Here is a 68,364-nt window from a genome sequence, read left to right as displayed (position 1 = left end):
AAAGGAGCCTTGCCTTTTACATGTTTTTTCCCAAGATCCATTTTCCAGGGAGGCACACAGATCACACAAGTCTAGGAAATAAAAGGGGAACAACACACAGAGAAGTAGGTATGCATGGCTAATCCCATAATCTAGTTTCTCTGGTTCCATGGCTTGGAGGGTCACGCCTCCAACCATGGGCAGCACATTTAACAAGGTACCGGGATCCAGGAACCAAGGAGGGAAAACAGTCAGGGGGACGCTCCCACTGTCTTCTTCTCCATGCTGGGTCACACACTGAAAGGAAGGAGACTAAAAGGATGATTTTTTTCTCACTTCTCTTTCTAGATGGGAAAAAGACCATCTATAACGTGCACTCCTCTCGAGTGCATTCTAAAGAGCTGGGACTCCTTCAACCCTGAGACTTTGAAGAAAAAGCGACTCATATTCTATTGCACAAAGGCATGGTCTTCTTACCATCCTGGGGACTGACAAACCCACTGGAGGGGGCTTTGCTTTTAATATTATCCAACAATTAGATCTTTTCTGCAGACAGAAGGGCAAATGGTCTGAGGTCCCCTATGTATAGGCTTTCTTTGCCCTTCAAGACAACCCAGATCTTTACAAGCTTTGTACAATGGACCCAGTTCTTTTAGCAGCCATGGCAGGCAAACCCATAGGGAATAATTCCCCAGAGCTAAAGCAGATTCTAGAGGAGCAATCTGAGACAGCTATTGAATGTCCTAACCCTTCTAATCCCCTTCATCCAGAACTCCCTCCAATCATGCCCTCCGCTCCTCCAGCTCCACCATCTTCAATATCACCCACTTTACCCACTTCACTCTTAGTTCTGTAGGAAATGCCTGATGGAAATGGTGCTGTGAAGGTTCATGTTCCCTTCTCATTACAGGATCTTAAGCAAATAAAGGGAGACAGGCTGATTTTCTGATGACCCCGATAGGTATATAGAAACTTTCCAAAATTTAACTCAGGTGTTTGATCTCACGTGTTGCTCCTAAGTCAGATTCTCACTACAGCTGAAAAGCAGTCAGTTCTTCAGGCAGCAGAAAAATATGGAGATGTGTGGGTGAAGGATTACCTAGGTGCCAAGGCAAGAGACTGAAGGCACAAACTGTTTCAGTATAATAAAGAAAATAGTTAGAATAAGAATACTTATAGGCCGGGCGCGGTGGCTCAAGCCTGTAATCCCAGCACTTTGGGAGGCCGAGACGGGCGGATCATGAGGTCAGGAGATCGAGACCATCCTGGCTAACACAGGGAAACCCCGTCTCTACTAAAAAAATATATAAAAAACTAGCCGGGCAAGGTGGCGGGCGCCTGTAATCCAAGCTACTCGGGAGGCTGAGGCTGGAGAATGGTGTAAACCCAGGAGGCAGAGCTTGCAGTGAGCTGAGATCTGGCCACTGCACTCCAGCCTGAGCGACAGAGCAAGACTCCGTCTCAAAAAAAAAAAAAAAAAAGAGAATACTTATAATACAAATTAGATATAGAGATGCTCATGGACATTATCAATCATTAGCATAAACATTAATCATTAGCTTTTAATATTACTCTTTGTTGTATTACTAATATAAACAAGGAATAACCGGTGGGTATAGGGTCACGTGCTAAAAGGACATTGTGAGAAGTGACCTAGAAGGCAAGAGGTGAGCCCTCTGTCACATCCGTATAAGGGCCATTTGAGGGCTCCTTGGTCAAGTGGTAATGCCAGTGCCTGGGAAGACACCCGTTACTTAGCAGACTGTGAAAGGGAGTCTCCCTTTCCTTGGAGAAGTCAGGGAACACTGCTCCACCAGCTTCTTGTGGGAGGCTGGATATTATCCAGGCCTACCCGCAGTCATCTGGAGGCCTAAACCCCTCCCTGTGATGCTGTGCTTCAGTGGTCACACTCCTTGTCCACTTTCATGTTCCTCCCGTACTCCTGGTTCCTCTTTGAAGTTAGTAGTAGATAGCGGTAGAAGAAATAGTGAAAGTTGTAAAACCTTTGATCTTTCTTATAAGTGCATAGAAGAAAATGCTGACATATGCTGCCTTCTCTCTCTGCTTCAGCTACCTAAAAGGGAAGGGCCCCCTGTCCCATGATCACATGACTTGCTTGACCTTATCAATCACTTGGACGACTCACCCTCCTTACCCTGTCCCCTTGTCTTGTATATAGTAAATATCAGCGTGCCCAGCCATTTGGGGCCATGACTGGTCTCCGCGTCTTGGTGGTAGTGGTCCCCCCAGCCCAGCTGTTTTCTCTTTATCTCTGTCTTGTGTCTTTATTTCTTACAGTCTCTCATCTCCGCTCACAGGGAGAACACTCACTAAGCTCCGTAGGGTTGGACCCTACAGAGATGAGCAACATGTCTCTTACAGCAGACCAAAGAGATAAAAAGGAAATAGGGAAGGTGAAGAAAAAAATGGAAACTCCATTCCCACTGGGAAGAGAAGCAGTTCTGGTAGACAACCCTCATGGGAACCACAATAGCTCAGTAGATGAATGGAAAAGGAAGCACTTTGATGGTGCGTATTAGAGGCCTACAAAACACCAGAGCCAAACCTCTTAATTATTCTAAACTATCCATGATAGACCAAAAACCAGATGAGAATCCCACAGCCTTTATGGAAAGGCTGAGAGAGACACTAACAAAACATACCTCTTTATCCCCTGATTTAGCTCAGGGACAGCTCATCCCAAAGGACAAGTTTTTTGTTTTTTGTTTTTTTTTTGAGACGGAGTCTCACTCTGTCGCCCAGGCTGGAGTGCAGTGGCCGGATCTCGGCTCACTGCAAGGTCCGCCTCCCGGGTTTACGCCATTCTCCTGCCTCAGCCTCCCGAGTAGCTGGGACTACAGGCGCCCGCCACCTCGCCCGGCTAGTTTTTTGTATTTTTTTAGTAGAGACGGGGATTCACTGTGTTAGCCAGGATGGTCTCGATCTCCTGACCTCGTGATCCACCCGTCTTGGCCTCCCAAAGTGCTGGGATTACAGGCTTGAGCCACCGTGCCCGGCCCCCGAAGGACACGTTTATCACACAGGCATCTACAGATAATTTGAAGGAAACTACGGAAGCAATCTATAGGACCAAATAGCACCCGAGAAAACCTCCTGAGAATAGCCACTTTGGTCTTTGATAATAGGGATCAGGAGGAGGCCCAAGAAAAACAGAGGAAGCACAGGACAGCAACAGAGGCCCTAGTGGCAGCACCACAAGCTTGCAAAGTCCAGGATCCCTAAGCTGCATCCACTAGCTGTTACTGATGTGGCAAGTCCGGGCATTTTAAGAATGAATGCCCAAAGAGCAAGAAGCCAGCTCGACCCTGTCGTCTGTGATGGAGACCACTGGAGATCGAACTGCTCCCAGAGATGGAGGTCACTGCGTTCAGAGCCAGTCTCACTGATGGTCCAGCAGGACCGATGAGTCCCAGGGCTCAACACCCGGCTCCAATAGCTCAAACTGCCATTACAGCACAGGAGCTCCAGGTGATTCTGGAAATTGAAGGAAGGAAGGTAGATCTCCTTCTGGATAGTGGAGCCAGACTCTCTCTTCTCCTCTCTAATCTAGGCCTCCCCTCTTCCCATAGCATGACTGTAAGGAGTGTCTCAGGAAAGACTCTAATCCGATTTTTTTTTTTTTTTGAGACAGAGTCTCGCTTTGTCGTCCAGGCTGGAGTGCAGTGGTGTGATCTCGGCTCACTGCAAGCTCCGCCTCCCAGGTTCACGCCATTCTCCCGCCTCAGCCTCCCAAGTAGCTGGGACTACAGGCGCCGCCACCACGCCCGGCTAATTTTTTGTATATTTAGTAGAGATGGGGTTTCACCGTGTTAGCCAGGACCTGTTGGGTATCTTTAGAAATAAAATTGCTGAGCCATAGGATGTGCTTATAGTCAGGTTTATGCATATTGCCAATTAGTTTTGCAAGATGATTGTACTGTTTTCATTTCCATGTGCAGCGTATGAGAGTTGCAGTTGCTCCACAGTTTCAGCAACACTGGTATTGTCAGTGTTTAAAATAGCCATCCTGGTGACTGTGTTTTAATTTTCACTCTCTGGTTTCCAATGAAGTCGATCACATTTTCATATGTTTATTGTTCTTTTGGATATCTCCTGGCCTGTTCCTATCTTCTGCTTATTTTTCTATTGGACTGCCTATTTTACTAATTTATTGATCAGTTGATTGAGTTATTGTTCCGAATTAGAGTCCTTTGTCAATTACACTTACTGCACATATTTTCGTCCACTCTGTGGCTTTCTTTTCTTTTCTTTTCTTTTTTTTTTTTTTTTTTGAGATGGAGTTTCACTCTGCCCCAGGCTGGAGCGCAGTGGCGCAATCTTGGTTCACTGCAACCTCCGCCTCCCAGGTTCAAGTGATTCTCCTACCTCAGCCTCCTGAGTAGCTGGGACTACAGGCACACACCACCAAGCCCAGCTAATTTTTGTATTTCTAGTAGAGATGGGGTTTCACCATGTTGGCCAGGATGGTCTCGATCTCTTGACCTCGTGATTCGCCCACCTCGGCCTCCCAAAGTGCTGGGAGTACACGCTTTAGCCACTGCGCCCGGCCCACTCTGTGGTTTTCTTTTCATCATCTTGATGGTGTGTTTTCATGAACTAATGTTCTTAATTTTAATGTAGTCCAATTTATCATGTTTTCATTTTGGTGTCCTATATATGAAATTTTTCCTACCCCAACTTCATGAAAATATTTTTTTCCTTTTATTTATTTTATTTTATTTTATTTTATTTTGAGACGGAGTCTCGCTCTGTTGCCCAGGCTGGAGTGCAGTGGCCGGATCTCGGCTCACTGCAAGCTCTGCCTCCCGGGTTTACGCCATTCTCCTGCCTCAGCCTCCCAAGTAGCTGGGACTACAGGCACTCGCCACCTCGCCCGGCTAGTTTTTTGTATTTTTTTACTAGAGACGGGGTTTCACCGTGTTAGCCAGGATGGTCTCGATCTCCTGACCTCATGATCCGCCCGTCTCGGCCTCCCAAAGTGCTGGGATTACAGGCTTGAGCCACCGCGCCTGGCCATTTTTTTCCTTTTAGAAGCTTCACTACTTTACCTATTATATTTATATCTGTAATATGCCTAAAATTTAGATTTTTGGATTAATGTGAAGAAAGGAGTCAAGATTCTTTTCTTCTCCATATGGATATACAACTGACTCAATCCCATTTATTATAAAGACCTTCCTCACTGCTCTGCAGTGGACTTTTGTCATTAATCAAGTTTCCATACGTGTAAGCATCTATTTCTATCCTCTGTTCTGTTCCATTGGTCTGCTTATTTATTCTTGTGCCCAAACCACACTCAATCTTAATTATTTTGGCTTCATTAAAAAGTCTTAATATATACAGTGTGAGTCCTCCAGCTAAGCTCTTCAAGATTATCTGGGTATTCTGGGCCATTTGCATTTTCCTATAAAATTTTCAATAAGCTTGCTAATTTTTAGAACACTACAAGCTGGATGTTGAGTAGAATTACATTGACATCTTCATAATATTTAGCCTTCTAATTCATGAATATGATATATATCTCTATTTAGGGTCTCTTTAGTTTTTCTTGGTCATGTTTTGTGATTTCCTCTGTGGAGTTTTTGCATGTTTTCCATTAGATTCATTACCAGGTATTTGGTGTTTCTCGATGCTGTTGTAAGTAGTATTTAATTTTTTCTTATTGCTACCACCATTGTTTCTATATTTACCTTTTTATTCAGCAACCTTACTAAATCCATTTTTCACTTTAGTAATTCATCTATAGATGCTTTTCTTTTCTTTCTTTTTCTTTTTCTTTTTTTTTTTTTTTGAGATGGAGTCTCGCTCTGTCACCCAGGCTGGAGTGCAGTGGCATGATCTCAGCTCACTGCAACTTCCACCTCCTGGATTCAAGCAATTCTCCTGTCTCAGCCTCCTGAGTAGCTGGTACTACAGGCGCATGCTACCACGCACAACTAATTTTTGTATTTTTAGTAGAGATGGGGTTTCACCATGTTGGCCAGGTTTGTCTCGAACTCCTGACCTCAGGTGACCCACCCACCTTTTCCTCCCAAAGTGCGGGAATTACAGGCGTGAGTCACCGCATCCGCCCTGTAGATGCTTTTCATGTTTTGCAAACACGATCATGTTGTCTGTGAATGACAGTTTTAGTTCTTCCTTTCTAATTCTTATGTCTTTCATTTCTTTTTCTTGTCTTGTAATGTCTACACCTTCAACAGAATGTTGAATAGAATTAATAATGGGAATTTCATCCTATTCTTGAACTCCTGACCTCAGGTGATCTGCCTGCCTTGGCCTCCCAAAGTGCTGGGATTACAGGCTTCATTCTATTCTCTTGTTACCAACATCATGAAAAAAGTTTGTTTTGCCATGTTTCTAAATTATTCATGTCTCAAAAAAGAAAATACAATGAAAATTTTAAATGTTTCATTGAAAAACAATGAAAATGTGACATATAAAACAATAAGGAGATAGCTAAAAGTGTACTTAGAAGAAATTTTAGTCTCAAATGCATACATGCAAAACAAAAGCTGAACATATCAGTGAGATAAGTGTTCATCTCACGGTGTTAGAAAAGGAGCAGATTAAACCTAAAAATATTAGAATGAAGGAAATAATAAAGATGAGAGCAGGAATTAATGAAATAGAAAGAAATAATAGAAAGAATTATCGGGCCGGGCACGGTGGCTCAAGCCTGTAATCCCAGCACTTTGGGAGGCTGAGACGGGCGGATCACGAGGTCAGGAGATCGAGACCATCCTGGCTAATACAGTGAAACCCTGTCTCTACTTAAAAATACAAAAAACTAGCCGGGCGAGGTGGCGGGTGCCTGTAGTCCCAGCTACTCGGGAGGCTGAGGCAGGAGAATGGCGTGAACCCGGGAGGCAGAGCTTGCAGTGAGCTGAGATCCGGCCACTGCACTCCAGCCTGGGTGGCAGAGCGAGACTCCGTCTCAAAAAAACAAAAAGAATTATCAAAGGCAAATATTGGTTCTTTGACCCCTGTGCACTATTGATGGGCATGTAAATTAGTATGGCCATTATGAAAAACAGTAGGGAGGTTTCTGAAAAAATTTAAAAGAGGACTACCATGTGATCCAGCAATGATATACTAGGTGTATATCCGGAGGAAATGAACTCAGTGTGTCAAAGGGGCACCTGCACTCCCACACTCATGGCAGCATTATTCATAATAGCCAAGATAAGGAATCAACTTAAGGAGTCATAAGCAAATGAAGTTTTAAAATGTGGTATGCTAGGCATGGTGGCTCATGCCTATAATGCCAGCATTTGGAAGGCTGAGGCAGGAGGATCACTTGTGCCCAGGAGTTTGAAACCAGGCTAGGCAACATAGTGAGACCTCATCTCTACAAAATAAAAAAAAAAAATTTTGAAAAACAATATGCTGAAAAAATGTGCTACATGCTCATCATGGATGACATTAAAAAATAAGTACATAAGCAATGTGGTATATCTACACAATGGAATACTATTCAGCCTTTAAAAAGAAGGAAATTCTGTCATTTGCAACAAGATGGAAGATCCTGGAGGACGTTATGTTATGAGAAATAAGTCAGGCATAGAAAGACAAGTACTGCATGACCTCACTTCTATGAGGAACTGAAAAAAGTGAAACTTACAGAAGCAGAGACAGAGTAGAATGTTGGTTGCCAGGGTTGGTTAGGGGGCCAGGGAGATGGGAGATGTTGGCCAAAGGGTACAAACTTTCAATATAACATGAATAAGTTCTGGAGATCTAATACACAGCACAGTGATTATAGTTAATAATACTGTATTGTATACTTGAAATTTGCTAAGAGAATAGTTCTTAAGTGTGTTCATTATTGGGGGAACCAGCTCCCAATATTTCAACATAGGTTCTTTTCTATTTTCCCTGAGTGTCGGCTGGTCTGAGAAATAAAGAGAAAGAGTACAAGAGAGAGAAATTTTACAGCTGGGCCTCCAGGGGTGACATCACATGTCGGCAGTTTCCACGATGCCCACCTGAGCCGCAAAACCAGCAAGTTTTTATTAGGGATTTCAAAAGGGGAGGGGAGTACGAATAGGGAGTGGGTCACAGAGATCACATGCTTCAAATGGCAATAAAATATCACAAGGGCAGAAGGGCAGAGCAAGGTCACAAGGCAGGGTGAAACTAGAATTACTGATGAGGTTTCATGTCCCGCTGGGCAGGCATTGTCATTGATAAACATCTTTTTTTTTTTTTTTTTTTTTTTTTTTTTTTTTGAGACGGAGTCTCACTCTGTCGCCCGGGCTGGAGTGCAGTGGCCGGATCTCAGCTCACTGCAAGCTCCGCCTCCCGGGTTTACGCCATTCTCCTGCCTCAGCCTCCCGAGTAGCTGGGACTACAGGCGCCCGCCACCTCGCCCGGCTAGTTTTTTGTATTTTTTAGTAGAGACGGGGTTTCACAGTGTTAGCCAGGATGGTCTCGATCTTCTGACCTCGTGATCCGCCCGTCTCGGCCTCCCAAAGTGCTGGGATTACAGGCTTGAGCCACTGCGCCCGGCCGATAAACATCTTAACAGGAAACACGGTTCAAGAGCAGAGAATCAGTCTGACTAGAATTCGCCAGGCTGGAATTTCCTAATCCTAGCAAGCCTGGGGACACCACAGGAGACCAGGGCATTATTTCATCCCTTATCTTCAACCACATAAGGCAGACACCCCCAGAGCGGCCGTCCATGGCTCACCCTGGGAATGCATTCCCTTCCCAGTGTTATTCCTTACGGGGAAATGAATTCACTGATATTTCTCCTACTTGTTTTCTGCAGTAAGAAAAATATGACTCTGTTCTGCCCGGCCCCGCAGGCAGTCAGACCTTATGGTTATCTCCCTTGTTCCCTGAAAATCGCTGTTATGCTGTTTTTTTTCAGGGTGCCCAGATTTCATATTGTTCAAACATACATGTTTTACAAACAATTTGTGCAGTTAACGCAATCATCACAGGGTCCTGAGGCAACATACATCCTCAGCTTATGAAGATGACGTGATTAAGATATTAAAGTAAAAACAGGCATAGGAAATTGTAAGAGTGTTGATTGGGGAAGTGATAAATGTCCATGAAATCTTCACAATTTATGTTCAGAGACTGCAGTAAAAACAGGTGTAAGAAATTATAAAAGTATTCATTTGGGGAACTAATAAATGTCTATGAAATCTTCACAATTTATGTTCTTCTGCCGTGGTTTCAGTCGGTCCCTCCATTCAGGGTCCCTGACTTCCCGCAACAGTTCATCAAAAAAAAAAAAAAATGGTAAGAAGCTGGGCCATGGTAGCATGTGCCTGTGGTATCAACTACTTGGGAGGCTGAGGCAGGAGGATCACTTGAGCTTGGCATGGGCAACATGCCAAGACCACATATCTAAAGAAATAAAATGTCTTTTCTGGTTCCACTTGAGGGTTGAATTTTTTGCAAAAGCAGACTTTTTTTGTGAGATAATGTATATGTTAGCAAGTTTGATTTGGCCACTCCGCAAATGTAAACATATTTCAAAACATCATGTTATGTGCCATAAATATATATTTTTTGTCATTAAAAAATAAATTTAGGTGGGGCTTAGTGGGTCAAGCCTGTAATCCCAGAGCTTTGGGAGGCTAAGGTTGGAGGATCACCTGAGGCCAAGAGTTTGAGACCAGTCTGGGCAACATAGGGAAATCTCATCTACAAAAAATTAAAAATTAGCCAGGTGAGGCAGTGTGTACCTGTAGTCCCAGCTACCCAAGAGGCTGAAGTAGGAGGATCACCTGAGCCCAGGAGTTTGAGGCTGCAGCGAGCTATGATTGTGCCACTGCACTTCAGCCTTGGCAACTGGGTGAGACCATCTCTCTAAATAAACAAATAAATAATTTTTAGATGGTTCTTTGAAGAGGTTATTGATACTGAAAAACTCCTGACAAGATTAATAATTAAGAGAAGTCACAGATAACCAATAACAGGATTGAAGAAGGGGACATCATTATACATGTAAACAGATGACAAAAAGCTAAGAGGATATTATAGGCTGGGTGCAGTGGCTCATGCCTATAATCCCAGCACTTTGGGAGGATGAGGTGGGCAGATCACGAGGTCAGGAGATCGATACCATCCTGGCTAATACGGTGAAACCCAGTCTCTACTAAAAATACAAAGAATTAGCAGGGTGTGGTGGCGGGCACCTGTAATCCCAGCTACTCAGGAGGCTAAGGCAGGAGAATCACTTGAACCCAGGAGGCAGAAGTTGCAGTGAGCCAAGATCATGCCACTGCACTCCGGCCTGGGCAACACAGTGAGACTCCATCTCAAAAAAAAAGCTAAGCTGACATTACAAACAAATTCAAGGCAATGAATTCAAAAATCTATCTAAACGTTCAGGTTGTTGCATGCATCAATAGTTTGATTCTTTTAATTCTCAGTAGTGTTCCATAGTATGGATGTACTATAATTTGTTTAACCATTTACCTGTGGAAAGAATCTGGGCTGATTCCAGTTTTGAGCTATCACAAATAAAGCTGCTATAAATATCTGAGTCCAATATTTTTCTGGAATAAGTGCCCAGGAGTGCAATTGCTGGATAATATGGGTAATACGGTAGTAGCATGGTTAGTTTTGTAAGAAACTGCCAAACTGTTTTCCAGAGTAGCTGTACCACTGTGCATTCTCACCACCAATGTAGGAGTGACTCAGTTTCTCCACATACTCACCAGCATTTAGTATTGCGACTATTTTTTATATTAACCATTCTGGTAAGTGCACAGATTTCATTTTAAAAAATATTTCATACAGATTTTGTTAGTATTCTGGAAGGATAAGGTGATTTGCAACATGCTAAACGATACCGTAAACTCATTCTGTAATTGGTATTTAATCAGTTTTTGGCAGATAGGATCCAGACATCTAGATAGTTTTAATTTTATTTTTATTTCTTTTTTTTTTTTTTTTGAGACGGAGTCTTGCTCTGTCGCCCAGGCTGGAGTGCAGTGGCGCGATCTCAGCTCACTGCAAGCTCCACCTCCCGGGTTCATGCCATTCTCCTGCCTCAGCCTCCCGAGTAGCTGGGACTACAGGCGTTCGCCACCAGGCCTGGCTAATTTTTGTATTTTTAGTAGAGATGGGGTTTCACCGTGCTGGCCAGGATGATCTTGATCTCCTAACTTTGTGATCCGCCCACCTCGGCCTCCCAAAGTGTTGGGATTACAGGCGTGAGCCACCGCGCCTGGCCAATTTTATTTTTATTTTTAAATTAATATTTTTTTGAGACAGGGTCTTGCTCTGTCACCCAGGCTGGAGCACAGTGGATGATCTTGGCTCACTGCAACCTCCACTTCCTGGTTCAAGTGTTTCTCCTCCCTGAGCCTCCTGAGTAGCTGGGATTACAGGTGCCAGCCACCATGCCTGGCTAATTTTTTTACTTTTAGTAGAGACAATGGGGTTTCACCATGCTGGCCAGGCTGGTCTCGAACTCCTGACCTCAAGTGATCCACCAGCCGCAGCCTCTCAAAGTGTTGGGATTACAGGCAGTAAGCCACTGTGTCCGGCCTAGATGGTTTTTAAATCAACAAAGGTGAATCTGATTTGCAACCAGGGTTATGAACCACTGGTCTCAGAAGACATAAGCTTTGAGGGAAGTGGCCACAGTCAATGATGGGAAGAGACAATGGAAATACACAGTGGGATAGCAGAGATGAAGGATGTTTCATAAACATAAACAAGGATGCCATGACCCTGGGAAATAACATTTTTTAGAAAATAATTTTTTTTTTTTTTTTTTTTTTGAGAGTCTCGCTCTGTCGCCCAGGCTGGAGTGCAGTGGCCGGATCTCAGCTCACTGCAAGCTCCACCTCCCGGGTTCATGCCATTCTCCTGCCTCAGCCTCCTGAGTAGCTGGGACTACAGGCGCCCACCACCTCGCCCGGCTAGTTTTTTTTTTTTTTTTTGTATTTTTTTTAGTAGAGACGGGGTTTCACCGTGTTAGCCAGAATGATCTTGATCTCCTGACCTCGTGATCCGCCCGTCTCGGCCTCCCAAAGTGCCGGGATTACAGGCTTGAGCCACCGCGCCTGGCCCAGAACATAATTTTTAAACTTTTGAAAAAAAAATTTTTTTTTTGAGACAGAGTCTTGCCTATAGCCCAGGCTGGCATGCAGTGGCATGATCTTGGCTCGTTGCGAACTCTGCCTCCTGGGTTCAAGCGATTGTCCTGCCTCAGCCTCCTGAGTAGCTGGAACTACAGGCGTGAGCCATCATGACGGGCTAATTTTTGTATTTTTAGAAGAGACAGGGTTTCACCATGTTGGCCAGGCCAGTCTTGAACTCCTGGTCTCAAGTGATCTGCCCGCCTCGTCCTCCCAAAGTGCTGGGATTACAGGCATGAGCCACCGTGCTCAGCCCTGGAAACTTAAAATAGATTAATTGTAAAGACATCTACTTGGGCAAAAAAATTTTAAATTTGAATACTGAAATAATAATGGTTCCTTAGAGCCATAAAGGGTTTATTAACAAGAAATATAGTTGATAAAAGATATGTATGATTGCCCAACTTAATAGAAAAGAAAAAAATTGAAAAAGTTCAGATAGTGACTAGTCAAGTTAATTGATTATTGAGGATATCAAAATCTCTGGGCGGGGTGCAGTGGCCCACGCCTGTAATCCCAGCACTTTGGGAGGCCAAGGTGGTTGGATCACTTGAGGTCAGGAGTTCGAGACCAGACTGATCAACATGGTAAAACCCCGTCTCTACTAAAAATACAACAATCAGCTGGGCATGGTGGCAGGCGCCTGTAATCCCAGCTACTGGGGAGGCTGAGGCGGGGGAATTGCTTGAACCCAGGAGGCCGAGGTTGCAGTGAGCCAAGATCACACCACTGCACTCCAGCCTGGGTGACAGGGCAAGACTCCCTCTCAAAAAAAAATCTATCTATGTATCTATGTATCTATGTATCTATCTATCTATCTATCTATCTATCTATGTATCTATCTATCTATGTATCTATCTATCTATCTATGTATCTATTACCTATCTATGTATCTATTATCTATCTATCTATGTATGTATCTATGTATCTATCTATTATCTATCTATGTATCTATGTATCTATTATCTATCTATCTATCTATGTATGTATCTATCTATCTATGTATCTATCTATTATCTATCTATGTATCTATGTATCTATTATCTATCTATTTATCTATGTATCTATTATCTATCTATCCATCTCTATCTCCCCACCTAGGAAAATTGTGGATTGTGTCGCTAGGGGGCGCTGAACCTCCACAGAGCCATGCAGGAAAGGAAAATTTAAAATTCTCAGAACCCTACACCTAACACCTCTCTGTAGAAGATAAGCAACACCAGTGAGAAAATTAGCGTATGTTATTTAAAAAAGAGCAAGTCTAAGAGGAAGACATTGAAGAGAAGGAGAAAGAGAGGTTCTGCCCGGTGCTGCCTCTGCCTTACTCTGGTAAGAGGAAGGCACACGGCCTTTTCCCAGCAGCCGCCGCCTCTCCGTGGGGCCCTGCCGCGCGCCGGCAAGAACCTTGACCAATACCGAAGCCGCGCGCTACCTGGGAACTGGCGGCAGTGACACCCGATGGCCAGTCAGAGCCAGGCCGGGCGGATGAGGTCTGAGTAGTCAAACGTGCTCGCCCTCTTGTGCTCCCCACCTGGATTTAGGGCATCGGGATCCACCCAGCCACTGAGGCCAGAAACCTGGGCTCCGTTTTCCACCCCAATATCTCCTCCTGATAATTTCACTAGCTTTGCTACCCGGCTACCTTAGAATTTATACTGAAACATCCTTGTGCTCCATCAGAATAACTGCTTCCCCAGCAAACCGTGTTCTAACCTTTCTACTTACTCTACATGTCCCAGTATCACCATTGACCAAGTCCTGGTCTCGAAATGCTGCAGCCCCTCAGGAGAATTTTTAGGACACTATCTACAAGTCTATGAACTCAAGCTTGAGTATTGTGTCTCCTCCTCCTCCTTCCTCCTCCTCGTCTTTCCCCTTCCTTCTCCTCCTTCTTCCTCCTCTTCCTCCTCCTCCTTCTCCCACAGGGTCTCCTTGTTTTGTCCAGGTTGGAATACAGTGGCACAGTCATAGCTCACTGCAGCCTCGAACTCCTGGGCTCAAGCGATCCTCTGGTCTCAGCCTCTCAGAGTGCTAGGATTACAGGTGTGAGACAGCATACTGGGCTGATTATTGTATATTTCTTTCTTTCTTTTTTTTTTTTTTTTTGAGACACGGTCTCATTCTGTCACCCAGGCTGGAACACAGTGGTGTGATCTCAGCTCGCAGCAATCTCGACCTCCTGGACTCCAGTGATCCTCCCACCTCAGCCTCTTGAGTAGCTGGAATTACATGACTGGCTAATTTTTGTATTTTTGTAGAGATAGGGTTTTGCCATGATGTCCAGGTTGGTCTCGAACTCCTGGACTCAAGTGATCTGCCTGTCTTGGTCTCCCAAAGTGCTAGGATTACAGGAGTGAGCCACCATGTCCAGGCTATGAGTACTGTATACTTCTAAAAGAAAAAATTACTACGCTTTCAAGATTGATTACAAATTATTATACTAAAATTGTTTTTAGCATAATGCTGCTTAAATATGTCCAAACCCAATATCAGGTGTAAATTTTTTTTTTTTTTTGAGATGGAGTCTTGCCTTGTTGCCCAGGCTGGAGTGCAGTGGCATGATCTTGGCTCACTGCAACCTCTGCCTCTGGGGTTCAAAGGATTCTCCTGCCTCAGTCTCCTGAGTAGGTGGGATTATAGGCGCTCACCACCATGCCCAGCTAACTTTTGTATTTTTAGTAGAGATGGGGTTTCACCATATTGACCAGGCTGGTCTCAAACTCCTGACCCCGTGATCCATCCACCTCAGCCTCCCAAAGTGCTGGGATTACAGGCATGAGCCACCTCACCTGGCCAGGTGTAAAATTCTTATGCTTACAGCGCTTATGCAACTATAAGAGCAAAACAAACCTACATATTAAATACAAAACAAATTACAAGTAATTAAATTGACAGCATTAACATACTATGATGGCTGATGCTGATTTGTTGAAACTAAGTCATCTCTCACATCCTAGATTTCACAAAGCTTCTTTACAGCAGGTTCTTTTGCATTTGGCAAGTTGATAATACCTTGGGCAGAGAAATGACTCAATCATAAATTTTTTATCTAATTGAATTACACCCATCACTTGGTTTATGCATTCTCAGTTTATAAATTTTAGATAAAAAAATCTGAATATATGTTACTGTCATTTATTTAAAAAATTTTAGATATTGTTTGTTTTCAAACCCCAGATACTCCATGATATGATACGGAAGATACATTCTTCCTGTCACTTCTCCTACCACGGTGACGAATAGAGGACTGATGGTGGAACACTGGGGAAAGAGGTTACTGGCCCTTGTTTTGAGTGACTGTTAGCTCTGGGGGCACTGTGTCTGCTGAAAAACCAGTCAAGGTGTTTCTGTTTAACACATGCCCAGTTAAAACTCTGGCTGGTCTCAAACTCCTGGGCTCAAGTCATCCTCCAGCCTTAGCCTCCCGAGTAGCTGGGCCTACAGGCGTGCGCCACCATGCCCGGCTTGTATTATTATTTCTTTTTTTTTTTTTTGGAGACGGAGTTTCACTCTTGTCGCCTAGGCTGGAGTACAATGGCGTGGTCTCAGCTCATTGCAACCTTCGCCTCCCAGGTTCCAGCGATTCTCCTGCCTCAGCCTCCTGAGTAGCTGGGATTATTATTATTATTTTTTTTTGAGACGGAGTCTTGCTGTGTCGCCCAGGCTGGAGTACAGTGGCCGGACCTCGGCTCACTGCAAGCTCCGCCTCCTGGGTTCACGCCATTCTCCCGCCTCAGCCTCCAAGTAGCTGGGACTACAGGCGCCCGCCACCACGCCCGGCTAGTTTTTTGTATTTTTAGTAGAGACGGTGTTTCACTGTGTTAGCCAGGATGGTCTTGATCTCCTGACCTCGTGATCCACCCGCCTCGGCCTCCCAAAGTGCTGGGATTACAGGCTTGAGCCACCGCGCCCGGCCCAATTTTTGTAATTTTAGTAGAGACAGGGTTTCATCATGTTGGCCAGGCTGGTCTCAAACTCCTGACCTCAGGTGATCTACTTGCCTAGGCCTCCAAAAGTGCTGGGATTACAGGCGTGAGTCACCACACCCAGCCTGTTTTATTATTTCTAACATCATAACTTCAAATGAGACAAAGAAAAGATGGAAAAAGTATTAATTTAAGTTGTGAAGCCTAATTTTAAAAATCCTTATTTTAGGCGGGCATGGCGGCTCACATCTATAATCCCAGCACTTTTGGAGACTGAGGTGAGTGGATCACCTGAGGTCAGGAGTTCAAGACCAGCCTGGCCAACACGGTGAAACCCTGTCTCTACTGCAAATACAAAAAATTAGCTAGGTGTGGTGGTGTGCACCTGTAATCCCAGCTACTCGGGAGGCTGAAGCAGGAGAGTCCAAGGTTACAGTAAGCTGAAATCACACCATTTCACTCTAGCCTGGGCAACAAGAGTAAAACTCCATCTCAAAAAAAAAACAGACAAAAAAACACAATGAAAATTAGCCAGGCTGGTGGTGCACGCCTATAATCCCAGCTACTTGGGAAGCTGAGGCAGAAGAATTGCTTGCCCGGGAGATGGAGGTTGCAGTGAGCTGAGATCGCATCACTGCACTTCAGCCTGGGCGACAGAGCCAGATTCTGTTTAAAAAAAAAAAAAAAAAAAAATTTAAGTGAAAAATTAGTATAATTAAAGTAAATCAAGACAATATAAACAATAATGGTGTGAAAGCTTGAAGCTCTAGTACAACCGATGTGGGGTAGTAATAGGTCCAGAAAAGGCACCAAGATACTTGTCTTGAAACTGCACTTTATAGCAAGCAACCTTTTAAAAAATTAGTTTTCAGCCCCAATTCTGTGGCTCACATTTATAATCCTAGCGCTTTGGGAGGCTGAGGCCAGAGGATTGCTTGAGACCAGGAGTTCAAGACCAGCCTGGGCAACATAGCAAGACCCCCATCTCTAATTTTAAAATATGAAAATAAACTAGTTTTGAGATGTAACTTATGTACAATAAATTTCAATAATTTAAAAAGTACAGCTTGCTGAGCTCTGACAAATGTTTACAGTCACCTGCCTAGGCCTCCAAAAGTGCTGGGATTACAGGCGTGAGCCACCAGACCCTGCCTCTGACCCCTGGAAACCTCTGAGCTGCTTTCTGTTTTGCCTTTTCTAGAATATCATATAAATGGAATCATATAGTATTTGGATATAAATGGAATCATTAGTATTTACTCTGCTAGGCATATACTTGCTTCTTTCACGTACCATAATGCTTTTGAGATTTGTCCATGTTCTTGCCTGTGTCCACAATCTGTTCCTTTTATTGCTCAGTAGTATTCCACTGCATGGACGCGCTGTGAGGTGTTAAACAGTTGAGGGACATTTGGATTATTTCCAATTTGGCTATTATGAATAAAGTAGCTATAAACATTGGGGTCAAGATTTTTGTGTGAATATATTTTTCATTTCTTTTTAAAATTTTTTTATTGTTTCTTTTTCTTTTCTTAAAAATCCCAAATGTGATAGTATTTTATTTTTCCTAAGTAAATACCTAAAAGTAGAATTGCTAGGTCATATTATAAGCATAGGTTTAGCTTTAAAAGTGGCCAAACCGCTTTCCAAAGCGGCTGTACCATTTTGCGTTCCTACTAACAATGTATGAGAGCTCCAGTTGCTCTGCATTGTTGTCCACATTGTCAGTCTTCAGATTTTAGCCGTTCTAGTGGGTGTATACAGGTATTACATTGTAGTTTTAATTTGCATTTACCTAATAACTATTCATGTCATGCACCTTTTCATGTACTTGTTGGCCATTTATATATCCATATTGGTGAGGTGTCCAAATCTTTTGCCCATTTTTAAATTAGGTTTTTTGGCTTCTTTTTAAGTTGCAAGAGTTCCATATGTATAGATTCTGGATATAAGCTCTGCAGTAGGTATATGTTCTACAAATATTTTCTCCCAGTCTGTGGTTTGCCTTTTTTCTTTTCTTTTCTTTTTTTTCCTTTTTTAAATTTATTTATTTATTATTATTATTATTTATTTTTTTTAGACAGGGTCTCACTCTGTCACCCAGGATGGAGTGCAGTGGCGCGATCTCGGCTCACTGCACTCTGTGTCTCCTGGGCTTAAGCAATTCTCCCACCTCAGCCTCTTGGGCACCTGGGACTACAGGCATGAGCCACCACACTCAGCTAATTTTTGTATTTGTTGTAGAGACAGGGTTTTGCCATGTTGTTTAGGTTGGTCTCAAGTTCCTGAGGTCAAGCTATCCACTGGTCTGGGCCTCCCAAAGTGCTGGGATTACAGGTGTGAGCCACCATGCCCAGCCAGCTTTTCATTTTCTTAATAGTTTTTTTTTGGAAGAACAAAAGCTTTCCACTTTGATAAGGTCCAATTTGTCCATTTTTTTCTTTTATGGTTCATGTTTTTTGTGTCTTAAGAAATCTTTGCTGAATGCAAGGTCACAAAGATCTTCTTTTATGTTTCCTACATTTTAGAGCATTAGCTCTTATTTTTAGTTTTATGATCCATTATTTATGATGTAACAGATGAGGTTCATTTTTTGGCCTATGGCTTCCAATTGTTCCAGCAATACTTGTTAGAAAGACTAAGATTTCCCCCATTGAATAACCTTAGTACCTTTGCTAAATATTTGTTTGCCATAAACGTGTAAGCCTGCAAGCATACGAAGGGATGCAGAACATCATTAGTAATTAGGGAAATGCAAATTGAAACTACAATAAGATTCTACTTCATACCCACTCAGAAAACTATAATTAAAAAAAGACAGGCTGCTGGGAATGTAAAATGGTGCAGTCACTTTGGAAAGCCATCTGGCAGTTCCTCAAAATATGGACACATATTTACCATGTGACCATCAGTTTCACTCCTAGGTATCGTCTTGTTCATAGCAGCATTATTCAGAATAGCTCGAAAACAGAAACAGCCCAAATACTCATCAGCTAATGAGAAGATAAACAAATTGTGGTATAGTATATGAGTACAATGGAATATTATTCAGCCATAAAAAGGAATGAGGTACTGACACGTGCTAAAACATTATCTTGAAAACATAACACTAAGTGAAAGAAGCCAGTCTGAAGAAACCTCATGTTACATGAGTCCAAGTATATGAAATGTCTGGAGTTGGCAAACTACAGAGACAGAAAGCAGAGTAACAGCTGCCTAGGGTAGGGGTGAAGTGGTGGTATAAGGTGAAATGGGAAGTAATTGCTAATGGGTTCCAATTGTTTCCAGTGAGGTTTCTTTTTGGGAGAAGAGAATTTTTTTTTGTTTTTTTGGAGACAGTCTGTCTCTGTTGCCCAGGCTGGCAGTGCAGTGGCACGATCTTGATTTACTGCATCCTCTGCCTCCTGGGCTCAAGCAATCCTCCTGCCTCATCCTCCCAAGTAGCTGGGACCACAGGCACGCACAACCACGCTCAGCTAATTTTTGTGTGTGTGTGTGTGTTTGTTTGTTTGTTTGTTGTTTGTTTTGGTAGGAATGCATTTTCCTAGGCTGGGGGGAGAAATTTTCTAAAACTAGGTTGTGGTGATGCTGCAGGAGCCTCTCAATTTATTAAAAACCATTGACTTGTATACTTTATTTTTTCTATGAACTTTGTAGAGAAGTAGATTTGTGTACTTTAAGTGGGTAAATAGTATGGCATGTGAATTATACCTCAATACGGCAGTTTTTAAAATCCCCACCCCCCAAATTGTTGAATTTAAAAGATTGTTCTGGCTGGCATGGTGGCTCATGCCTATAACAGCACTTGGGGAGGCTGAGGTGGGAGGATCACTTGAGCCTATGAGGTCAAGGCTGCAGTGAGCCATGATCATGCCATGCACTCCAGCTTGGGCAACAGAGCAAGACCCTGTCTCAAAATAAAATAAAGTTTTGTTCCTTAAAGTGATATTCTTGTTTCCACCAGTACTATAAAACAATTATGTCCAGTGTGTGAAACAGCAGCTGTCTGTCTTCTCTCTGACATTGTTAAAATTTTTTCTAAAGTCACAACACACACACGCAGGCATACTAAGAAAAAAAAGTTTAGTAAGTAAGTTTAGTAATTTTCGTTGATGGGTCCATTACATAAAGCAACAGCAAGTTAAGTAAAAATAAAGTATACTGGAGAACCTGTAGAGCACTGGGAATCCCTACTGACCTGAGTTTCAATCTGGTTGTTCCCCTGACACGTGGGAATCACCTGACCAGTGAGAATATGGAACTGCTGCCTCCCCAAGCCCCTCCTGGCCCAGGAAGCCTTCAATCCTGTGGCCTTCCAAGTTCTCCTGCATATCATCCTGTATTTTTTTATTAGAAACAACATTTCCCCAGAGGTTTAATTTCTGCTTTGAAAGATCTATTTGAAAGAGTCAAGATATAGTTAAGAAGGAAGGAATGTGCCATCATCTGTGTGTTTAAAATTCTGTTTCGAAGCCAGGTGTGGTGGCTCACGCCTGTAATCCCAGCACTTTGGGAGACAGAGGCGGGCGGATCCCCTGAGGTCAGGAGTTCAAGAACAGCCTGACCAATGTGGTGAAACCCTGTCTCTACTAAAAGTACAAAAATTGGCCAGTTGTGGTGGTGGGCACTTGGGAGGCTGAGGCAGGAGAATTACTTGAGCCCAGGAGGCAGAGGTTGCAGTGAGCCAAGATCGCACCACTGTACTTCAGCCTGAGTGACAGAGCAAAACTCCATCTCAAAAAAATAAAAATAAAAAAGTCTGTGAACTCAGAAGGCATACAATTCTTATAAACACTTTTCAGTGTATTAAATTTATGATGTTACACATTTGACAGTGCACTTTGTAGAAATTCTAAGTATTTAGTAGCTAAACCTTAAAAAAGTGCACTCAATTTTTAGCTCACTACATACCTGTGACCGGTTGTGTCAATACTTGTAAATCAATAGGACTTGTATTTACTTGATCACTCCACGCTCTGGATGCTTCTTTATTCACTGACTGGAATTACAGGAAAATCATGCCCAAGTAAACTTTGGATTCAAGCATTTCTTATGGCTATGGAGAGGCTCTATTCAACCACAGCCCAGCCCCTTTTCTCACCAAGAGTAAGGGAATGGCAGAGGCTCTCCTCAAGTACTGAGGAGGTTGTCTGTATTTTTCCTACGTGCTCTCCTGGGCCTAGATTCAATCTTGCTCCTCTGGCTGGATCTGACCCAGGTGATAGTGGTGATGGCAGCGTACCTTGTTCACTCTAGCCGAGACTCTACGTTATTCCATAATGTCCCTCTGGCCTAGCAACTTAGTATCTAAGTGAACTCTAGCTCAGTGAAAGGGACAGTATTCCCCAACTGGGGATATCCCACAGGAAGAGGGTTGACTAGAAAGAAGGCCTGCCTCTGCTCAAACTCCAGACTGAGCTACAGCTTTCTCTTGTCCCCAGCCTCTCACCTCCATAAGCCCTGCTCATGGCTGCTGAGGGGCTTGTCTTCTGACCAGTTCTGGCTGCTACCCTCTCCTGTCACCAGGGCTTTTGTGCAGTAAGGATGGTATGAGGCATAATGGCTAGTCAAGACTAAGAATGTGAGTTATTGCTAAGTTTCTCATACATGATATCAGTATTATGGTTATACTGGAAAATGTCCATTTTTAGGATACGCATGCTGAAGTTTTGAGATTGTGATATGGTTTGAGTGTCCCCACCCAAATCTCATTTTGAATTCCATGTTGTGGGAGGGACCCGGTGGGAGGTAACTGAATCGGGGGGCAGGTTTTTCCCGTGCTGTTCTCGTGACAGTGAATGAGTCTCAGGAGATCTGATGGTTCTATAAGGGGATCCTAAAATTAGCTTGTGGTGATGCCAGCAGGACCCTCTCAATTTATTAAAAACCATTGAATTGTCCAGTGTCTCTACTAAAAATACAAAAATTAGCTGGGCATTGTGGCAGGCGCATGTAATCCCAGCTAGTCGGGAGGCTGAGGCAGGAGAATCACTTGAACCTGGGAGGCGGAGGTTGCAGCAAGCCGAGATCGCACCACAGCACTCCAGCCTGGTGACAGACTGAAACTAGGTCTAAAAAAACCAAAAAAACAAAAACCACTGACTTTTATACTTTATTTTTTCTGTGAACTTTGTAGAGAAGTAGATTTGTATACATCAAGTGGATAAATTGTATGGCATGTGAACTATAACTCAATAAGGCAGTTTTAAAATCCAAAAATACTTAATTGTTGAATTTAAGTTTGTTCCGGCTGGGCATGGTAGCTCATGCCTGTAACAGCACATGGGGAGGCTGTTATATTCTTGTTTCCACTAGTACTATAAGGGGGAGTTTCCCTGCACAAGCTCTCTCTTTGCCTGCTGTCATCCATTTAAGATGTGACTTGCTCCTCCTTGCCTTCCACCATGATTGTGAAGCCTCCTAGCCATGTGGAACTGTACATCCATTAAATCCTTTTTCCTGTATAAATTACCAAGTCTTGTGTATGTCTTTATCAGCAGCCTGAAAATGAACTAATACAGTAAGTTGGTACCAGTAGAGTGGTATTGAAAAGATAACCTAAAAATGTGAAAGTGACTTTGGAACTGGGTAACAGGCAGAGGTTGGAACAGTTTTGGGGGCTCAGAAGACAGGAAAATGTGGAAAAGTTTGGAACTCCCTAGAGACCTGTTGAATGGCTTTTACTAAAATGCTTATAATGATATGGACAATGAAATCGAGGCTGAAGTGGTCTCAGATGAAGATGAGGAACTTGTTGGGAACTGGAGTAAAGGTGACTCTTGCCATGTTTTAGCAAAGAGACTGGTGGCATTTTGCCCCGGTCTTAGAGCTTTGTGGAACTTTGAACTTGAGAGAGATGATTTAGGGTATCTGGCAGAAGAAATTTCTAAGCAGCAAAGCATTAAACAGGTAACTCTGGTGCTGTTAAAGGCATTCGGGTTTTTTGTTTGTTTTTTTGATACGGATTCTTGCTCTGTTGCCCAGGCTGGAGTGCCATGGCCGGATCTCAGCTCACTGCAAGCTCCACCTCCAGGGTTCATGCCATTCTCCTGCCTCAGCCTCCCGAGTAGCTGGGACTATAGGCGCCCACCACCATGCCCGGCTAATTTTGTTTTTGTATTTGTAGTAGAGATGGGGTTTCACCATGTTAGCCAGGATGGTCTCCATCTCCTGATCTCGTGATCTGCCTGCCTCAGTCTCCCAAAGTGCTGGGATTATAGGCGTGAGCCACCACACCTGGCCAGCATTCAGTTTTAAAAGGGAAACAGAATAAAAGTTTGGAAAATTTGCAGCCTGACAATGCAATAGAAAAGAAAATCCCATTTTCTGAGGAGAAATTCAAGCCAGCTGCAGAAACTTGCATAAGTAAGAAGGAGCCAAATGTTAATCCACAAGACAATGGGGAAAATGTCTCCAGGGCATGTCAGAAGTCTTCAAGGCAGCCCCTCCCATCACAGGTCCTAAGGCCTAGGAGGAAAAAATGGTTTAGTGGATCAGGGCCAGGGTCCCCATGCTGTGTGCAGTCTAGGGACTTGGTGCCCTGTGTCCCAGCCAATCCAGCCATGGCTAAAAGGGGTCAACAAAGAGCTTGGGCTGTGGCTTCAGAGAGTCCAAGCCCCAAGCCTTGGCAGCTTCCACATAGCGTTGAGCCTGTGAGTGCACAGAAGTCAAGAACTGGGGTTTGGGAACCTCTGCCTAGATTTCAGAAGATGTATGGACACACCTAGATGTCCAGTGAAAAGTTTGCTGCAGGGGCGGGGCCCTCATGGAGAACCTCTGCTAGGGCCGTGTGGAAGGGAAATGTGGGGTCAGAGTCTCCACACAGAGTCTCTACTGGGGCACCCTCTAGTGGAGCTGTGAGAAGAGGGCCACCATCCTCCAGACCCCAGAATGGTAGCTCCAACAGCTTGAATCATTCACCTGGAAAAGCCACAGATACTCAACACCAGCCTGTGAAAGCAGCTGGGAGGCTGCACCCTGCAAAGCACACAGGGGCAGAGCTGCCCAAGACCATGGGAACCCACCTCTTGCATCAGTGTGACCTGGATGTGAGACAGAGAGTCAAAAGAGATCACTTTGGAGCTTTAAGACTTGACTGCCCTGCTGGATTTTGGACTTGCTTGGGGCCTGTAGTCCCTTTGTTTTGGCCAGTTTCTCCCATATGGAAGTTTTATTTACCCAATGCCTATACCCCCATTGTATCTAGGAAGTAACTAACTTGCTTTTGATTTTACAGGCTCATAGAGGAAGGGACTTGCCTTGTCTCAGGTGAGACTTTGGACTGTGGATTTTTTAGTTAATGCTGAAATGAGTTAAGACTTTGGGGGACTGTTGGGAAAGCATGATTGGGTTTGAAATGTGAGGACATAAGATTTGGGAGGGGCTAGGGATGGAATGATATGGTTTGGCTGTGTCTTTACCCAAATTTCATCTTGAATTCTCACATGTTGTGGGAGGGACCCAGTGGGAGGTAATTAAATCATGGGGACAGGTCTTTCCTGTGCTGTTTGCATGATAGTGAATAAGTCTCACAAGATCTGATGGTTCTATAAGGGGAAGTTTCCCTGCACAAGCTCTCTCTCGTTGCCTGCTGCCATCCATATAAAACATGACTTGCTCCTCTTTGCTTTGCACCATGACTGTGAGGCCTCCCCAACCACATGGATCTGTAAGTCCATTAAACCTTTTTCCTGGTAAATTATCCAGACTCAGGTATGTCTTTATCAGCAGCATGAAAACAGACTGGTACAAAGTGTCAAGGTACCTCACTTTCAAATAGTTCAGCAAACAAGACACACACACATACACACATACAAAACATATGTGCTGTGCATTACCATTTTTCACTAATTCTTTGCTTGTAAATAGCAAAATTGTGGTCAAGGGAGAGCCGGTCATAGGCTGATGTCACCAGAACTACACGATTCTGCCAGAATGTAACTGATTAATCCTGAAAGTACTTCTGCCCTTGGCAAGGAGTGGTTAGGTGGCACAGTATCGGCCTCAGGTTTGTGTATCCAGGACCACAAACTGTTTGTAATTTATAGAGGGTACATGAAATGTGAAATAATTTGGTAGGCCAAGGTGGGCGGATCACCTGAGGTCAGGAGTTCAAGACCAGCCTGGCCAACATGGTGAAACCCCACCTCTACTAAAAATACAAAAATTGGCCAGGCACAGTGGCTCATACCTGTAATCCCAACACTTTGGGAGTCCGAGGTGGGTGGATTACTTGAGGTCAGGAGTTCAAGACAAGCCTGGCCAACATGGTGAAACCCCATCTCTACTAAAAATACAAATAAATTAGCTGGGCTTGGTGGTGAACACCTGTAATCCCAGCTACTGAGGCACGAGAACTGCTTGAACCTGGGAGGCAGAGGTTGCAGTGAGCCAAGATCATGCCACTGCACTCCAGCCTGGGTGACAGTGAGACTGTCTCAAAAAAAAAAAGAAAAAATAGAAATGTGAAATGAGCATGTTTAGGTGTCTGTGAGTTGAGCATTGGTTAGGAGAATGTGTAGTCCCGATAGCTGGTGTTAAAAATAATTTGAAGAGGCTGGGTGTGGAGGCTCACGCCTGTAATCCCATCCCTTTGAGAGGCTGAGGTGGGAATCACCTGAGGTCAGGAGTTTGAGACCAGCCTGGGCAACACAGCAAAACTGAGTCTCTACTAAAAATACAAAAATTAGCTGGGTGTGGTGGCGGGTGTCTGTAATCCTAGCTACTCAAAAGGCTGAGGCAGGAGAACTGCTTGAACCTGGGAGGTGGAGGTTGCAGTGAGCTGAGATCACGCCATTGCACTCCAGCCTGGGTGACACAGCAAGACTTCATCTCAAATAAATAAATAAATAATAAATAAACTAAAAATAACCTGAAGAACAAGCAAAGGGTTGGGTTTAGTTGCCAGGCAATTCTGCCACCAGTTCCCTTCAGGCTTTTTTTTCTATGCACATTTTTTTCACATTTGAACTTCCTGGGTCTCCTTTGGTTCATTATGAGTACTGTTTGTGTTGGCTGGGGAGCCTAGGACAGGCCACACAATATACTCTGAAGTGAAAGAGGGGAGGTGGTCTTTGCCTTCAAGTATCTTACACTCGAATAAAAACAGAAAAGCACGTAGTCACCCCTCGGTACTCATGGGCTCCACACTCCGTGGAGTCAACTAACCCGTGGCTCAAATGTATTCAGGGAAGGAAAAACAACGGAACACATCTATACAATGATAAAAAATAATACAAATAAAAAACAATACTATTTATATAGCATTTCCATTGTATTAGGGATTATAAGTAATCGAGATGATTTAATGCATATGGGAGAATGTGCATAGGTTATTTGCAAAATATCATTATTTTCTTTAACACAATCTTTTAAGATTCATAAATTAATCAGATCTGCGAAGATCTTTCTGCCAAATGTTTATAGATTTACTTATCATTAAATATAAATATCATTATCAATATTGTTTAATAATTACATAGCAATCTCATATTCACAATATTTTAAATAATTAAAATTTATATTTAATAGTAATAAGTAACACAGGTTCCAGTGATTACAACCTGTTATCTTTGGAAGATGTTTTTCAGCCTTCCACAGGTGGGGGACATTGAAAGCTCGCTTCCGAGGGGCGACCACTGAAGTTCCTATTTGTCACCTTGAGTGGCCAGTTGAGTATTAGAACTAAGCTATATTCAAAATGATATCCTGGTTCTCTGTAAATTTAGGCTGGGGTGCTTTCTTTTGCGTACCCTGCCAGCGTAGCCACCCCAGCAGTATGCACCTGACTATTCTTGGACTTCTCAGTTATGGGAGCCAATACATTCCTTTTTATTCTGTTAAGCCAATTTGAATTTGGTTTCTGTCACCTGCAACAGGAGTCCTGACTAAAACTGAACTTATGAAAAAGAGATCTCTACAAACAAGAATAATGGTAACCAATCAGATGATCTCTTCAAAGCTTTGAATGTAGGTACGGTGGCTCACACCTGTAATCCCAGCACTTTGGGAGGCTAAGACAGGAGGATCGCTTGAGGCCAGGAGTTTGAGACCAGTCTGGCCAACATAGTAAGGCTCCTCTCTATAAAAAAAAAAATTAAATTAAAATTAAAAAAATTTTAAATATAAGAGTAGGCAGTATGAGTGAACGCTGAAAGAACATGCAGAGAAGACAGCAATCCACGCCTCAATGAAAAGGAACCTAACTCTTGACACCCTATCTAGGCCTCTATTCTCTTTTCTATCTTCTGCTTAGTCAGAATTTCTGCTCATTAATAACTGCAATTTATTCTCACTCCACCAGCATCATGGCCTGGATTGCTGCATAACACCCTAAACTGATTTGACCCTGGAACCCTTTTTTTTAGAAGCACAGCAAAAGGTAATTGTCAGCAAAGCAATTTGGGCTTTACACAGAACAAGCAAGAACAGGTTTCCTCTTCCAATGTGGTAATGCTCCTCATGACATCCTGGGATCAGAAATAACTAATGCTATTTATTTATTTATTTACAGAGTCGTTCTGTCGCCTAGGCTAGAGTGCTGTGGTGTGATCTTGGCTCACTGCAACCTCCACCTTCTGGGTTCAAGCGACTCTCCCATCTCAGTCTCCTGAGTAGCTTGGATTACAGGCACGTGCCACCAGGCCCAGCTAGTTTTTGTATTTTTAGTAGAGATTGATTTTTGCCATGTTGGCCAGGCTGGTTTCTAACTCCTGACCTCAGATGATCCGCCCGCATTGGCCTCCCAAGGTGCTGGGATTACAGGCGTGAGCCACTGCACACGGCCAGAAGTAACTAATGTGACCGATTTGGACCAGGACGTGGGCTTCCCTAGGGTAGGCAGCGTAACAAGGTCCTTTCCAGACAAGTCATTGTGCCTGCAATCTTCCTGGATCTTTAAGTTACATAACATCTCTAAGTCTTAATTCCTGTGGCACTAAAATGGGGAAAAAAACTTCATTGATTCAGAACAAGAAATCAAATATATGTAAAATGGCTGGTACATGGTACACAATGAATATTCATTCTCTTCCTCCAAACTTTAATATATCACTTACTGGCCGGGCGCGGTGGCTCAAGCCTGTAATCCCAGCACTTTGGGAGGCCGAGACGGGCGGATCACGAGGTCAGGAGATCGAGACCATCCTGGCTAACACGGTGAAACCCTGTCTCTACTAAAAAATACAAAAAAATCTAGCCGGGCGAGGTGGCGGGCGCCTGTAGTCCCAGCTACTCGGGAGGCTGAGGCAGGAGAATGGCGTGAACCCGGGAGGCGGAGCTTGCAGTGAGCTGAGATCCGGCCACTGCACTCCAGCCTGGGCGACAGAACGAGACTCTGTCTCAAAAAAAAAAAAAAAAAAAAAAATCACTTACTATATAAAGTATCCAATTGTCTTTTGTTCAAATATCTTAAAATTTGTACAGCAAAATAGTATGATTTTACATATAACAAACAGCTTAAATAAAGAACCAGGATCTTTTTTTAAATCTGAAAAGTTTTTCCACAATTCTTCAAATGTTTTTATTGGATTTAAAATTCATTTAAGGGATATACAGATATACAACTAGTTTGATCAGCTACTAATATATTTTGGTGTCCCTTTATTTTTGTACCCAAGAGCCAATTCACTTTTTCTCCATGTTCAATATTTAGCTTTGGTAAAATGTTGCCATGTTCCTCCCCATCCGTTACTGAAGCGTCAGTATTTCCACCCTGCCTGGTGCAAGTTCCTCTTTTAGGTTTCTTCCTGTGGGTACGTTTTGTAGGACTCTTCTGTTTCTTCTCAACTTCACTGTTTGCATCCCACAACATGATCTTCCCATCATTCCCTCCAGTAAGCAGCAAATAGGATTCTGGGAGAAAGCAGACCTGGGATACCCCTAAAGTGTGGCCCTTAAATCCCAGTTCCTGTTCACACTTAACTCCCATCACCCGAAAGATTCGAACCTTACCATCTTCTGCACCACAACTAAAAATATTACCACACGAAGCCACAGAGATAGAGTGGGCTAGGGCAGGGTTTAAGAGCTGACCAGGTGACTGTGGGCCCTCCATTTCTTCTGTTTCATCCTCCTGTAAATTTGTAATCCAGAGTGGTCGGGCTTTTTGAAGACTCCACAGCATCACCTTTACATAAGAAGAAATTATACAGTCATATAAAACGCTAGTCAATTTGCTCAACTACCATGTGCTTATTCAGCTTCTAATACAATCGTTAAAGTGGTCTGAGAATGAGCAGTAAGGTAGGTTCCCAGCAATACAAAAAAAATAATCAAATGCTGCCATAACATGCCAGTGGAATGCTACCCCAGGACTAAAACTAGATTGCAGTAAGGTAGAATCAAGGTAGAATTAAACAAGATCCTGAGTAATTTTTGATTAATAAACCCCATCAAAGTGTAATTGTTAAGCAGGTTTCTAAAGGTTTCTCTGCTCTCATCTCTTCAAGTGAAACCAAACGTTATGAAATTTGCTAGTTTTAGTCTATGCTGGTTATAGGTAAAAAGGCCTATCAAGTAAATAAACTTAATCTGGATATCACTGAAATGGTTTCTATCTGGAATGCCTTTCCTTTCCTTTCACATCACCCAATTACCCATCCGAGGGGCTTACGCTCAGTCCCGGTGCCTCCAGGAAGGCTTTCCTATTTCAGCCTGCTTCTCTTTCCTGTCTCTAGTTTCTATTCTATTAACTGACATATTCTACTAGCGTATCAGTTTCTTGAGAGTTAATTAGTCTTTGCTAATGTCTAGCATAATGGCTGAGAAAGAGGAGAAATTCCAAATGTGTCTGTTGATTAATATGACATCCTGGTATTAATTTCATTTGGCTTTTCGTCGTTGTTCCCGACCTGTTTTTTTTTTTTTTAAAATAAGCTTTGTGAATGGGTTTTACATTATCATCTAGTGATTCATTCTTTTCCTGTATCAACCATTTTGCCAAGAAAAATACTCTTAATACTTTCAAAGCGAACAGACAGCTGTTTTACCATGTAGTTTACCATCATCCCTGAATTATAACTCATAATTTTAATAGGCACTGGAAAAAGCATGACCTTGTTTAGACAGGAAAAGCATACATCTGAATTGGCAAGATTAGCATTGCTGATGCTATTAAGAATTTGGTTTCCTATTCAAGGTAACTTCCCTTGTGATTATTCTTATTGGCTTATTTTCAAAAGCAGTGACATCTAGTAACACTTATATTCTGCTTCTCTTAGATGAAAATCTCTTTGAATTGGGTTTATAACATTATACTATGTGACGAACAATCACTATTTGGGTGAAGTTAAAGTACTAACAAATTAAAATAAGCTAAAGTAAAACAAATAAATATTAGAAAATATGACAGGAAGGAGTGCTGAAACTTGATATGAAAATAGTTTTTGTTTTTTTTTAAATAGGGTCTCACTTTATCACCCAGGCTAGAGTGCAGTGGCACGACCATGACTCACTGCAGCCTTCACCTCTCGGATTCAAGTGATCCCTCCACCTCAGCCTCCCAAGTAGATGGGACTACAGGTGCACGCTACCACACCCAGCTAATTTTTGTATTTTTTTGTAGAGACAGGGTTTTTGCTATGTTGCCCAGGCTGGTCTCCAACTGCTAGGCTCAAGCAATCCGCTCACCTCCACCTCCCAAAGTGATGGGATTATACACATCAGCCACAACGCTCAAAAACAGTTTCTATTAAAAAATCTAAACATGGCTGGGTGCAGTGGCTCACACCTGTAATCCCAGCACTGTGGAAGGCCGAGGTGGGCAGATCATGAGGTGAGGAGATCGAGACTATCCTGGCTAACACTGTGAAACTCCGTTTCTACTAAAAATACAAAAAAATTAGCTGGGTATGGTGGCGGGCACCTGTAGTCCCAGCTACTTGGGAGGCAGAGGCAGGAGAATGGTGTGAATCTGAGGCGGAGCTTGCAGTGAGCCGAGATCATGCCACTGCACTCCAGCCTGGTCAACAGAGCAAAACTCCATCTTAAAATATATATATACATACACACAAGGAAAATGGACATTCTAGAATCTGCTAGCTTCACTGTATTGGCAGATAGCCCCAGTTCTTTCTCATACAGTCCTTATGAATGGATTGTATTTTCTGTCCTCCAAAGACATTCAAACACAAACTACACCCAAAGTGTTTCAGCAGCTGAAACACCTTTGTATTTGACTTAAATCATCTAAATGTGTTAACAGCCATCCCAGATTCTACCAAGTCTAGAATCATTTCCATGTATTGAGGATTCCAGACTGTTCCTGTCTGGACATTCCCTTTGCGCTTCTTGACTTTTCCAAGCAGCTGAAGACTCCGAGGTGTTTCACACTTAATTTCTCAACCAGCTGTCCAAGCAGTTATCATCCTAAGCAAGAGAGCTAGAGATACTGAGAGAAAAGAATGAAAGAGTTTGGGGCTTACGGTTCTGTAAAACATCGAAGGGAGAAAAAGTGGGGAACCAGCAAATGTTCAGAAGTGAATGTAATAGTAACAAAGTGACTTTTCAAAAAAAATCCCCCTTTTACAAAAACGTTTCTTTCCATATAAAAGACTCATCTTCAAGATAAAGAGCCTCTTAAGGCCAGGTGCAGTGGCTCATGCCTATAATCCCAGCACTTTGGGAGGTCAAAGCAGAAGGACTGCTTGAGCCCAGGAGTTCAAGACCAGCCTGGGGAACACAGGGAGCCAGCCCTCCTCTCTAGCAAAAATTTAAAAAATTAGCTGGGTGTGATGGCTTGTGCCTGCAGTCCCAGCTATACAGGAGGATGAGGTGGGAGGATCACTTGAGGGAGTACGAGGCTGCGGCGAGCTATAATTGTACCACTGCACTCCAGCCTGGATGACAAAGACCCTGTCTCAAAAACAAACAAAAGAGCCTTCTCCACCATTCTGGTCTGTAAGTGTTGATATTTTGGTCTTACAAAATCGAGAAAGAATAACAAACCTTTGAATCATCTGTTTTCAGATGCAGAAAGGGGCAGGGAAAGAAAATCAACATGTATGCTACAGAAATATGACAGTTTTAATTTTCTAAGTCTTTCAAGAAAAAAAGTATAGTTGAATGGTAGGTATACAGGTATTTATTTAATTTTTTTTTTTTTTTTTTTGAGACAAGGTCTCACTCTGTCACCCAGACTGGAGTGCGGAGGCACAATCTTGGCTCACTGCAACCTCAACCTCCCGGGCTCAAGCAATTCTCCCATCTCAGTCCCCCAAGTAGCTGGGACTACAGGTGCTCACCATGCTCCTGGCTAATTTTTCTATCTTTTGTAGAGACGTGGTTTCGCTATGTTGCCCAGGCTGGTCACAAACTCCTGAGCTCAAGCAATCCACCTCCCATGGCCTCCCAAAGTGCTAGGATTAAAGGCATGAGCCACTGCGCCCAGCCTAATGTTATTCTTTACACCTCACATATATAAATATTACTTTGTACCTATTAAATAAAAAATTAAGCAGTCTCAAGTGTCTTAACGAACCACACTTTGCTTTTAAGTTCCTTGCCTCTTTGAATGTGCTTTGCCTATTTTATTTTTTTTGAGACAGGGTCTCACTTTGTCACCCAGGCTGGAGTGCAGTGGCAAGATCACGGTTACCTACAACCTCGACCTCCCTGGGCTCAGGTGATCCTCCCACGTCAACTTCCCAAGTAGATGGGACCATAGGTACATGCTAGCACACCTGGCTAATTTGTGTAATTTTTTGTAGAGATAGGGTTTTGCCATGTTGCCCAGGCTGGTCTTGAACTCCTGGGCTCAAGCGATCTGCCTGCCTTGTCCTCCCAAAGTGCTGGGATCCCAGGCATGAGCCCTCAGGCACGTAAGCTACCACGCCTGGCCCTGCCTAATTATTCAAACCTAAGTCAAAAGAAATAATTTTATAATTACTGTTACATAAGAACAAAGATAGGTATGCTGAACATGGCAATCATTCAATTGCTGCCTTGAGATCAAATCTGTTTGCTCAGAGAGAAGGAACTCAAAATAGTCAGAACTCCCTTCCACTATTATTATGCCTACATTCTTGGGCTCCCCCATAGACTGGCTATCCTCAAAGTTTAGGATAATACTAGATGAACAGGTTTTAGGAAGAAAACTGTGGAAAAAATTATACAGTTTCAACTTCAGTTAAGGAAATAATTTCTTAAAAGCGTGGTTGTACGGTCCAGTGTAGAAACAAATCTACCACAAACGTTCAGCAATTTTACCAGGCAAATCAAAATAAGAAATTACCTGAGCCTCCCTTTTTCAAAATACTTGTTTCCTGGGCTGTTCACTAGCAAGTGCCTGCCACTAAAACGTCTTACCTGGAACTGGGGGCAAGAGAGTAAATTCTGAATGCCCATTCCTTATCTAATCTGAAAAGTACACATCACTTTTGCATACCTAACTGTCTATTGCCATGCCTAGTGGTTAATTAACGAGCTACTGATGGAAAACTGGTATAGCTGAAGGATGACAGAACGACTACTCAAAGACACACTGTACAATCTGCCTACTTAAAACATGTCCACCTGGTTGTATAGCTCTTTCTTTACAACCACAAGGGCAGATTATTACCACCAGGGTGGAGGATGTACGAGATTTATAAAGGGCTTGGTCAAAACCTAGGAGTGGGGAGGGATTGCATTGGGAGTTATACCTGATGTAAATGACGAGTTGATGGGTGCTGACGAGTTGATGGGTGCAGCACACAAACATGGCACAAGTATACATATGTAACAAACCTGCACGTTATGCACATGTACCCCAGAACTTAAAGTATTATAATAATTAAAAAAAAAAAAAAACCTAGGAGTGGAAAAGGAAGGTAGAGGTTGCAGGGTCACTATGCCCCATATATGTAGAGTGAGTCTCAACCCAAGCACTATCGATGTTTTTTGGGGGACAATTCTTTATTGTTTGGAGAGATCCCAGCATTGCAGGACAGCCACTGATTCTGCCTACTGAATACTGGTAGCTTGCAGGAGAGGGGAACAGCATGGTGACAACAAAAACAGTCTCATCATTCTTAAATTATAAGGGGGATGCAGGGTTGGGGAGGGAGAGGTAAAGACCACTAGCCAAGAGGGTGGAAGTCAAAACTTCTGATGCTATTAAAAAGAACACAGAATCTTAGAAGATACTGTATGCAACTGAGAACAGAGATTAAATGCCTAAACAGTGCTGGACACAGGTCATTCTCAAGGGTTCTCTCTCTAGAAGCCACCTCATCCCAAACCAAGAAACTTTTCTGTGACATTCCTGATGATACTCTGCTTGAATACCTGTCATCCTAGAGAAAAAACATAGCCTTGGGAGCCAGAGAGATTGAGGTTTGAATCCCAGTCAGGTGGCTATGTAGACACTTAATGTGAATTTCAGTTTATTTATAAAAAAAAAAAAAAACAAAATAACTAGGAGGGTGTGATTAGAATTAAAACGAATATACACAAAGCACTATCAAGAACTAAGTGCTCGCCGGGCGCGGTGGCTCACGCCTGTAATCCCAGCACTTTGGGAGGCCGAGATGGGCGGATCACAAGGTCAGGAGATCGAGACCATCCTGGCTAACACGGTGAAACCCTATCTCTAGTAAAAATACAAAAACATTAGCCGGGGGTAGCGGCGGGCGCCTGTAGTCCCAGCTACTCGGGAGGCTGAGGCAGGAGAATGGCGTGAACCCGGGAGGCGGAGCTTGCAGTGAGCCCAGATCGTGCCACTGCACTCCAGCCTGGGGGCCGAGCGGGACTCCGCCTCAAAAAAAAAAAGAACTAAGTGCTCAACAGAAAGAAATCGTGACGACTCTCACTCCAGTGATGAGATTTACTCTCAAGAGGAAGCACATCCTGCCATGGGAACGTTCAAGCTATTTGAAAACGTTTACGTTAAGCCCAAATCTGCTTTCCCATGACTTCTCTTACGAATACCAGCATATTCCATTTTTTCCCCTCAAGAAAACTAAGAATTAAACACCTCCAGTTCTCTACATAATGGGGTTTCTAGATACATCTGCTTTCCTGATAGACTTCCTCTGGATTTGGGCAATTTGTGATGCTCCTTTCTTTTTCCTTTTTTTCTTTTTGAGACAGAGTCTCATTCTGTTGCCCAGGCTGGAGTGCAGTGGCGAGATCTCGGCTGATTGCAACCTCTGCCTCCCGGGTTCAAGCAATTCTGCCTCAGGTTCCCAAGTAGCTGGGATTGCAGGCGCCCGCCAGCATGCCTGACTAATTTTTGTATGTTTAGTAGAGATGGGGTTTCACCATGTTGGCCAGGCTGGTCTTGAACTCCTGACCTCAAGTGATCTGCCCACCTCGGCCTCCCAAAGTGCTGGGATTACAGGTGTGAGCCACCACGGCCAGCCGCGATGCTCCTTTCAAAACTCAGCATTGAATACGGTGCTTTGATCCTGATCACCAATACACAATATTTCAGTTAATGTACCCCAGAACTTTAAAGTAAAACAGACCCCTCTAACTTTTTGTTTAAACGAGTTTATAGAGAATGAGTGGACTTGGCCGGGCGCGGTGGCTCAAGCCTGTAATCCCAGCACTTTGGGAGGCCGAGACGGGCGGATCACGAGGTCAGGAGATCGAGACCATCCTGGCTAACACGGTGAAACCCCGTCTCTACTAAAAATACAAAAACTAGCCGGGCGAGGTGGCGGGCGCCTGTAGTCCCAGCTACTCGGGAGGCTGAGGCAGGAGAATGGCGTAAACCCAGGAGGCGGAGCTTGCAGTGAGCTGAGATCCGGCCACTGCACTCCAGTCCGGGCGACAGAGCGAGACTCCGCCTCAAAAAAAAAAAAAAAAAAAAAAAAAGAGAATGAGTGGACCAACTCTGCCTTAGTACTCACCGTTGTTTGTTTAAACAGATGTTTATAACCAAATATTTGAATTTTCAGGTTTTAGGAGTATCTTACAGTACAGAGAAAGGAAGAGTAAAGGATTAACGATAACTTTGTAAATAAATTCTACTAGATTTTATCAGACTAGCATTAAATGTAGAAATAAGGCTCATCGTTCATAAATGGATATGTTAGTAGAAAACAGAAAACGCAAAGGTATTTGGTGTGATCAATAATTTGATTCTGTTAGCAAATCCCACTCAGAAATTCTCCAAGTACTCTGTGCAAAAGCATCACCTGCATATCCAGCCCACAAGACACCAGGCTCTGAGGCCTCTGAGGTCGAAAAGCCACTGAAGAGCAGATATTGGAATGTCTCTTCAAGGATCTGATAACCTTCTTGTTTTCCAAGTCTAGGATTTTGATTGCCCCAGAGTCATCGGAAGAAGCCAGCAGGTTTTCAGTTTGATTCAATGAAAGACAATTGATTTCTTCTTCATTCACATGAAAATGGTCCAAGGAATCTTTGAGGGACCTGACATCCAGTACACTAATGGTTTCTCCATGTGAGGCATAGAGCTTGGCGGGGCGGGAGGGAGAAAATAAGACGCTGGTAATATCATCAGCCCCTTGGAACCGCATGTGTCCTAATGGAGTTCCATCTTCACCCCAAGCCGTGAGATCTCCACCCTCCGCTCCGGAAGCCAGCAGCCCTTCTTTACTTGCATTTAGGCAGAGGACAGGAGAAGAATGCCCGCCAGTCCACTTGACTGCCATAATGGTCCCGAAGACTCTGTGAAGGGGAAACAACTGTAATCTCATGTTTTATGCATCGACTTGATGGTAGGAGACAGATGTAATCAACAGTATTTCATAAAGACATCTTAAAAAAACTAAATTAAAAAAAAAAAAGGACACTTAAAGATCAAGTCTCCAAAAGCCTAGCTGAACACAGGGTTGTATCCTGGCTGGCAAATGCTTCAGTGGGCTTCCTTTGCCATCAGGGGTCTAGGTAAGGCTGGTCCTCCAGTCTTTGATATGGAACCCACAGAAGAATAAACACTAAATATTTTAAATTAGGAAAAATGCTATTAAAGAGAGGGCTGCAAAATCATCAGGTTATATATACCTCTTATCTGAATAATGTTTTAGATGATGAGCTCTGTAGCTAGGCTCTCCAGGTTTGTAGTAGCTAGGTGACTAGGCAAATTACTGAACCTCTCTGTCACTCACTTTTCTTCTCTATAAAATGAGAATAACAACAACACTCATTTCATAGGATCATAATACATGTAAATCACATATAATGGTGCCTGGTACATAATGTGTACTCAACAAGTATTCCCATTGTTACTTTTTCCATTTTTATTAGGCTGGTCCAAAGTGGCATCACATGTACTGCACCAGTATTCTCAAAGTGTGGTCCCCAGACTAGCAGCATCAGCATCACCTAGGAACTTGTCAGAAATGCAAATTGTCAGACCCAACCCTAGATCTACTGAATCTGAAACTCTGGGGGTGAGACCAAGCAATGTGCTTTTGTTGTTGTTGTTGTTGTGTTCTCTGAGATGGAGTCTCGCTGCTGTTGGTCCGGGCTGGAGTGCAATGGACGATCTCAGCTCACTGCAACCTCTGCCTCCCGGTTTCCAGCAATTCTCCTGTCTCAGCCTCCCGGGTAGCTGAGATAACAGGCACCCGGCAACAAGCCTGGCTAATTTTTGTATTTTTAGTAGAGACGGGGTTTCACCATGTTGGCCAGGCTGGTCTCAAACTCCAGACTTCAGGTGATCCACCTGCCTCGGCCTCCCAAAGTGTTGGGATTATAGGCGTGAGCCACCATACCCGGCTGCAATGTGTTTTAGTTTAAGTCCTCCAGGTGATCCTGATGTACAATGGAATTTCAGAATCTGTATTACACTAATAACCACCTGGGGAACTGGTGAAAATGGCAGGCCCTTGGGTCTCCCCACCAGACACTTATTCAGTAGGTTGTCTAATTTTATTCTCAAAACAACCCTTTTGATTGGTATTATTCCATTTTAGGGATAATAAAACCGAGTCTCAGAAATGTTAAATAATTTTCCCAAGGTCACTTGACTCTTAGGATTTGTAAGGGATCCCAAATGTTTTGCTTTTATTTTGAGACAGGGTTTTTTGCTCTGTCACCCAGGTGGAGTGCAGTGGCACAATCGTGGCTCACTGCAGCCTCGACCTCCCAGGCCTAAGCAATCCTCCCACCTCAGTCTCCTGAGTAGCTCAGACCACTTATGTGCACCACCATGCCTGGCTAATTTTTATTTTATTTAATTATTTTTTGCAAAGTCGGCAGGGGGGGCGGGTCTCCCTATGTTACCCAGGTTCCAAATATTTAAATAATGAAGGTCCTTTTCTAACAACTCCACCTGACAACAGTTTTGTTATTAGTCTTTGAAGAAACAGAAAATGACCAAAAATTACTAGTAAGTCATCAGTGCTTTAAAATGTACTCACATATGTTTAATCATATTATCATCTGCCTGCATTTACACAACAGTGCAAAATTTAGATTTCTGATCCTCTAGGAATCCCAGATATAGACACACTGGAAATGCCACATAATACTGGCCTGCCTTGCCTGCCTGCTGGTCAAGGCAAAAAAGGAATCAGGGCAATTTATACGACTCTAATCTTGGTCAAGACAAAAGGAAGCAAACAAATCTATCTGGACAAATTTAATTTTTAATTTCATAAGCGAAAGGAGAACTTACCCGAGTGCCAGACCCCAGAGCTGCTGTGCTATTTCCAGGTAAGATAATTGAATTTAGCCCAATGGTACAGAGATAAATTTCCTTATTTGGAAAAATCATTTAAAATAATCTGGCACTCTGCCCAAAGTTTCCATTCCCAACACAAAGCTTTTTTTTGTTTGTTTTTGGAGACAGAGTTTTGCTCTGTCGCCCAGGTTGGAGTGCAATGGTGCAATTCCAGCTCACTGCAACCTCTGCCTCTGCCTCCTATGTTTAAGTGATTCTCCTGCCTCAGCCTCCCAAGTAGCTGAGATTACAGGCGCCCGCCACCATGCCAGGCTAATGTTTGCATTTTTAGTAGAGACAGGGTTTCACCATGTTGGCCAGGCTGGTCTTGAACTTCTGACTGACCTTAAGTGATCCACCTACCTCAGCCTCCCAAAGTGCTGGGATTATAGGCGTGAGCCATCACACCCAGCCTCCCCCTACTTTTAGTCACACACAGGATCACTAATTAGACTGCGAAAAAAATCACTGATCTATTAGTAATCAAGGTAACAGAAATGTGGTCACAAAAATCAAATATAGAAATGTTCATAAAAATAAAATGGAAAAAAGACAAAATTAAACTTTGTTTTCAAGCAGAAGCACTCAATTAATATGCAGAAGAAACTAATTGGAGACTGAAGCAATATTTAAAGGAGAGGACTGGAGAGGAAATGACTCAGAGGGAGGTAAAAACAGGGAGCCCTGGTGGTTTGATTTTGGCTGACAAGTACTGAACCGGCAGCAGGTAAGTATGCTGTAACGAAGACTGTTGCCAAAAGTTCCAGATAAACCAAGATTTTAAACGAAAGGCACTGATAGCATTTAGGCTGAGGAACTGTAATACTGACTTATCTCATGATAAAGATGCTACTCTACAAATTTGAATTGAATACTGAAAAGTCAATTTAAGTTACAATTTTGTTTAACGATTTCAATTTTTTTTTCTTTTTTGAGACAACCTCCCCAGCCTCAAGTGATCCTCCCACCTTAGCCTCCTGGTTAGCTGAGACTACAGGCTCTCGCCACCAAACCCACCTAATTTTTTGTATTTTTTTGTAGAGATGAGGTTTCCCCACATTCCCCAGGCTGCTCTCGAACTCCTGGGCTCAAGCGATCCTCCCATCTCAGCCTCTCAAAGTGCTGGGATCATAGGCATGAGCCACTATACCCAGCCAATGCTTTCAAATCTTTAGAATGTCGATCATTTCTTTCCCAGCCTCTTCTTCGAGGCCAGGCTGGTCTCGAACTCCTGACTTCAGGTGATCTGCCCGCCTCAGCCTCCCAAAGTGCTGGGATTACAGGCGTGAGCCACGATGCCTGGCCGAGAGCATTTTTTAAAAGGGTGAAGTGCCGCAGCTGGCAGTTCTCATCAGCCAGACCATTGCTATGATGAATCAACTTTGAAGTCAGGAGGTCTATACTCTAGAGCATTAAGATTTGCTATTTGTGTGCCTACAGGTTTTGGATCCCAGCTGGGATTTTAGGTTTTCTCTGAAACAAGAATGAGGCAGGGTTTCTAATGCTCCTCTTTCTCCATTACAAATCTACCCACAGGAGAGCCAAATAAATGTTGACCGATAGACAAAAGTTTTAGCAGGTTTTCTAATTTAACTCTTTTCTAGAAAAGATTAACTCAATCTTCAAGGTTCATTTTGTTAAGTTTTACTCCAAAGTATGAGAAGATAGGCAATAAATGAATTTTGTCCCTAAAGGGAGTATTATAAAGACTACAGTTCCTATAAATTTTTCCACAATGAAACCAGTAGTAACTCTTGTTCTATTAGCCTCACAAGACCCCAAGAACAGCTCTATCTTATTAAATGCTACATACTAAACTCCTGCTCTCCAAATCACATAGGTAATATTTACTGATTGTTCATCCAGTCAGAAAAATAAAAATAAATAGCTATTACTGAGAATATTTAAAAAAAAAAAAAAAAGGGTGGGGGAGGCTGGGCGTGGTGGTTCATGCCTGCAATCCCAGCACTTTGGGAGGCTGGGGCGGGCGGATCACTTGAGGTCAGGAGTTTAAGACCAGCCTGGCCAAGATGGAGAAAACCTGTCTCTACTAAAAATATAAAAATGAGCTGGGCGTGGTGGTGTGTGCCTGTAATCCCAGCTACTTGGGAGGCTGAGGCAGGAGAATTGCTTGAACCTGGGAAGTGGAGGTTGCAGTGGTGAGATGAGATTGTGCACTGCACTCCAGCCTGGGTGAGAGTGAGGCTCTGTCTCAAAAAAAATAAATAAATAAATAAAAGGAGCCGGGGGAAGTTTGGAAAGCCCCAGAAATCCATACACTCTGTGGTTATTAATTTAGTCAGTCAAGATTTATCATGCAAAGCATTGATCAGTGATTCAACTAGACCCTCCAAAATCATTTACTTAGTCTATAAAATTAAAATGATTTGTTATTATTTGAAACACACCAAAGAACACTATCAAAAAGTTAAACAATCAGATTGCTGTGATAGAAGGGTAGTGGGAAAAAATGTAATTAAAGTTGGGTTAAATCCAAACAATTTTTCAGAAATGAGTTGGCAAGCCACTGTTTCTTGCTTTTCTGACTGCAACTGGAAAAGCCTGGCAGAAAGAGGTGAAGTGTCACCATCCCCACATTCATGTATCAAGTCAACAAGCTTCTCTTTTCCTATAGAGTTGCCTAAAGCCTCAAGCACAGCAGTTAATCATATCCTACTGCAAATTACTTTAATCAGATAATAGATCACTTCCTTCTAACACCTAATGAAATCATAGTGAGGGAAAGGTGAGTTTTTCTTGTTTTTTTTTTTTTTTGAGACAGGGTCTCCCTCTGTTACCCATACTAGAGTGCAGTGGCCCAATCTCTGCTCACTGCAACCTCCACCTTCTGGGCTCAAGGGATCCGCCCACCTCAGTCTCCCAGGTAGCTGGGATTACAGGCATGCACCACCACACCCAGCTAATTGTATTTTTTGTAGAGACGGGATTTCACCATGTTGCCCAAGCTGGTGTAACTCCTGAGCTCAAGCAATCTGCCCACCTCGGCCTCCCAAAGTGCTGGGATTACAGGCATGAGCCACCGTGCCCTGCCAGGTGAGTTATTTTGAGAGCAATTTTTTTTTTGAGACAGAGTTTCGCTCTTGTTGTCCAGGCTGGAGTGCAATGGTGCAATTTCGGCTCATTGCAACCTCTGCCTCCCGGGTCCAAGCGATTCTTGTGCCTCAGCCTCCTGAGTAGCTGGGACTACAGGCACGCGCCACCACGACCGGCTAATTTTTGTATGTTTAGTAGAGACAGGGTTTCACCATGTTGGCCAGGCTGGTCTCGAACTCCTGACTTCAGGTGATCTGCCCGCCTCAGCCTCCCAAAGTGCTGGGATTACAGGCGTGAGCCACGGCGCCTGGCTGAGAGCATTTTTTAAAAGGGTGAAGTGCCGCAGCTGGCAGTTCTCATTGGCCAGAGCGCAGAATGAGTACTGAACATGGGGAAGGGGCTTGGTGGGGTGGGTGACGAGCAGGTGAAAGATTTGTAAAAAAGAAAAGGAGGGGCTGAGAAGGGTAATCTTTTACTTTGAAATTCTACCTGGGGCACTTAGGAGACGGTCTGCTGTTGAAAGTCACCTCAGCGACTGGGCTAGATTAGCACCAGAAAAACACTGGATCCTTCAAAGGTTCTACACTTGAATGTTCGAGCAGAGGTGTGCTACAGTGGCAGAACCCTCATGGAGAAGCTCTGCTGGGACAGTGCAGAAGGGAATTGGTGGGTGAGAGCACCACAGAGTCCAACACTGGGCCCTGCCTCGTGGAGCTGTGAGAAGACAGCCACCATACTCCAGACGCCAGAACGGCTGTACTGTGACAGGATAAAGGCCTCGTGGAGCTGTGAGAAGACAGCCACCATACTCCAGACGCCAGAACGGCTGCACTGTGACAGGATAAAGGCCAGTCTTTAAAACTGAATGATCTCGAAGCACTCTGCATCCGTCCCACACCACTGTCCCTCTCAAGTGTCTGTGCCTTTAAGGCTGTTCATTCTGTCTAGTTCATTATCTCTTTTTCAGGTAGATCAACTCTGCTTATCCTCGAAAACTGAAATTAGTGAGAGAGTCACCATCACCATAATCAGCATAGGTCAACTTTTCTTTACAGGCTTGGGGTTTCTAAAGTTGGACTTGATGTGGAGAAGCTGGACAGCAACCAAAATGACTGAAGGGCTGTGGCGCTGGCATTGGTAAGAATGGAAAGAATTAGGGTTACTGGACTTGGTGAAAAAGACATATGAGGAGAACGGACAGGCGAGTAATAATCAAACACCATGTATCAGAGGGTAGGGAGGTAGCTGCCGTTCCTCTGCTTTTACTAGAGACTAAGAAACGGATCTAGCAAGAAGCTTCAGAAAAGATTTCTTACTACATAAAGGTTCCAAGACATTGGAGTTGACTGAGGAAGTCTGCGAACTTTATTATTTTAATTACTTACCTCATGGAGTTGTTTTGAGAATTATGTATATAAAAATCTGCGTAAATGACCTACTATAGTGCCTGGTTCACACCGTGACTCAAATGATGGTTATTCTTATTCTCTTACTAAGCATTCTTTAAAGGCTGTCGGAAAACTTTTGGGGCCACCTAAGAAATCGTAGTATAATCAAATAATGCTGAAATTATTGTGTGTGTGTGTGTCTGAGGTAGGAGCTCACTCTGTCGCCCAGGCTGGAGAACAGCAGTCGATTATGGTTCACCGCAGCCTCGACCTCCCGGGCTCAGCCTCCCAAGTAGCTGGGAGCAGAGGCGCACGCCACCACCCTCGGCTAATTTTTCTATTTTTTGTAGCGACACGGTCTCGCAATGTTGCCCAGGCTGGGATGCTGAAATTCTTCCCCTTCCAAGAATCCATCTATAATTATGGCCTCCACGTCATTCTCCCTATTGGAATGTTTAATTGACTAAAACTACATTGCCTTCATCTGTTTACTAAGCGGTGGATCCAGTAAAGACCACACCTTGTCCAAAAGACGGAAGCAGTTAATTAGCACTCAAATGGCACTCGAAGGTTTGGGCGCGGGGGTGTTCAGTCGCAGCCACCTTACTTTCCGAAGGCACACAGGCACAGACGTTGGGCTAACTGCCGATATTTAGGGAGAACGAGAGGGCCTGACCAGGTAAAGACCACCTCCGCCGCCCAAGCTACACAAAAAGGTGGGAGAGCTAGGAACTGGCAAGCAAGGAAAGAAAAGTTCATGCGTTGAGTTGGAGTCTGAAGCAAGGACCTAACTGACACAGGGAAACGTCACAGGAAAAGGGGCCCAGGCGAGCAGACGCGGAGCCACCAGACCAGAAAAAGGAAAAGGCACTGGAAAGCAGCATCGAAGCCACCGGCGCCAGCCTCATACCTGCTCTTCCCGCTCCCCTCCTCGGCGCCCAGTGATGACCTCACCCGCCGGCGCCCAATCCCGTCGAGCGTAAGGCGCGAGGCGGCGCAGCCAAACAGTCACATCCGGGGCCGAGAGGAACCGCGAACGAGCTGGGCGTGCGCCCTTGCTTCGTGCCCTCAACCCGCATGGCGGAGCCACTGGCGCGCCGCGGAGAGGCCGGGCGAGTCGGGCGGTTTCGGCACCCGTGCTGAGCCGCGGGGGAGGGGCGGAGGACGCCCGTGCAGCCGGTGCGTCTGCCCTCAGTGAGGCGGGGCGCGCGGCGGACGCCCCCGGGCAGGGGCGGGAGTGGTGGAGGCGCCGGCGGTTGGCACTGAAAGGGGCGGTGAGCGAGCCGCTCCGGTCTCTGGGCGAGGCTTGGCCTTCCGAGCAGAGACGGCGGGAAGCGGCGGCGGCGGCGGCGGCCCTCGGGCCGGCTGGTGAGGCGATGGCGGCGCCGGCCCCGGGGGCTGGGGCAGCCTCGGGCGGTGCTGGCTGTAGCGGCGGCGGCGCGGGCGCGGGCGCAGGCTCGGGCTCGGGCTCTGGGGCCGGGGGCCGGCTGCCCAGCCGGGTGCTGGAGTTGGTGTTCTCTTACCTGGAGCTGTCCGAGCTGCGGAGCTGCGCCCTGGTGTGCAAGCACTGGTACCGCTGCCTGCACGGCGATGAGAACAGCGAGGTGTGGCGGAGCCTGTGCGCCCGCAGCCTGGCAGAAGAGGCTCTGCGCACGGACATCCTCTGCAACCTGCCCAGCTACAAGGCCAAGGTGAGAGAGCCCCGGGCCACACCGCTGCCCCCAGTCCCCCTCCCCGGCGTTGTTCCCGGTGTTTCTCATCCAAGCTTCTGAGTCAGACGCGTCGCCTCACCAGCCCGCCTTTCCACGGCTCCAGTCAGTACCTTCCTCACCTCCCCCCAACATAAAGATTCTCTTTTCTTTGGATCGAAGTTCTGCTCCTTAACCCACCCCACTTCCGTGATCCACTTTTCAAACAACTAGGTAGTTTGCATCACTCATTCAACTTTTGACAGCTTTCCCCGTTAAAGACAGACCACCACTCTTGTACCTTTTAATGCCCTCATCCTAATTTTCTCCCTGGCCTCCAAATAGACTTCATTATATTAAATAATCCCCGCTACCTTAACAGGGGCTTAGTTTCTAAGTTTCTAGTTTGCTTTCACTCCACGTTTATCTCATCTTTTCCAAACTCTGATTTTGAACCTTTTTTTTTTTCATTATTTTTCCCCAAGTTCTCTTTAGTTCCTTCCACTATATTTGAGGCTCACAAGTGGGTGTAGTCCTAGTCGTCCTGCTCACTTAAAGATACAGGCCTTTATAGAACATCCACGGGCACCACCTAACACACCGCTGTGTCCTACCGTTGTTGGCTGTTTCCTTGCTAACTTTTTAATAGTTCCACATGGATGGAGTGTCTCTCTTCTTCTGTTTGTCATCTAAGGTGCTGATTACAGTTTCGCTGCGTCCTTTTTTTTCTCCTAGATTCTTGTGCATATTCCGCCCGCCTTCATATACAAAATGAAAATGTCAAGAACAGGTTGTGGTAGGGCTGAAAGGATTCTCAGGCCATATAAACAAAGGGTCTTGGCCTTGGGTTCAGCTTAATGGCTAACAGCTGTTCAGTATAGCAGTCAACCAAGATCATATAAGAAGATAAAGTCTGATTGCAATGTTGTAAACATAGTAAATGCATTAGTAACTAAAAGGTAACATCTTTTTTTTTTTTTTTTTGAGACAGAGTGTAATGGCGTGATCTCGGCTCACTGCAACCTCTGCCTCCGGGTTCAAGCGATTCTCCTGCCTCAGCCTCCCGAGTAGCTGGGGTTACAGGCATGTGCCACCACACTCGGCTAATTTTGTATTTTTAGTAGAGATGGGGTTTCTCCATGTTGGTTACGCTGGCCTCGAACTCCCGACCTCAGGTGATCCGTCCGCCTCGGTCTCCGAAAGTGCTGGGATTACAGGCGTGAGCCACCACGCGATAACATCCCTTTTTAATATTAGCTTGCCAACAGGGGTCGGAGTAAGAAGTAAAAAATTTTTTTTCATGTGAAGCATGTAAAATTTATACTTCTATAGTAAAACTGGTTTTAGTTGTAGAAGATAGGGAACATTGCCATTAAATATGTCAACTAGCAAGTTGTTTCTCTTTTCTTTTTTCTTTCTCTTTTTTTGGGGGACGGAGTCTTGCTCTGTCGCCCAGGCTGGAGTGCAGTGGCGAGATCTCCGCTCACTGCAAGCTCCGCCTCCCAGGTTCACTCCATTCTCCTGCCTCAGCCTCCGGAGCAGCTGGGACTACAGGCGCCGCCACCACGCCCGGCTAATTGTTTGTATTTTTAGTAGAGACGGGGTTTCGCCGTGCTATCCAGGATGGTCTCGATCTCCTGACCTCATGATCCGCCTGCCTCAGCCTCCCAAAGTACTGGGATTACAGGCGTGAGCCACCGCGCCCGGCCTCAAGTTGTTTTTCTATTAAGCGAAATAACAATAATTTACTAGGACTATTTGTGCATGTTGGCTATTCAGTGGATACTGGTTGTAATTTATATAGGTAAATGCAGATTATTGGAGTTTTGTCCTACTTTGGTAAATGTGTAGGTTTCATACATTTTATTTAGTTTTTATTTTTCCATAAAGCTTATTGTTTTTACTTATTTTAAACTAGGAGTTTTTGTTGTTGTTTTTGAGACAGGGTCTCACTCTGTCTCCTAGGCTGGAGTGCAGTGGCGCAATCATAGCTCACTGCAGCCTCGACCTCCTGAGCTCAAGTGATCTTAGCTTAGCCTCCCAAGTAGCTGGAACTATAGGCATGTGCCACCACACTGGCTACTTTTTAATTTTTTACAGACACGGGTCTCACCTTGTTGCCTGGCTGGTCTCAAACTCCTGGGCTCAAGCGATCTTCCCACCTTAGCCTTCCAAAGTGCTGGGGTTACAGGCATGTGCCATTGCACCCAGCCTAAACTAGGAGTTGTTGTTTTGGTAATTGACTTGTAATAGAAATGTTCACATGATTCAAGAATCATATTATAATATGTAATAGATAATGTGTCGTGTGAGTCAAGCTTCAATAGAAGCAAAATAATATCAAGCAAAATGTTTTCCTTTCATCCTTGTCCCCCCGCTACCCAGTTCCTCTCCAGGTATGCAACCTGTCTTATGATTTGTATCCTTCCAGAGATATTTTAGGTTTCTGAGGTTTTTAATACTTTGCCTTTCTGCTATGTGCATTATAGATGTTGTAGACTTGTACCAATCACTGTTCATTCACACATTGTAGGACTTTTCTTGAATATTTTCAGGATAAAAGATTAATTCAAAAGGAGTCAAATAGTCTAGCAGGAAAGTCTTTCAGTCTAGTAGAGGAGGAAAAAATGTATGGAAAGAACTGTTAATGTGGTAAAAACTGCTCCTTACTATTACACACATAAAAAAGTATACTAGAAGTTCAGTGAAAGGAGAAATTTACAAATTGAGTGGAAGATTGGAGAAGATTTGAGGTTGAGGTTATATTTGAGCTGAATTTTAAAGATGAGAAGGAGTTGAATATTTTAGGAAGAGGAAGTATCTGAACAGAAGCAGTACAAGAGGAAAGTAAAAGGTTTGTACAGCATGTATTTTTATTTAAAAAAATGAGTGCCAGGCACTACGCTCAGTTTTGCAGAAGCAATGGCAGATAAAAGAAACACAGACTCTTATGGATGTCTTGCCTTATGGAGCTTACAGTCTAATAGGGGAAATGGATATTAATCAGATAATCACACAGACGTAAAACTGCATCTGGTATAGTGGTATGAAGGAAGGATACCTAGTGCTCTGATTGTCAGTAGTGGAGGATTTAACCTAGGTAAGAGAGGTGAGGGAAGGCTTTCTCAGAGGAAGCGATCCATGTACTGAGATCTGAAGGATGGTAAGTAGGCCAAGGGGAGAGAGAACGGCCTTCCAGGAGGGAACCTTAGGAGTGTGAGGGACAGAAAATACGTCAGTGTGGCTGGAGCACAGAGCAAAGGTGATGCTGGAGGCCGAGATGGGCGGATCACGAGGTCAGGAGATCGAGACCGGAGACCATCCTGGCTAACACGGTGAAACCCCGTCGCTACTAAAAAATACAAAAAAAAACCCCGAAAAACTAGCTGGGCGAGGTGGGCGGCGCCTGTACTCCGGAGGCTGCGGTAGGAGAAGCGTGAACCCGGGAGGCGGAGCTTGAAGTGAGCCGAGATCCGGCCACTGCACTCCAGCCTGGGCGACAGAGCGAGACTCCCGTCTCAAAAAAAAAAAAAAGAGAGATGGAAGAAGTGAACTGGGCCCAAAGTATAGGGAAGCCATTTTGAGTTTTAAGCAAGAAGGATTTGAGGTGTGGGGATTGAAAATGATTATTTTGCTTTTTTTTTTTTTTTTTTTGAGACGGAGTCTCGCTCTGTCGCCCAGGCTGGAGTGCAGTGGCGCGATCTCGGCTCACTGCAAGCTCCGCCTCCCGGGTTCCCGCCATTCTCCTGCCTCAGCCTCCCGAGTAGCTGGGACTACAGGCACCGCCACCTCGCCCGGCTAGTTTTTTTTATTTTTTTTTAGTAGCGACGGGGTTTCACCGTGTTAGCCAGGATGGTCTCGATCTCTTGACCTCGTGATCCTCCCATCTCGGCCTCCCAAAGTGCTGGGATTACAGGCTTGAGCCACCGCGCCCAGCCCTTTAATTTTTATTTGTAGCGATGTGGTCTCATAATATTGCCCAGGCTGGTGGACTACGTTTTGAAGAAATGGCAATGAGCTCAGTTTTGGGAGAGCAGCATTTACAGTATTTTTGAGACAGAGATTTCAAATAGGCAGCTGTTGGAGGTTGGAGCTTACAGGAAAGATCTGTGCTAAATATATAAAATAATGCAGTTAGATTGAATGAAAGGATAGAGGGAAATATTATAAAGCTATGTTATGGGACTAGATATATCATGGAGGGCCTTGAAATATAGCCTTCAGTCTATAGTTTGGGTTTTGTACTGGACAGTTGTAAACCATAGAAGTTTGAACAGCAGAGTGACAAAGGCTGTACTTTAAAAGAACTAGGCCTTAGATGAGTTGGAGAGGGCAGGGGTTAGTGCCTACACCAGAGATACTTCAGACCGGAACAGGTACGTAGAGGAGAGAAGGGGATGGCTGGAGAGCTGTTGTAGAAAACAATATACATAGGTGGACAGCTGACTGGGTGAATGGGATGAGGAAGATGGAGGCGTCAAATGGATTTTTCCAGGAGCCTGGATAACAGAGAAGGACAGGAAAAGGTTTAGGATAGCATAAAACAGGAAAGTGGAGTTTGTTAATCTGTTTAGTTTTTTTTCTTTTTTTTTTTTTAAGTTCATGTTTTACATATTACCCTGTAGCATTATTTCAGTCATATTTGGCATCTGATGAGAATTCTGTAAAGTTCAGACTTAGATTTTAAGCTAGGTCTTCATGCTGCTTTTGCCATAACAAAATCCAGGTTGTGCATGGGACTGTGAGGCTATGGATTGTTTTTAATTTATTAATTTGGTCTTTATTTTCCCTTTTTTTTTTTTTTTTTTTTTAGACGGAGTCTTGCTCTGTCACCCAGGCTGGAGTGCAGTGGCGCGATTTCAGCTCACTGCAACCTCCGCCTCCTGGGTTCAAGCGATTCTCCTGCCTCAGCCTCCCACGTAGCTGGGACTACAGGCACCTGCCACTACATCCAGCTGATTTTGGTATATTTAGTAGAGACAGGGTTTCACCATGTTAGCCAGGACAGTCTCGATCTCTTGACCTTGTGATCCGCGCGCCTCGGCCTCCCGAAGTGCTGGGATTACAGGTGTGAGCCACCATGCCTGGCCTGTTTTCCCATTTCGTATGAAGTTTCCAGTATCTGTTTCTAAAAAATAAAGACAATGTAATCACAATATGCTTATCACATCTAAATATAAATTTACATTAATTCCTTAATATCAAAAATTCAGTGTTCAAATTGCCAGTTGTCTCATAAATGTTAAATGTTGCATTTTAGGCCGGGCACGGTGGCTCAAGCCTGTAATCCCAGCACTTTGGGAGGCCGAGAAGGGCGGATCACGAGGTCAGGAGATTGAGACCATTCTGGCTAACACGGTGAAACCCCGTCTCTACTAAAAAATACAAAAAACTAGCTGGGCGAGGTGGTGGCGGGCACCTGTAGTCCCAGCTACTTGGGAGACTGAGGCAGGAGAATGGTGTAAACCTGGGAGGCGGAGCTTGCAGTGAGCTAAGATCTGGCCACTGCACTCCAGCCTGGGCAACAGAGCGAGACTCCATCTAAAAAAAAAAAAAAAAAGTTGCATTTTAAACTTATGTTTTATATAATCAAGATCTATATAAGGGTCCCATGGCAAAGGTTGGTATGTCTCTTAAGGCTGTTGTAGTCTACATATTCACTCACCATCTCCCCAACCTCCCATCTTATTTGTTGAGGAAACCAGGTTGTTTACTCTCAGCTCGATTTTGCTGATTTCATTATCATGGTGTTGCTTGACATGTTCTACTGTCCTCTGTTTCCCATAGAGGTTTGATCAATTTAGATTAGATTAGATTTTTTTGCAAGTTATTTTTCACTAGAATCAGTGGTTAAAGATGTGTTAGAAAATAAGAGCTACTAAATTGTGACGCGGTACAGAAAGTGGTGGGTAAGCACTCAGCAGAGGGAGAAACAAAGGGAATTGGGTGGCCCTGGTTAAGAATAGCTTAGTAGGCCGGGCGCGGTGGCTCAAGCCTGTAATCCCAGCACTTTGGGAGGCCGAGACGGGCGGATCACTAGGTCAGGAGATCGAGACCATCCTGGCTAACACAGTGAAACCCCGTCTCTACTAAAAAATACAAAAACTGGCCGGGCGAGGTGGCGGGCGACTGTAGTCCCAGCTACTCGGGAGGCTGAGGCAGGAGAATGGCGTAAACCCGGGAGGCGGAGCTTGCAGTGAGCTGAGATCCGGCCACTGCACTCCAGTCCGGGCGACAGAGCGAGACTCCGCCTCAAAAAAAAAGAATAGCTTAGTAGGCCAGGCACCGTGGCTCATGCCTGTAATCGCAGCACTTTGGGAGGCCAGGGTGGGCGAATCACGGGGTCAGGAGATCAAGACCATCCTGGCTGACACAGGGAAACCCCATCTCTACTAAAAATAGGAAAAATTAGCCGGGCACGGTGGCGGGCCCCTGTAGTCCCAGCTACTCGGGAGGCTCGGGAGGCTGAGGCAGGAGAATGGCGTGAACCCGGGAGGCGGAGCTTGCAGTGAGCCGAGATTGCGCCGCTCGCTCCAGCCTGGGCGACAGAGTGTGAGACTTCGTCTCAAAAAAAAAAAATAGCTTAATAGAGGGGGTGTTAGAGAATGTGTGGGAGAAGAAAACACATATAATACTGTAAGCAAGAAGAACATCATCAAGGTAGAAAGGGAAGTAGGAAGAATCAGATTTGGAGGGCTTTGAAAGCCAGGCAGAAGAATTTGCAATTGGTAATGATACCAAGTATGGAACTACCAAAGGTTATAGAACTGGGATGAGATGTAGTAAAGGTGCTGTTTTAGAAAGAGAGGTCTGGAAATAATTCAGATAGAGAGTTGAGAACTGAGTTTGGAGAATTTGGTGGTGGTGGCGGAGGAAGGGTGGTCACCAAAAAAGGAAATGATACAGGATCAGTCCAGGGAAATGGGAAGATGTCATAGAAGTTCGAGGAAGAGAGGGCCAGGTGTGGTGACTCACGCCTGTAATCCCAGCACTTGGGGAGGCTGAAGCAGGTGGATTACCTGAGGTCAGGAGTTTGAGACCAGCCTGGCCAACATGGTGAAACCCTGTCTCTACTAAAAATTCAAAAATTAGCCAGGTGTGGTGGTGCACATCTGTAATCCCATTTACTTGGGGGAGGCTGAGACAGGAGAATCGCTTGAACCCAGGAGGCAGAGGTTGCAGTGAGCTGAGATTGAGCCACTGCACTCTAGCCTAGGTGACAGAGTGAGACTCTGTCTCAAAAAAAAAAAAAAAGTTTGAGGAAGAGGCTGTCAATAGTGTCAGTGTGCAATTGGAATTTATAAGAATTGGGGAGTAGGCATAGGGAAATATTAATTATTTTATGGTGAATTATTGATATTACTCTCTTGAGTTATTTAGATAGTATTTGCTATTTTGGGGACATGTTCCTTCCCCCATTTAATCTCCTTTTCTTTTTTTTTTTTGAGACAGGGTCTCGCTTTGTCACCCAGACTGGAGTGCAGTGCTGCGATTTCAGCTCACTGCATCCTCTGCCTCCTGGGCTCAAGCATTGCTTCTGCCTCAGCCTCCCAAGTAGCTGGGATTACAAGCGTGCACCACCATGCCCAGCTAATTTTTTGTATTTTTACTAGAGTTGGAGTTTCGCCGCGTTGCCCAGGCTAGTCTTGAACTCCAAGTTCAAGCGATCTGCCCACCTTGCCTTCCCAAAGTGCTGGGATTGCAGGGGTGAGCCACCGTGCCCAGCCCCTTCACTGAATCTTATGTTTTGGTCTTATAAGTGCCTTGAAGTGTTTTATAATACGAGCAGATAGGAAAAACACTGGGGATGCTTCAGTTTTACAGCCTCCTTGTGAATGCATGGGATATTGGAAACAGTCCTTTTTAACCTCTGTGCCCTGCAGTACAGTGAAACAGTAGAGTGCCAGCGAGTGGCAGATGAACAGGTGGTGAGGGAACCGGATACTTGGCCTCTGTTTGGGCCTCTCGCACTCACTCGCGCTGAAATTCTTGAGAAGGACTAGGTGGTCTTTAAGGGTCTTCCTAAATGCTGAGCTTCTGTGACTGGAGTTGATTTCTCAGGTTCACCAAAGCATAGGTCCCAGCCTTCCTCTGCTTGGTAGTTTGGCTAAAGTAAAGAAGGGATTTTTTAAAAACATACAAACCAGGCAGGCGTAGTGACTCGAACCCATAACCCCAGCTACTTGGGAGGCTGAGATGGGAGATCACTCGAGCCCAGGAGTTCAAGGCTGCAGTGTGCTACGATTGTACCACTGCACTCCAGTCTGGGTGACAGAGACCTTGTCTGAAAAAAAATTTAAAATATACAAACTAAAAGTTTAAAACTGTTCATGAGAAATTGTTATTGTTTGTATAGAAGAGCTATTTTCTTTTTTTTTTTTTTTTTTTGAGACGGAGTCTCGCTCTGTCACCGGGGCTGGAGTACAGTGGCCGGATCTCAGCTCACTGCAAGCTCCGCCCCCCGGGTTCCCGCCATTCTCCTGCCTCAGCCTCCCGAGTAGCTGGGACTACAGGCGGCCGCCACCTCGCCCGGCTAGTTTTTTGTATTTTTTAGTAGAGACGGGGTTTCACCACGTTAGCCAGGATGGTCTTGATCTCCTGACCTCATGATCCGCCCGTCTCGGCCTCCCAAAGTGCTGGGATTACAGGCTTGAGCCACCGCGCCTGGCCAGAAGAGCTATTTTCATACCCTCTTTATTTTGGAAGTGTAGACCTTTGTTTTTGCTGAAGAGTCAACTAAGTTGTCTTATTGATAGCTTCTCTTTATAAATTCTAGTACTTGAACTTAGATGCTATCTAAGGGATTATTTGATTTGGTAAAATGAGATTGGTGGTTTTTTTTTATTGTGTAAGTCATACCCAGCAAGTAGGCTGAGGATCTAAAGTAGTTTGTGTTTACTAAAATTTTTCATAAACTTTAGAGTTGCTATGATTAAAGTTTCTATTTTATGTAAAATTATTTTTGATGACATCTTTGCCCATATGAAAACTGTACGTCTCAACTTTTTGATATAAAAATATCAAATATAAACAGAAGTAGAGAAAATAGTTTGATGAACTTCCTTTTACCCATCACCAAGCTTTGCCAATGATTAATTTATGGCCAGTCTAGTTTCATGTTTATATTGCACACTTTACCACTCTGTCTCTGGATATTTCAAAGCAATTCCCCCAGATATCATTATTTTATCCGTAAACGTTTCAGTATTATCTCTAAGATATAAGGTTTTTTTTTTTTTTTTTGGTATCTTTTGATGTTTTAAGAAGTCTGTTTGAGGAAATACTACAATTTAAAATTTTGGTCAGTGATGAAACGTTTGGCAGTTACTTTTAATGTTGTTTATTCTGTTAGTATCCCATCCTGAAACTTTAGCCATTATTTGGAAATACTTGTGTTATTTTAAAATATATAACTTGGCCGGGCGCGGTGGCTCAAGCCTGTAATCCCAGCACTTTGGGAGGCCGAGACGGGCGGATCACGAGGTCAGGAGATCGAGACCATCCTGGCTAATACGGTGAAACCCCGTCTCTACTAAAAATACAAAAACTAGCCGGGCGAGGTGGCGGGCGCCTGTAGTCCCAGCTACTCGGGAGGCTGAGGCAGGAGAATGGCGGAAACCCAGGAGGCGGAGCTTGCAGTGAGCTGAGATCTGGCCACTGCACTCCAGTCCGGGCGACAGAGCGAGACTCCGCCTCAACAAAAAAAAAATAAAATAAAATATATAACTTGATTATTTACAAACATACAGCCTGAAGTTTTTAATATTTTAGAAAAATAACATTGTTATTTATTTGGTCTGTTTTTCATCTTTTTAGATACGTGCTTTTCAACATGCCTTCAGCACTAATGACTGCTCCAGGAATGTCTACATTAAGAAGAATGGCTTTACTTTACATCGAAACCCCATTGCTCAGAGCACTGATGGTGCAAGGACCAAGATTGGTTTCAGTGAGGGCCGCCATGCATGGGAGGTGTGGTGGGAGGGCCCTCTGGGCACGGTGGCAGTGATTGGAATTGCCACGAAACGGGCCCCCATGCAGTGCCAAGGTTATGTGGCATTGCTGGGCAGTGATGACCAGAGCTGGGGCTGGAATCTGGTGGACAATAATCTCCTACATAATGGAGAAGTCAATGGCAGTTTTCCACAGTGCAACAATGCACCGAAATATCAGGTGAGAAACGGGCTTTTCTCAAGGATGAGCCTTTGTCAAATCATGCCTTAATTTGTTTTAAATTTTCAAATTTTCATATAGCAGTTTTATTTGTCTTTTTGGTAATTTTCATTTTTATTATTTTTTATTTTTTCAAATACCAAGACTTCAAGTTTTTTTTTTTTTTTTTTTTAATGTTAGGAGGTTATAGTTAATTTTGTTGGGTGTTATATTTTGATTTGGCTATGCAGGAAAATACTCTTTTTTTTTTTTTTTTTTAAGAATCTTGCTCTGTTGCCCAGGCTGGAGTGCAGTGGCATGACCTCAGCTCACTACAACCTCCGCCTCCCAGGTTCAAGCAATTCTCTGCCTCAGTCTCCCGAGTAGTTGAGATTACAGGCACCTGCCATCATGCCTGGCTAATTTTTGTATTTTTCATAGAGATGGGGTTTAACCTTCCTGGCCAGACTGGTCTTGATCTCCTGACCTCGTGATTCACCCGCCTTGGCCTCCCAAAGTGCTGGAATTACAGGCGTGAGCCACCACGCCTGGCCTCAAGGAGATTTTTTTGACCGTTTTAAAATAAATATGTAAATGATCTATCTCAATATTTGTTTCCTAATACAAGTTTAAGCAGCCTATCTTTGCTCCAGATCAGGGGTTGGCAAACCTTTTGGTAAGGGCCAGGTAGTGAATATTTTCGTCTTGCAGTCCGTATGGTCTCTGTCACAACTTTTTTTTTTTTTTTTGATGTCATTTTCAAGGTAAGGATCTGTCACAACTTGCAACTCTATAGTACAAAAGGAGTCGTCGATAATACGTAAAGGAATGAACGTGGCTGTATTCCACAGACCTTGTTTATGGGCTGCAGGACAGATTGGGTCCGGGGGCCGTAGTTTGCCGGTTCATGCTCTGTATCAAGCTTGTCCAACCCACAGCCTGCATGTAGCCACGATGGCTTTGATTGCCACCCAATGCAAATTCATAAACTTTCTTAAAACATTATGAGAGTTTTTTGCGATTTTTTTTTTTTTAAAGCTGACTGGCATGGCCGGGCGCGGTGGCTCAAGCCTGTAATCCCAGCACTTTGGGAGGCCGAGACGGGTGGATCACAAGGTCAGGAGATCGAGACCATCCTGGCTAATACGGTGAAACCCCGTCTCTACTAAAGAATACAAAAAACTAGCCGGGCGACGAGGCGGGCGCCTGTAGTCCCAGCTACTCGGGAGGCGGAGGCAGGAGAATGGCGTGAACCCGGGAGGCGGAGCTTGCAGTGAGCTGAGATCCGGCCACTGCACTCCAGCTGGGCGAGAGAGCCAGACTCCGTCTCAAAAAAAAAAAAAAAAAAAAAAAAAAAGCTGACTGGCTATTTTTAGTGTTAGTATACTTTATGTGTGGTCCAAAACAATTCTTCCAGTGTGGTCCAGGGAAGCCAAAAGATAGAATACCCCTGCTCTAGATGGTCATCTTTCCTGTATCATGGCACTTCCAAATCTTTTTCTAGGCTCCTTACCCCAGTAGATATATCTCTGTGCATGCACATGCACACATACCCTCTGTCTGCGGATTCGGAGCCCCTGGAGGCATCAGTGATTTCTGTAGAGACAGGCAGATTCAGGCAAACTGCTGTATTTTTTATTCTTTTCATCTTAGGCTTAAGGCATACTCATTTGACTCAAGTTAAAATTATAGTTCCTATTTGTAAAAGCCATATTTATTACTATAGACTCCGCAGGGTGTAATATACAATAATCTGATAAGAAACTGGAAGTCTTTAAAGAACTATAGGCTGCATATTTCAGAGCCGCATGCAGCATGAAAGTTCCAGCCTCAGTAATGACCTCAAGTCAGGCATACTAAACCAGAAGAACCAAAAATACATCCCATTTCCTGAGGTATAAAAGCTGGAAGGATTTTTTTTTCATAGAATGTTTCCTCACTATCCTTTTAGGCTCTGCAGATACTATAAGGAGAAAGGTGTGTAGACTTTATCACTAAAAAGAAAGTCCTATCACTTACCCTTGTAATGATTTTGTAAGTGAAAGTCCTTACTTAAGTCTGTGTTTTTCAGAGAACATGCTCTGTGGTTTCAGTCCTTTTAAATTTATTGAGGTTTGTTTTATTCTAATATGTGGTCTTTCTTGATGAGTGTCCCATGTGTGCTTGAAAAAATGTATATTTTGTTGAATGGAATATTCTGTAAATGAGAATTAGGTGAAGTCAACTGATCATATTTAAGTCTTATATAGTGTTACTGATTTTTTTTACCCCTTCTATCATTACTGAGAGGAGTATTGAAATCTCCATCTATGCTTACTAATTTGTCTCTTTCCTCTTTTAGTTCTGTCAGTGTTTGCTTCATGTATTTTGGAGCTCTGTTACTACTGGTGCATATACATTTCTAATTGTTATATCTCCCTGCCTGATTTATTCTTTTTTTTTTTTTTTTTTTTTTTTTTTTTTTTTTGAGACGGAGTCTCGCTCTGTCGCCCAGGCTGGAGTGCAGTGGCCGGATCTCAGCTCACTGCAAGCTCCGCCTCCCGGGTTTACACCATTCTCTCGCCTCAGCCTCCCAAGTAGCTGGGACTACAGGCGCCCGCCATCTCGCCCGGCTAATTTTTTGTATATTTTAGTAGAGACGGGGTTTCACTGTGTTAGCCAGGATGGTCTCGATCTCCTGACCTCGTGATCCGCCCGTCTCGGCCTCCCAAAGTGCTGGGATTACAGGCTTGAGCCACCGCGCCCGGCCGATTTATTCTTTTATTATGAAATGACCTCCTTTAACTCTAGTAATCCTCTGTCAATCTGTCTTTGTATTTTAAGTGGAGCTCCTACACAGCATATAGTTGGATCTTGATTTTTATCTAACCCAGTCTCTGTCTCTGACTTTTTTTTTTGAGACGAAGTTTCACTCTTGTTGCCCAGGCTGGAGTGCAATGGCACAATCTTGGCTTACTGCAACCTCCGCCTCCCAGGTTCAAGTGATTCTCCTGCCTCAGCCTCCCGAGTAGCTGGGATTAGAGGCATGTCCACCACATCTGGCTAATTTTATATTTTATATTTTTTGGTAGAGGATGGGGTTTGTTTCTTTTTGAGACAGTTTTCACTCTTATTGCCCAGGCTGGAGTGCAATGGCGTGATCTTGGCTCACCGCAACCTCTGCCTCCCGGGTCCCGGTTCAAGCAGTTCTCCTGCCTCAGCCGCCTGGGTAGCTGGGATTACAGGCATGCGCCACCTCACCCAGCTAATTTTTGTATTTTTAGTAGAGACAGGGTTTCACCATGTTGGCCAGACTGGTCTCGAACTCCTGACCTCGTGATCCGCCCACCTCGGCCTCCCAAAGTCCTGGGATTACAAGCGTGAACCACCGTGCCCAGTGAGACGGGGTTTCTCCATGTTGGTCAGGCTGGTCTGGAACTCCCGACCTCAAGTGATCCTCGCCTCAACCTCCCAAAGTGCTGGGATTACAGGCGTGAGCTACTGTGCCCGGCTTCGGTCTCTGACTTTTAAGTGTTTAGTTCATTTACCTTTAATGTAAATGTTGGACTGCTTGATGTTGTCCTTATCTCTGCCTCTGAAGCTGTGTTCTTTTTTTTCCCCTAACCTTGTTTCTCTCTAATCTTTGCATTAGATAATTTCTTTTCTTTTCTTTTCTTTTTTTTTTTTTTGAGATAGGGTCTTGCCCTGACACCCCGGCTGGAGTGGTGCAGTGGCGCGATGATCTTCGCTCACTGAAACCTGCCTCCCAGGCTCAAGCGATCCTCCCACTGCAGCCTCCAGAGTAGCTGGGACTACAGGTGCTCCCCACCAATGCCCGACTAATATTTGTGTTTTTTGTAGAGACAGGGTTTTGCCATTTTGCCCAGGCTGGTCTCGAACTCTTGAGCTCAAGCAGCTGCCTGCCTCAGCCTCCCAAAGTACTGAGATTACAGGTGTGAACCACTGTGCTTGACCTAAATTAAATAATTTGTGTTGTTCTGTATTCAAGGTTATAAATTTTTTTATTTTGCCATCTCACCTCTGCTATTGAGCTGGGCTAGTAAATTTTGCTTATTGTACACTTCAGCTTTAGAATTTTCTTTTTTTTTCTTTTTCTTTTTTTTTTGAGACAGAGTCTCACTCTGGTGCCAGACTGGAGTACAGTGGCACAGTCTGGGATCACTGCAACTGCCGACTCCCAGGTTCAAGCGATTCTTCTGCCTCAGCCACCCGAGTAGCTGGGACTACAGGCACGTGCCACCATGCCCAGCTAATTTTTGTATTTTTGGTAGAGACGGGGTTTCACCATGTTGGCCAGGATGGTCTCGATCTCTTGACCTCGTGATCCGCCCGCCTCGGCCTCCCAAAGTGAAAGTGCTGGGATGACAGGTGTGAGCCACTGCACCCGGCCTGGTTCTTTTTTAGAGCAAATTTCCTTTTCTCTATTGAGATTCCTTGTTTATTTATATTATATTTTTAAAAAATTATTTGGACATATTTATAATAGCTGCTTTGAAGTCTTTGCCAAATCCAACACTTAGGCCCACTTGGGTTCAGCTTCTATTGATTGCTCTTTTTTCCCCTAAATGTGAATCACACTTCCCTGTTTCTTTTCATATCTAGCAATTTTTTTATTGAAACCCAGATGTGTAGATAATATGTAGTAGTAACTCCTGAACGTTTTGTTTCTAGAGACTGCTTTATTCTGAAAAGTATAGGTTTTCTTGATTTAATAGGCAGTTAACTTGCCTCTACTCAAACTATAAACTCCGTCTCTTGTGATGTGTAGCAGCTAATGTCTGCTCCGTTTTTTCAGCTTTGCTGCTTTTTCAGTCCTGGGGGTTTACCTTGTGCCTTTGTAATATAGTGGTCACTCAGGGATTTGGGCAGTTAATTCTCAGATTTTGGGGTTCATCCTTTTCTGTGGTTCTGTTGCTTCTGGAGTTCCTCCTCTAAGTTTCCAGCTGCTCTGCTATCTCCCAAGTTTTACCCCGTAACACCTAAAGATGGTAAGACTTCTGCTTTCTCCACCCTGTGCTTTGTGCATGCTGTATGCTCAAAGGTGAAGCAAATTCGCAAATTTCACCAGGAGTAATTGTTACTTAGTTTCAACTTCTGTAAAATAGTTTTTATTCCTAGGATTAGTGTGAGGATTAAATGGGATAATACAAATAAGACACAAAACAAATACCCAACAGAATTAGCTTTTCATTTCTACTTTGTTGTTAATATTTTGTTGGTATGAGTGGTGGTGGTGGTGGTGATGATTTGGAGGTTCTTAGATCCATAAAATGGATTAATCTGTGAGGTGGGCAAAGGGAGGAAAAAAGCAGATGTTGGCAGTTACTGTTAACAGGAAACACAGTGAAGGAAAGTAAATGACAATAGCAGGGGTTATCATAATCAGGAAGAATTAAATTTTGATTGCAAACATTAGGACTTTCTCCAATTTTGTAGATGCAACATCCTTTTATAAATGCAAACTATAAAGATGAAACATCCTTTTTTTTTTTTTTTTTTTTTTGCTTACTTTTCCAAATGGGAAAAATCTGGATATATTCTGCTTCCAGTTTCGTTTAATAATCAATGCTGCTGTTTTTTATAACAGGTGTTTCAGAGTTGTGAACCACAAGTTGACTATTTAATAAGCCTATTCTATATTCTGCGTTAGAATTTGTAGCCAGATTGGATTATTCATGATTCCACATTATATGTGGAACTGCTCTGTAAACTTTAAAAGCTGTGTCAGGCTGGGCATGGTGGCTCATGCCTGTAATCCCAGCACTTTGGGAGGCTGAGGCGGGCGGATCATGAGGTCAGGAAATCGAGACCACTCTGGCTAACGCAGTGAAACCCCGTCTCTACTAAAAATACAAAAAATCAGCCGGGTGCGGTGGCGGGCGCCTGTAGTCCCAGCTACTCGGGAGGCTGAGGCAGGAGAATGGCGTGAACCCGGGAGGTGGAGCTTGCAGTGAGCTGAGATCACGCCACTGCACTCCAGCCTGGGCGACAGCAAGACTCTGTCTCAAAATTAAAAAAATAAAATAGGCCGGGCGCGGTGGCTCAAGCCTGTAATCCCAGCACTTTGGGAGGCCGAGACGGGTGGATCACGAGGTCAGGAGATCGAGACCATCCTGGTCTACACGGTGAAACCCCGTCTCTACTAAAAAATACAAAAAAAAAAAAAACTAGCCAGGCGAGATGGCGGGCGCCTGTAGTCCCAGCTACTCGGGAGGCTGAGGCAGGAGAATGGCGTAAACCCGGGAGGCGGAGCTTGCAGTGAGCTGAGATCTGGCCACTGCACTCCAGCCTGGGCGACAGAGCGAGACTCCATCTCAAAAAAAATAAAATAAAATAAAATAAAATAAAAACTATGTGTCTTACTATGGTGATTCTTAAAATTGTGGTGAAACATACATATTTATTATTTTAACCATTTGTAAGTATACAATTCAGTGGCATTAAATACATTCACACGTTGTGTAACCATCACCTCTATCTATACCCAAAACTTTTTCCTCACCCCATCGTAATCTCTATTATGTTCATTCCCTGTTTCCTTCATTCCCCACCCCTGGTAAACTCTATTCTACAACTATATGTATTTGACTGTTCTAAATACTTTATGTAAACAGAATCATACCATTTAGCCTTTTGCGTCTGGCTCATTTCACTTAGCATAATATTTTCAGGGTCTATGTTGTAGCATATATCAAAATTTCATTTCTGTTTATGGCTGGATGATATTGCATTGTATGGCTGGGCACGGTGGCTCACGTCTGTAATCCCAGCACTTTGGGAGGCTGAGGCAGACAGATCACGAGGTCAGGAGATCGAGACCATCCTGGCTAACACGGTGAAACCCAATCTCTACTAAAAATACAAAAAACTAGCCGGGCGAGGTGGCGGGTGCCTGTAGTCCCAGCTACTGGGGAGGCTGAGGCAGGAGAATGGTGTAAACCCGGGAGGCGGAGCTTGCAGTGAGCTGAGATCACGCCACTGCACCCCAGCCTGGGTGACAGAGCGAGACTCGGTCTCAAAAAAAAAAAAAAATTTCATTGTATGTATAGTATAGTAATTTGAGAGGCTAATTCAGATTGTTCTTTCTGAGAAAATATGCCAAGTTATAGATTTTAGTGTTAACCTTAAGAAAAACCTTTAAACAAAGAGTGAATAAAATCAATCTAGAGAGTGTTCAGGTGGAACATTGAAATTGTTAGTAATTAAATGTAGATTCCATGTGAGTCTTAAAAACAAAACTATCAAAGTAAGCATTTGTGATTTGTTACCCAGGCTGGAGTCTAGTGGGCAGTGGTGTGATACCGGCTTTGCGCCACCACACCCAGCTGATTTTTGTATTTTTAGTAAAGATGGGTTTTCAGCATGTTTTCCAGGCTGGTCTTGAACTCCTGGGCTCAAGCAGTCCTCCCGCCTTCGCCTCCCGAAATGTTGGGATTACAAGCGTGAGCCACCGTGCCTGACCCGATGTGTGTCCTTTTTTTGTAGGTGTTTCTCCCTGACTAGAAAGCTTCCCTTGTGATTTTTCTAGATACCTTCCAGGATAATATTCTTAATATTTTCACATTCTTGATTTGTGTCTTGTGTCTTCTAGCTATGCCCTTGGCAGAGTTTCTTCTAACCTTTTGATGTCTGTTTGCAGATAGGAGAAAGAATTCGAGTCATCTTGGACATGGAAGATAAGACTTTAGCTTTTGAACGTGGATATGAGTTCCTGGGGGTTGCCTTTAGAGGACTTCCAAAGGTCTGCTTATACCCAGCAGTTTCTGCTGTATATGGCAACACAGAAGTGACTTTGGTTTACCTTGGAAAACCTCTGGATGGATGACAGTGGCTTTCTTGTGGTGACAGAATGGAGGAGAGATCTGCTTATGGGAAGTAGAACCATGAAGTGACTGTCATACGTGCATGTCCAAGAAACATCCTGAAAACACATGAAGTTGTTGTAAACTGGAGAAGCAGCTCTACAGCAGAGATTATCTTCGTGTTTCCTCTTTCTACTGGGCCAGAAAAATCCTCAGGGTTGCAGTTGGTTGTGTGGGCAGTTGACATATGCATGTTGCAACCGATGTTGTCTCCAAGTTAGCAATGTGTTATTTCCAACTTGAAAGGTGAGATTGTAGAGATGCTGTCAAAGGGATAAGATAAGGAAATAGCAAGATTTTTAAGTAGTGTGTTTGTGAAGACTGATCCCATTTTACAACTGCCTGTTCTTTCTCCAGTCCCTTTTTTTCTGGCCAGCTTGACTATTAGAAAAGTATGAAACTGGTTGGGTTTTATTTAATATTTTTAATATATTGAGAAGCATGGTCTGCCTGGACTGCACTTCTCTAAAAGTGAGATATAAAATTGTGCAGCTATTTTAAAAGTTGTATATACAATATGTGTGTTAAAAAAAAAACTGTAAAAAAAACAAAAAGGACAAACAGGTTGCTTTGTTCTAGTTCTAATTTCTTAAAAACCACTACATGGTTACAAAATTGGAATAACATTTGGGGACAGCTAGGTTAACTACAAAGAAGAGGATTTTAAGAGGAGATGTGTTGTATTGACTCATTTTGTATTATTTTTGGCTTCCAGTTCCCATAGCTGTTAGAGTCTGGTTTGTTTTTGTTTTTACTATCAAAATTATAGTAAAGATCTCTCAATCTCCTGGCTAAAGATTGAAGGAAGGCAAATCTATTTCTAATTATACATATGTCAGTAAGGGTGATCTCAACATAATAGTAATGTGTATCTTTTGGTATCCAGTTTTATTTCTGGCCTTCTAAGAAAGTGTCTCATAACACAGAACATTGTCATTTGCTCTTGTTGGCCACAAATATTAATCCTAGAGCCTAGGAAAAAAAGAATTGATTAATGGTCCTTTTATTTTGTAGCCTTATAAATGCTGTAGATATTATCAAAAAAATTAATTTCATATTGTTTACATCATGCAACTAATCTAAGCCTCAAGCTCGTTATTGGGGCTATAAAGAAAATGTTTACTTACCCACCTGAAACAGGTTAAGAATATTCTTAATCTCATTATAGATAATTGCCCCCATGGGACTTGAAATATGACACCTTGTGCTGAAAACTTCAGGTTGGCAATATTTGAAGGTTTCACTGTAGGAGAGTTTAACATTAACTCCTATTTTGACTTACAAATCTTTTTTCTCATCACTAAAATGCTTTTGAATTAATAATCCAACCCACATGAGCTGAGAGTTTTTCTTTTGTTAGAAAAGAAACAGACATCTTTCTGTATGAAAGTATAAATTGTATGGTTTTAGACACATAGGAATTGGCAAAGGCAAGCAAAATCTTTGTACTTCTGAGTTCTTGCTGTATGTGTATTTTGTTTTAAATCTAATTAGGGACACCAGGCAGCTGGCCGGGATTCTTGGGTTGCTCCTTGGGAGTTAAGATTGTCAATACTCCTATGAAGCAAGGGATTTCAGCCATAGAACAAAGATTGATTGTTGCCACCAGAAAAGTTTACAAGTATTTATTGTGTATTTGATACATTGCTTGAAAAGAAGAAATCTGTTAAAGATTCTTTTTGATGTCCAGGTTAAGAAGAAACCTCCTTGTATTGAGTGGAATTATATGTTAAACGTATTAGAGAATATAGATGGTATAGAAATTTATTTTTCTTGGTGTAGAACAACTCAGTTCAGCAAAGTTTAAAATTTGATTAAACGAGAAGTGGTTCAGGATGAAGATGGACTTGTTAGAAAGTGATCAAGTCCTTTAAGTACTTGCTTCTTTTTCAGGTTGTGATGTGGCCATTCCAAGAGCTTTTGTTGAGAGTTTGGTTTATAATTGTCTCTTTTGTCTTGTTAGTAAATATTCATTTGCAACAGTTTTGAAGGTGCTGAGTGGAAAACCGAAACACATGGTTTATTGCATATTGGACCTAAAATGAAATAATTGCCTCAATATTTAACAACAAGCCATTCTTGTCTCAAAGGTTTAAATTCCAGAAAATCCCATTTGCAAATCACATGCAATTGAGGTTAATAGCATGAGCATCTGCGTAATGAAGAGCCTTCATTTACGTAAATTTGTCACTAAAAACCAGTAGTAGCTCTACAAAATATTAAACTGCTACAATGTTCAAGGAAATGGAATATCTTTGTCATTGGTGCTGAGAAGAGCATTTAGGTAGAAGACAGTTGTGCCTGAAGATTGAATATAAATCATTCAAACCAGTGGTTCTGAACATTGGCTGTATACACTTTGCAGTCACTTTGGAGTGTTTGAAGACATGTTGATGCTTTGGGTTCCATATGCCAAGATTCTGATGTTGGTCTGGAATATGAGCTGGTCATAAGGATTTTTATAACTTTCTGGTCATTTCGATGTGCTGCCAAGGTTGAGAACCATTGTTCTAAAATTCACCTCGAGTTTTCTTATCTGCAAAATAGAAAAAAAAAAAATCCTTGCTCCCTCCCTTCTCTACCTCACAAGGATATTGAGGGTAAAGGAGAAAATAATGGGCAGGTGCTTGTGCTGTGGATGGAAAGTGCTATTAAAAGTCAAAGGAGTGTTCTATTTCAGTTCATAGTGTGATCAGGGAGGGTGTAACTGACTGTACTTTGTTGACTTGGGAAACATGGAGCACTTTCTTTGGTTCGTGAACGAAGCATGCAAATGTGGAAGCAGACGTTACTATTATTCCTACTATTCTGTCATACTTGAGACAGGCTGTTTTAATTACCTGGTTTTACATAGGAAAGAAGAAATATTAAGGCTTAAAGTTTGTAATGGTCAATGGCTCATAATTCATTAAATCTTTTCATACAAGGAATTTGTGGTTAATGTCATTTCATAGTTGCCATTATTTTTTCATTATTTAACTTGAATGTTAAGCCATTTATTTCATCTCCCTCATTCACATAAAGTGTAGATACGGATTCGATAAGACACCTAAAGAAAGTAAGATTTACCCAGTTAATATTTGAAATCATTGTTCAGTGATCAGGCATTTTCTGCCTTTTAGAATGATTTGACTGGAGAAAGAGTTTTGAAAATAGCAGATCTCTAAACCATAAAGAAACTATTGTGTAATGAACTTTTGTTTGTTTTTGGAGACAGGGTCTCACTCTGTTGCCTAGGCTGGTCTTGAACTCCTGGCCTCCAGCAATCTTCCTGCCTCAGCCTCCCAAGTAGCTGGGATTACAGGTGTGCACCACCGCACCCAGCTTTAACTTTGAAGCCCCCAAACTCTGTAGATTGTCATATGAATATTATGACTAATTGTTGTTGTTGTGGTTTTGAAGAAGTGAGTAGTTGGAAGAGAGAGAAAGGGAGTGGCGTGTGTGTTTCTCTTCTGGAGACAGAGTCACTCAGGCTGGAGGTGCACGACCTCGGCTCACGGCAACCTCTGTCTCCCGGGTTCCAGCGATTCTCCCGCCTCAGCCTCCCTAGTAGCTGGGACTACAGGCGCTCGGCACCACGCCTGGCTAATTTTTGTATTTTTAGTAGAGATGGGGTGTCACCATGTAGGCCAGGCTGGTCTCGAACTCCTGACCTTGTGATCCACCCGCCTCAGCCTCCCAAAGTGCTGGGATTACAGGTGTGAGCCACCGCGCCCGGCCCTAATCTTTGTATTTTTAGTAGAGGGGGTTTTGCCATGTTGGCCAGGCTGATCTCGAACTCCTGGCCTCAAGCCATCCACCCGCCTCGCCTCCCAAAGTGCTGGGATTACAGTCGTAAGCCACCGTGCCGGGCCAGAAATTTAAGGAGTTTTAAAGGTTAGCATTGAAAAGATTACTTTCCAGAAATGGAGACCACCACAGTTCCACAATTGGGATGGTGGTAGATAATCAGGACCACTTCGAAGCCTTTATTAGGGACAGGCCACACCCCGCCCAAATGCTGTCCTCAAAAACATTCCTCCGTTTCTCTAGCTGAATGTAATCTCTCCTTGAAATTTCCCTCGTTTTATATATCTATAGTTGACTCATGCTGTATTTATTTATACCTTGTTTAAAATTATTTATTGATTATTTATTGGTGTCATATCGCCCCTAAACTGGGACAGGATCTCTGACGGACTCATCTTTGTACCCACAACACGTAAGCCCAATAGGCAGGTGCTTACATATTTGCTGAAGAAACAGAAAAAGAACTATGGAGAGAGACAAAAGCTCCTCTGAAGTTTTAGACTAGAGAAGCAAAAATTACAGTAGCGAAAGATGAATGAGAAATTCTGTGTTCTAGTCCCAGTGAAGCAGGAAGGAAAGGGGTGCAAACTTGAGGCTAGTAAGGAAGAAGTAATTACTGCGAATGCGTTTAGCCATTCCCTCTACTCGAAAATACTGGTAAACTCTGATTTTTATATTTGTTTAGAATTTAAAATAGAATTCTGTATCTTTATTTTTTTGGAATTCTGTTGTTTTGCCTTAGTTTCTTAATAAAAAGTTAAACATTAACCACCTGTGATTGCTTACATTTAAAGAAATTTGTTACGCATTGGTCGGAAGGAAAAATTGGGGTGTGACTTCATAGCCAAAGGTGGTGATGGAATTTACCTATAAATTCCATGGCTCTAATAATAGAATCCACATTCCCCATGTTTAGAATGGAAAGTGGACAGGGAACAGTAATTCACTAGGGTCTTTTTTCCCAATTGCTTCTACCGCCCCCCCACCCCACCCCCCTGCTGACATTTATTGGATAATGCAGTTGTTCGCCAAGAATTATAAGAGACAGGCATGCTGTTTCTGAACTGGATGAATAAATGGCTCCTGTGATCCAAAAGCTTAAAAGAGAATCAGTTGATTATGTTGCTAAAAATTTGCCTAATATGTTAAAGTTCATACAAAGCATTTTAATTTTTTTTTTTTTTTTTTTTTTTTTTTGAGACAATGTCTTGCTCTGTTACCCAGGCTGGAAAGCAGTTGATGTGATCTCGGCTCACTGCAGCCTCTGCCTCAGGTGATCCGTGTGCCTCAGCCTCCTAAAGCACTGGGATTACAGACGTGAGCCACCGTGCCCGACCCAAAGCATTTAAATTTTGTAAAAGAAAAATAGGTGTAAATGTTCTGTATTTGCTTCTTTGTTTAGTGGAAAGAGACGCTGGAGACAGCTTTACCAGTCTGTTGTCCTGATTTCTTTTTTGGATCCTCCCCCGAACTGTTTGCTGCTTATTTAATGTGTTCTCTAAAATACCGTTGAGAGCATCATGTTCTCTAGTCTTCAGAATATAGTTTGCTGAAAGAAGTAGCCCTTTAAGATGTAAGATTGTGAATTCAGCTTTTGTATGTAGGATTTCATGATGAGTGGCTCAAGAAGTAGGAATCATTTAGGGAGTTTCCTTAGGTCACCCTGTTGATAGTGCTTAATTTCTGTTTCTTTTAAGGCAGGAAAACATTAAGAAAAGATTAGGGAGGTCAAGTCCTGTCTAGGATATGATATGATACTTGTACACCGTATTATATT

At 43.5% G+C, this 68,364-nt stretch overlaps 2 protein-coding genes across 5 annotated transcripts; one reads left to right on the top strand and one right to left on the bottom strand.

Moving 5' to 3' along the window:
* Window positions 1-28,539: 28,539 nt before the first annotated feature.
* Window positions 28,540-44,742, bottom strand: WDR53 (WD repeat domain 53). Of its 4 annotated transcripts, none has more exons than XM_033213185.1 (3): window positions 44,007-44,157; window positions 36,160-36,655; window positions 28,540-29,165 (listed from the first exon to the last, which is right to left on the bottom strand). In XM_033213185.1, exons 2-3 carry the CDS (start codon window positions 36,637-36,639, stop codon window positions 28,569-28,571), a joined length of 1,077 nt encoding a protein of 358 aa, XP_033069076.1. In that variant the 5' UTR covers window positions 36,640-36,655; window positions 44,007-44,157; the 3' UTR covers window positions 28,540-28,568. The 4 variants fall into 4 exon arrangements, with proteins under 4 accessions (XP_033069076.1, XP_033069077.1, XP_033069078.1 ...); XM_033213186.1 differs by lacking the exon at window positions 44,007-44,157 and adding an exon at window positions 38,610-38,635; XM_033213187.1 differs by lacking the exons at window positions 36,160-36,655; window positions 44,007-44,157 and adding an exon at window positions 44,620-44,742.
* FBXO45 (F-box protein 45) lies at window positions 44,136-65,728 on the top strand. The gene is made up of 3 exons (XM_033213189.1): window positions 44,136-44,787; window positions 54,601-54,957; window positions 62,576-65,728. The coding sequence occupies exons 1-3, from the start codon at window positions 44,473-44,475 to the stop codon at window positions 62,759-62,761; spliced, it is 858 nt and encodes a 285-aa protein (XP_033069080.1). The 5' UTR covers window positions 44,136-44,472; the 3' UTR covers window positions 62,762-65,728.
* Window positions 65,729-68,364: the final 2,636 nt, after the last annotated feature.

Source organism: Trachypithecus francoisi, unplaced genomic scaffold (assembly GCF_009764315.1).
Source record: "Trachypithecus francoisi isolate TF-2019V2 unplaced genomic scaffold, Tfra_2.0 Lachesis_group0, whole genome shotgun sequence".
In the NCBI taxonomy this organism is placed as follows: Eukaryota; Metazoa; Chordata; class Mammalia; order Primates; family Cercopithecidae; genus Trachypithecus; species Trachypithecus francoisi.
The sequence above is the reverse complement of the archived record's forward strand: the minus strand, read 5'-3'. Positions and strand labels throughout refer to the sequence as shown.

Bases quoted from the DNA above. Each gene is read 5' to 3' on its own strand.
- WDR53 (XM_033213185.1), bottom strand. From the start codon at position 36,639: ATGGCAGTCAAGTGGACTGGCGGGCATTCTTCTCCTGTCCTCTGCCTA. The intron at 29,166-36,159 runs GTGATGCTTTTG...TCTTATGTAAAG, and splicing joins CTTGTGGGCTGGATATGCAG to GTGATGCTGTGGAGTCTTCA.
- FBXO45 (XM_033213189.1), top strand. From the start codon at position 44,473: ATGGCGGCGCCGGCCCCGGGGGCTGGGGCAGCCTCGGGCGGTGCTGGC. The intron at 44,788-54,600 runs GTGAGAGAGCCC...TCATCTTTTTAG, and splicing joins TGCCCAGCTACAAGGCCAAG to ATACGTGCTTTTCAACATGC. The intron at 54,958-62,575 runs GTGAGAAACGGG...GTCTGTTTGCAG, and splicing joins ACAATGCACCGAAATATCAG to ATAGGAGAAAGAATTCGAGT.